At 36.2% G+C, this 72,089-nt stretch overlaps 3 protein-coding genes across 4 annotated transcripts in view; all 3 read right to left on the bottom strand.

The window, feature by feature from the left end:
* Nucleotides 1–3,548: 3,548 nt before the first annotated feature.
* On the bottom strand, nt 3,549–7,068 carry drd1a (dopamine receptor D1a). Its single transcript, XM_048177041.1, has 2 exons — nt 5,567–7,068; nt 3,549–5,477 (listed from the first exon to the last, which is right to left on the bottom strand). The coding sequence occupies exon 2, from the start codon at nt 5,144–5,146 to the stop codon at nt 4,043–4,045; it is 1,104 nt and encodes a 367-aa protein (XP_048032998.1). The 5' UTR covers nt 5,147–5,477; nt 5,567–7,068; the 3' UTR covers nt 3,549–4,042.
* A 26,248-nt stretch (nt 7,069–33,316) lies between these two features.
* kif3a (kinesin family member 3A) lies at nt 33,317–52,997 on the bottom strand. Its single transcript, XM_048176415.1, has 17 exons — nt 52,816–52,997; nt 49,062–49,344; nt 48,803–48,947; nt 48,560–48,644; nt 47,343–47,448; nt 45,978–46,117; nt 45,698–45,895; nt 45,394–45,568; nt 44,916–45,014; nt 40,553–40,709; nt 39,223–39,403; nt 39,024–39,134; nt 38,824–38,949; nt 36,014–36,067; nt 35,858–35,926; nt 35,634–35,761; nt 33,317–33,940 (listed from the first exon to the last, which is right to left on the bottom strand). The coding sequence occupies exons 1-17, from the start codon at nt 52,819–52,821 to the stop codon at nt 33,892–33,894; spliced, it is 2,112 nt and encodes a 703-aa protein (XP_048032372.1). The 5' UTR covers nt 52,822–52,997; the 3' UTR covers nt 33,317–33,891.
* Nucleotides 52,998–55,441: 2,444 nt separating this feature from the next.
* Nucleotides 55,442–72,089, bottom strand: part of sh3rf2 (SH3 domain containing ring finger 2) — a 22,708-nt gene continuing 6,060 nt past the window's right edge. For both annotated transcript variants that reach the window (XM_048176835.1, XM_048176836.1), the window contains exons 4-11: nt 71,752–71,847; nt 67,847–68,152; nt 61,346–61,467; nt 60,925–61,095; nt 60,440–60,681; nt 58,470–58,756; nt 56,404–56,678; nt 55,442–56,131 (exon numbers count right to left, since the gene is read on the bottom strand). In XM_048176835.1, coding sequence (XP_048032792.1) covers nt 55,951–56,131; nt 56,404–56,678; nt 58,470–58,756; nt 60,440–60,681; nt 60,925–61,095; nt 61,346–61,467; nt 67,847–68,152; nt 71,752–71,847 — 1,680 coding nt within the window. In that variant the 3' untranslated portion in view covers nt 55,442–55,950. The remainder of the gene's footprint in view (nt 56,132–56,403; nt 56,679–58,469; nt 58,757–60,439; nt 60,682–60,924; nt 61,096–61,345; nt 61,468–67,846; nt 68,153–71,751; nt 71,848–72,089) is intronic.

The raw sequence follows: 72,089 nt of genomic DNA, 5'->3' as shown, positions 1-72,089 counted from the left end.
TGTTAATTTCTAACATATTTTGGGTTCATTTTAAGCAAGCAATACAGTCATTTTTAAACAATAGTTGAGTTAAATAAAACCACCCAGCAGGTTGGGTAAACATTTAACCCATTCGCTTGGCTAAAACAACCCAATTGTTGGGTTTGTCCATTTTCAACCCAACTTGGGTTCATTTTTTAGAGTGTATGTTATGCTGACCAAACTAAATTTACAGGTTAAATTCAGTAAATAGTTCTTTAAGGTTTCAGGTTACCACTTTTTATAGTCGTACAAGAGAAACATCAGTGTGTGACTGTATTTCTAAGGGGCTGGTAAACTCAATATACACTCCTATGGTACCTGTCCATTAAGTATGCACAAGTATGCTACACAATACTAATGCTCTTCATTACACTAATTACACGGTGGCCCTGCTGTTTCCTGTCGGCCGACGTAGACCAAACACAACTCAGCGTATAGCAACAAATGACAGTGATGACTCATGCACTGCTGTTTCTGGATCTTAAGCACAGCGTCTACTGTTTAATAACTCATCCAATATGCTTCCTATTGTGTCTGATATGAGAGAGTTGTATTTGAGGCTGAGTGGGAATGTCAGCTTTGAGGGCCCCGCTGTGAAAGCTTGACTCTTATACATTCATGGAGGCTGGCAAACAAAAACAATTTGACTCCCCAGTTCCTCTGAGCTTATTATCTCTATTTATGCCAGCTTTGCACAGTGTCAAAAAGCGCTTGACGGTAACTAATGAAAGTTTGAGAGGTTGAGAGTAGGGATGGGCGATACCACTTATTTTCTTTTCGATACAATAACAACACTTTCAAGGCCAATATCGCCGATATTGATACCAATACAATACCACTAATCTGAATTTATAGATTTTAACATTTTCTAAATTGTTGAATTACTAAGAGTAAAATAAGTATTGATACCCACATAACATTATATTTGAAAGTTATTTGAACATTCAATATGCCTTATTTGCAACTTATTTGATTATAGTTTTGTTTACACATGGTTAAAATGTTTACTTGTAGGGGTAACAATGGAAATATACAATTATTATAGGCCTAGCCTGGTTCATTTTCATACGGGACTGCCAGTGACAGACTGTTGCACCTTTGTATTCTGACAGTGTATCAACATTAGTTACAGAAAAGAACCAAAGTCTCTTTAAGTGTTATTCTATAGTCTTTGATAGAACATCAATACAAACTTTTAATGTTCAATTTAAATAAATGTAATTGCACTTACTATGTAGGCGACTATTTCATTTTGTTTATTGTGAAATAACTCAAACATAATATGTTTTTTCTGTCTTCTGTTAAGCATTGTTCTGGGCTGCATTTCCCAAAAGCATCAATGGTTTCTTATGATACTAAACACAGCCCTGTTTAAATGTAGTGTCGGCAGTGAGCGAACACTCTGTGTGATTGATTGGTTCTGACTTGCAACATTTGCGTGTGTTCAGAGAAGGAAAATAGTTCTACTACACAATTATTCGCTAACATAGGTTATTTGTCCAATTCAATGCATATTGTATGCATTAAATTTATAAACAAAATCACTGATAAAAAAACATCTTAGTATTGATATTTTTATTTGAGTATCGATACTTTCGATACTCAATGTCAGTATCGATATATTGAAACCAAAGAGTATAGAACCCAAGAGGCGACACTCTGATACTTTTTGGGCAACAGCCACTAGATGGCGCTCCGGTAGAGTGGCCGCCATTATGGGGTGAAAATACTGACTGGACCACTGAATCCTTCACATCTTACGCACCAAAAATCGGCGAATTTCACTCCCAAATCAGAAGCGCAATAGAGTAAGTTCATCAGTAAATTGTATGGCTCCTACAGTAACTGTTGTATTGTCTTATATATATTTTATTTTACCAGTTGTGGAATTGAACCATTCATCCATCTGAGGTAATGTAGTTAGCCTACTTTATTGAGTATTTCCATTTTATGCAACTTTACACATTTATTAATAGTAAATTAATAATTAATACATTTAAGATCATCATTTAAGTTTGCAGCGAACAATATATTTTAGACCTAGTGGAGTAGGCTAATTGTAATAGGTCTGAATTGAAATATATATATTGTACGTTTTAATGGATCACGCTACAAACATAACGATCTTATAATACATGATGCATTGCTGTGTGCGTTATCGCATAATTCCCACTTTTGGACACTTTTGCTTTAACGGACATTAGACAACACTGCAAAATCAAGCTGTTATATTCATATATTTATTGTCCAACATTCCCAATTTTTCTGATGCATATCCTTAATTTAATTTCATATGTTGGTAATAATTCAGTGTTTATAAGCCTTTTAAAGAATTTGAACCCAAACTGACTGGGTTTCTAGAGAGCGAAGGTTTTGTGAAAAAAGTGGAAGACTGTAAAATAAACTGTTAAAAGGATTTGATGATCACTAGCGATAGTATTTTATTCTGTGTTGTCATCATTCAGGTTGGATTTCAGCTTTAATGTACCTTTTTACCTTGCCATAGAAACTAGTGGACTCGCTTTCACCACAAATTGGCGGAAACGCAGGGCTGCTGCTGGGCGCCGGTGTTGCAATGGAACGTTCTATTGAGTTTCGCTTCTTGTTAGTGTATATTCTTTGTTGATACTTCATATCGATATGCCCATCCCTATTTGAGATCCTGCTGTCTGCTATTGCTTCCTATTCGAGTTTCATCAAATGAAAAATAAGAGATTGAGTGCTGAGGAATTATGAAACGCAACTGTAAGATTTTTCCAGAAGTTGATCATGCTTTGCACATACAAACACAATGCTCGCAAAGAAAGAATGAACACATTTAATTGACCAAAAGCCAATGAAATTAACTTAATGGTTGCTTTACATATGTACTTTCTCATCAGTTGTCGATTCTTAGTTAACTATAATTTAATTCTACTTCAACATCGTAACGCTAAACGACTGAATCAGTGTATTTCTCTAAACACCACAACAATAACTGTAGTACTGTGAAATATAGGTATCAGCACCAAATTATGTGTTGCGAAAGCATGAAAATATCTCAATTAACCACATAGTTAGACTCATCACAAATAATTACATTCAGTTTGCTGCAGACGTTCTCATTTTCTACATTATCACATGGCACATTGCATCACATCCACAGACACATAACAATCCAGTGTTATTTTGTACTAAAGGCCCCATACGCTTTCAGAACATAATTACAATCTCAACAATAACGTATCTATTACTTGATGACCGTAACTGAGCACGCGGCCACATCTGCATTTTTATTTTACGGCCATCTGTTCTGCCAGTCGTAGTGTTTAGCTTTCACAGTTTAATAATGAATCAGAGGCTTTGAAGAGAACAAGTACCACAGAACAATATACATGTTCATTATGGCAATAATGGGATGGCCATCTCATGATTGACCATCTGCCCTCTTGTTTTGGAAAAAAATGTGAAGTCTCATGAATAAGGCAAGATGTAAAGGAAATGTAATGAGAGTGGAGAGGATGAGATAGATGTTTATCAAGCAGTGATGTATTAGATTCAGATTACACTGAATTTTATTGGAAATGCCTGAAATGGTAATTTATTCAGCGATAATTCATATATTAATGGTATGATCCACTCATTTGCAGTAAATACACAAGTGTATTGGAGTTTTGCCCCGCACTTTAGCTTCACAAACAGTATTGCTGTACAGTTTCTTTCAAATTCAACCTCTGAAAAACATTCAAAGAAACAACTAGTTTTCTTTTGACAAAATATCGCTTCTCTAATTTCTGCAAGTCACTTGTGGATTCAATAATCTGTCGTCTGAAATAGACACTGGGAACACAGACCACCTTTGCGTCACTCTTCGGGGAAGCATAGCTTTTTATAGAGATTAGCCTTCCTTAAGGGACGTCGCAACCGCCTTTCCCTGCTCTCCAGCGCAGCAGGAGGGCTCTCTTCCCAGAGTCTTAATCCCAAATCCATTTCCTTGGCAAAGGAATGGTGTGACATGAGCTCACACATTGAGCATTGCTTTTCATTGCTTGTTCAGGCTCGGCGTCTCCATGCTGTTGGTTCCTGGACAGAGTCTCTGGCACCCCAAAAGGATGGCAAAAGCCCGGCGAAAGTCGGCATTGAAGGCGTATATGATGGGGTTGAGAGAAGAATTGGCCCATCCGAACCAGACGAAAACATCAAATGTCGTTGGACTGATGCAGGGGAGGCCAGTCGAAGTGCGCTTGCAAAATGGCACCATGCAGTTCAGGATGAAGAATGGCAACCAGCAGCACACAAAAACCCCCATTATGACGGACAATGTTTTTAAGACTTTCGTCTCCCTTTTGAACGACAGTTTGAAGGAGCTTTCGGAGTCCACGTTGGAGCTGCTGCCCATGCTGTCGTGGCGGATCTTGGCATTTTCCGCAGCCCTTTCCAAAGCCGAGATCCTTCGGATCTGCTTCTGGGCGATTCTGTAAATCTGAGTGTAGGTTACAATCATGATGGCGACGGGAATGTAGAAGCTGATGAGCGAGGAGGAAATGGCGTACGTCCGGTTGAGGCTGGAGTCGCAGTTGTCCGTCAGCGGAGCCCTGTGAGACGCGTTGACCTCGGAGAAGCTCGCTGGCTGAGCCTTGTGCCATTTGAGCTGCACTGGGATGAAGGAGATGAGCACAGACAGTGTCCAAGCCATGCTGATCATCACAAAGGCCACCCTGGGAGTCATCTTCCTCTCGTAGCGGAACGGGCTGGAAATGGCCCAGTATCGGTCCACGCTGATAACGCAGAGATTCAGGATTGAAGCTGTGGAGCACATGATATCGAAAGCCACCCAAATGTCACAGAAAGCACCGAACGGCCAGAAGCCGGCAACCTCTGTCACAGCCTTCCAGGGCATGACCAGGATGGCCACCAGCAGGTCTGACACCGCCAGCGAGATGACAAAAAAGTTTGTGACTTTAGAGCGCAGGTGGCGGAATTTTGTGACAGCTGCACAAACCAGCGTGTTCCCAAATAGGGTGGAGAGGATTAGAACGGAAAGAAAGCAACCGGTCAGAACCCGCGAGGACCGGTCGCGTTCCATGAAACCGCTGTCAATTACTGTCGTCAAGTTCAAATCCATCACTGCCATAATGCTGTGCATTAAAAATCAATGCAAGCGTTCGAACACTTCATCTTAGAGTCCGTCAGACCTGTCACATGTCAGGTAATGCTGACCGTGGGTTCATCTGAAGACATTTTCATACCAAAGTTAATATTTCCAGTTCATGTTCCATTGCATAAAAAGTGGAAAGTGGTCAATGAAGTCCTTCAGGTTCAGTTCAGTCGATCATAATATCATTGTAGCATATCAGTGATCCTGCATCCATCAGATAAGTTCAATGAATTACTCTGCACACAGTTTTTAGATGGGAGTCCTTTTGCAATAAGAGGACGTTTTAGATTCCACTGAGCAATAACCTGTTCCTGCAGTTCTGTTAGTCAAACAAATGGACAAAACTAATATTAAGAGAATGCATACACAAAACAGCTCTATAATCATTGAGAAAAAACTTATCCTCACCTGTTAGATAATAGCTTCTTTTGTGCATTTATCCGAATAGTGTTGCGCTTTGATCCGTCTTGTCCGTAGAGAATGATTCATAGAAGGAAAACTTGACTGTAGCGCACCTTCCTTCATCCCGTCGAAGATCAGGTGTTATTCCATCAGGATGCCAGAGCAGCACGAGCTCCACGCGACGAATGCTCGTCGTTTGCTTGCTGCGCGCGCGTGGCGAGATTGCACGCCGAGTGGCATGACAAATAGACTTAACACCGAGATGTGTCGTGTCCGAGCCCGAGGGGCTTGAGAAATTACTCTTAACAGTAGGTCGTCCAGTTTTAGAGTCGATGCTGAAGGAAAGCAAAACATTGTGAGTCACACACAGTGTGTGCACACTCTGTGCACGTGCACGCGATGCCCTCTAAAATTACGATCCTATTATTATTCATGATCCGTTCATCTTAATTAAATCTTTATTTTATGGTCAGGCGATTAATTACATGACTACGTTTCTTTATTGTTGGTATAGTTTTCCACTTTAGTGTGCTTCTGTGTGAATGAATTGCTAATTCATTTATTTACCTGCAGGTTTTTTTTTTCAATGCAAATGTTCACCTAACACCGAAAATAAAGAGATAGCCTACCTGAATTAAGGAGATGTGATGCAAAACTCACATATTTGATTTGCCAGATGTTATAACCTAAATCAAGTCTATGAGGCCACCTATTGGGGAGTCTTATACTAGGCAAATGTGTTTCTTACATGCTTTTACATTTGTATTACAACGAAAATTATGGAATCACCACACTTAGAGGATGCTCACCCAGATTTCTTACTTTATAGTTACAGATATGACACAAAAAAGGTTTTGTTCAATAGCTTAACATTCTGGCTTCAGGAAACATAGCCTACCTCAAACAAATCCACTTTTGTTCTTATTATTAATGGCATGTCTTTTTCCAGAGCTAGTAGAGGAAAAAAGTATGGACTTCATTAATGAAAAACAATATTCCCCATCAAGCTGGTTTCAACTTTCTCAAATAGCATTTGACAGGTCAGCTTGCCTTGGCAGTGTTTATAATTTCCACCATAAATTTTCAATTGGATTGAGATCTGGACTGTTTGCTGGCCATGTCTTTGAGTTGATATGCCTTTCCTGAAGAAAAGCTTTAACACTCTTTGCTCTGTGGCAAGATGCATTATCATCCAAAAAAAATTATTCATCATCACCAAACCTATTTTCTATCGATGGAATGAGAAAAGTGTCCACAATTTCAGTGTACACCAGTGCATTTACTGTTGAGTTTATGATTGTCATCTCCCCTGACATGCACCCCCATATCATAAATAAGTTGGGAAATTTGATTGTTTTGTTTCATTAGAACAGCACCTGACAAAAGTTAGTGCAGATTCGCGATTCTTCACTGAATAACACTTTCATCCAGAATCCATGATTGCTTCTCTTTGTTTTCTTTTGATTAAGTGTTAGTTCTCATTTTCATTTGGCTTTTCTATATGTAAGCTCAGTAAGCTCTATATGTAAGTTCAAGCTGTCCCAAAAATTGGCTCCTGATTCTGTCTGTTTTTCTATTATTTTGTTGTGCGTTTTCACATACATATTACTGCATATTACTTTGAGATTTCTATCTTGACTCTTTGACGTCTTCCTTGGTCTGCCATTATGTCTTGCTTCATAACCTTCCCATTTAGTTTACACTTGCACCACATTTTAGACACAGCTGACTGGGAGCAACCAACTTCTTTGGCCATACTCCGTACTGAAATTACTTGTTGAAGGAGTTTTATAATCCATTCTATTGTTTCAAATGAGAACTCTCTTCTTGGGGCCATATTTCATTTCACTTAGCCAAGTCAAACAACCCATAAAGGTGCAAGCACTCTGTTTTAACTACTGACTAATTAGCATTTCTAGACTTGTCCCAGTATTTGATTAAAATGGAAATTAACAGATGATTCCATATTTTTTCCTCAACATTGAATGATTCCATATTTTTTTCCTCTACTTGCTCTGGAAAAAGACATGCCATTGATAATAATACCAAAAGTGGATTTGTTTGAGGTGTGTTTTCTGAAGCCAGAATGTTAAGCTATTGAACAAAATCTTTGTTGTGTCATATCTGTGATTTGTTTATTTGATATAAAGTAAAATATCTGAGTGAACATCCTCTAAGTGTGGTGATTCCATAACTTTTGCCAGGGGTTGTAGGCTCTTATTTATGATATCCAGCGATGTTACTTGTTCAGTTCTTTACAAACAATGCTTCATTATAAAAAATGTTAATTGCTGCATATTTAATAATCTTTTTGCCAGTTTTGCAAGATTAAAAGACAGCACAGTGCATTTCATACATGGAAAATCTACAACTAATGGGTTTATCAGATAAAATATTAATAAAATGATTAATACTGCATGTGTAATCCCCAAATTAGTTTGTGCCATCATATGAATAAGTAGTGAGTCATATAGTGAAGAACAGCTTGTTTAATATTGATCATTTCCTAGAACAGCTTACACACTGTTATTATTAGTCATATTATTGCATCGTAATATTATTATTATTATTATTTTACATACACTCTAAAAATGCTGGGTTGAAAACAACCCAAGTTGGGTTAAAATGGACAAACCCAGTGATTGGGTTGTTTTAACCCAGCAGTTGGGTTAAATGTTTAGCCGATGTGCTGGGCAGTTTTATTTAACTCAACTATTGTTTAAAAATTACTATATGTCCGGCTTAAAATGAACCCAAAATAGTTTGGAAATTAAAAATCAGACACATAATCACTAGAGGAAACAATAATAATCAAAAGATGAACATTTATTAATAAGCAATTTAATAAATGTTTATTGTTTAATTATTATTCATTAAACATATTCATAAATGTTCATTTCCAACCTATTTTGGGTTTATTTTAAGCAAGTAATACAGTAATGTTTGAACAATAGTTGAGTTAAATAAAACTACCCAACAGGTTGGGTCAGTTATTTAACCCAACAATTTTTAGAGTGAATGTAATGCAGTATGGACACTGTATTCTGAAATACTGTCCAAATGTCTTGTATACTAATTTCCACACAAAATTGTTGTATGAAAAAATATATATATATTTTTTTTACATTTTAAAACAGTAAAATTCTTACAAACACTCTAAAAAATGCTGGGTTAAAAACAACCCAAGTTGGGTTGAAAATGGACAAACCCAGCGGTTGGGTTAAATGTTTGCCCAACCTGCTGGGTAGTTTTATTTAAACCAACTATTGTTTAAAAATTGCTATATGGCTAGGTTAAAATGAACCCAAAATAGTTGGGAAATTAAAAACCAGATGCAATTAGAGGCAACAATAATAGACAAAAGGTGAATGTTTATTAATAAGCTTTAATATTTTATTAATATAAATTTAATAGTTTAATAGTTTATTAATATAAATGTATTAATAAGCAATTTAATAAATGTTTATTGTTTAATAATTATTCATTGAAGATTAATAAATGTTCATTTCCAACATACTTTGGGTTAATTTTAATTAAGCAATACAGTCATTTTTAAACAATAGTTGAGTTAAATAAAACTACCCAGCAGGTTGGGCAAACATTTAACCCTACCGCTGGGTTAAAACAACCCAATTGCTGGGTTTGTCCATTTTCAACCCAACTTGGGTTGTTTTTAACCCAGCATTTTTTAGAGTGAAATGATTAACATGTTTTAAGAATTGTGTATAAACACACTGGCAAGAGGAGGGTGTGAAAAGTAGCAGGATAAAAAGTCCTAGTGAGTATTTTTATGTAATGTCTCTCATTTCCACTGTAAATATAGATGTGGGTCTGCTCTTGAAATTTGCTCAAACCTATACAGTTTAGTGGAATTATGTGAGAGTAATATTTGTGATGACGACGATGATGATGATGACATCGTGTTGGTGGGTGTGATGCAGCAGAGATGAGTAACTGACCTCATCGCTGTCATCAACTTTCATCATCATCATCCACAGCATGTAACAGATCAATGCTGCTTTACTACAGCGACATAACTGCGAACAGAAAAGACATGCATTAAATCTATAATGGACTATAAAGTGGTCTTTCCATGTGCAACAACTTAGTTAATCTTACAATGCTTTGAACGAGCATCTTTCGCCTGCAGCAATACTTTGGAAAAATCATGATAAATATCCTTTTTCTTAAAAGTTTTCCCTTTTATTGCGACAATGCATTTTTGAAGCCACATTCTCATAGTGATGTAACAGCCAATCAATTCTATAAGCTCTTGCAGTGTTTATAAGCATAAATACACTATTATAGTTATTGAGCCTGTGCATATCAAATTCACTGGTAGTCATTGAATGCTTAAAGGATTAGTCCACTTTCAAATAAAATTTTCATGATAATTTACTCACCCTCATGTCATCCAAGATGTTCATGTGTTTCTTTCATCAATCGAAAAGAAATGAAGGTTTTTGATGAAAACATTCCAGGATTATTCTCCTTATAGTGGACTTCAATGGGCACCAAACGGTTGAAGGTCAAAATTACAGTTTCAGTGCAGCTTCAAAGAGCTTTAAACGATACCAGACGAGGAATATTTTTCATTTCTGAAAAAAATATAACTGTATATGCTTTATAAACACAAATGATCACCTTGTACATGCTTCCGCTTTCCGTATTCCTACACCTTCCCTACTCAACTCATGGAACGAACACGCCGCCAGTTTCATTTTTTTCCGTAAGTAGAATAGGGAAGGCGTAGGACATATGGCGTAAGCTTTTTGAAGAATACGGAAAGCGGAAGCATGTGCAAGTTGATCATTTGTGTTTATAAAGCATATACAGTTGTATTTTTTTCAAAAATGAGCGATGGTTTCGCTAGATAAGACTCTTATTCCTCGTCTGGTATTGTTTAAAGCTCTTTGAAGCTGCACTGAAACTGTCATTTTGACCTTCAACCGTCTGGAGTCCATTGAAGTCCACTATAAGGAGAATAATCCTGGAATGTTTTCATCAAAAACCTTAATTTCTTTTCGACTGAAGAAAGAAAGACACAAACATCTTGGATGACATGGGGGTTAGTAAATTATCAGGAAAATTTTATTTAAAAGTGAACTAATCCTTTAAATATCATTTGTTATTTGGGTTTTATAATCAGGTCAATCACTGAAACCTGGAAAGGATCCATCAGCATGAGCACCCTGACTGGTCTGCATCTATTCAGCTCCATATGTGTGAATTCTGACACCTTTCTATCAGAACCAGCATGAACATCTTGAGCAATTTGAGCTACAGTAGCTCATCTGTTGGATTGGACCACACTGGCCAGCCTTCGCTGAGTCTTGGCCGTCCATGACCCTGTCGCCGGTTCACCACTGTTCCTTCCTTGGAGCACTTTTGATAGATACTGACCACTGCAGACCGGGAACACCCCACAAGAGCTGCAGTTTTGGAGATGCTCTGACCCAGTCGTCTTGCCGTCACAATTTGGGCCTTGTCAAACTCGCTCAAATCCTTACGCTTGCCCATTTTTCCTGCTTCTAACACATCAACTTTGAGGACAAAATGTTCACCTCACTGCCATATAAGGTGTGCTGACACTTTTTCTGATCATTTCCTTCTCTGGCTCTTTCCTGATTAAGGTCAGCCTGTGATCAGATCTAGATCAATGCAGACATGGCTACTGGTTTCTCAGGTCTGCGTGATGAATGTGGACACTTGAAAAATCATGAAAGACACAGTGATCTGTGAGTTTAGATTCGGCCACCAGCAGCCGGCTTCAAAGGAGACGATCTGTCCTCGGATGAGAGCTTACACAACCTCCAGCTGCTCTTGGAGTTTCTTTTTAAATCATTGTCTGGCTGGTATGAATTCCTTTGTTACACATAATTATTTATCTCAAGCAACAAATCTAAGTATAGTTATATGTAGTCCTTCATGACTCATTTGCAATCACTTGTCATTATCATCAACTGAAAGTCTGATGATTTCTTGCCTTGGGATTTTATTTGATAAAGCATATGAGGACCTTCTATAAATACCTACAAACTGATGCAATGCAGTCAACAGAAAGTTGGACAAAAAAAACAAAAAACAGAAGTGTTCATCTGTGATGGTAAATAACAATGAATTAATTACAACTACAATAGCATTCATAGAGAACACTCAAAGCATTTTTGTATGCAAAAAATCTCTTCCCCACCCTCACAATACTGACATGACTGTCAAGATAGCATCTTATCAAATGTTTTAGTATGTTTTTGACTGTACCAACTAATAAGATGCATGTTCTGTGATGCATGATAGACCTGAAATCACAACCGTGACTGGATGTCACAGAAAGCCAAAAAAGTGACCAGAAGTTGTGAAATGGATGGATTTGCTATAGAAAGCTTCTCAGTGTTGCAATAACACCCACAAAATATAAGCGTACATATGCAGTGTGTTGTGTGAGTGCTTCCTGTCTTGTTCATGTCTCTGACTAGTCCAGTTTTAACCAGATGGAGTTTATAAATAAAGTAATTGCAGTGCAGCTGATGGCTCCCTTTGTGGATGTGGACAGTCCAGATAAGGTGCCTGTGCTGTTTAAGTCTACGTAATGTTAGATGAAGCTGTAAAGGCACTTTTCACAGATAGGGCATGAAATAAAGTCCAAAAATTTTTAGCAAATGTGAAGAAAATCTTTGTAAGGAGGTGCATAGCCCTATCCGTCAACCACAGAAGGTCAAAGTATCTACTATACATAACTATATATAAACTTGAATAAATACTAACAAATATATTACTCATTGTTAGTTAATGCATTAAAGTCGGCATGAAATCAAAATTGACAATTCTTATTTTTTTATGGAATATTGTAGTATTTATTATCAAGAATTTATCCGTGCACTTCGTTATTTTTTAAAAATCGATGTGCCCTCATAATCATAATGTTGTATTATGGGACTGTTGAATGCTCAAATCTGATTGGTTGACCAACATTCTAATTATTTTCAGGGAAACGCACGGTTCTAGACAAGTCTTTTAAACAATTGCAAGAACTATGATACTTTTCAGAATAAGAAAAATGAGAGTAAATTTAGTTTGTCCTTCCATGGCACTTTGATTTAGAAAATTCTGTCAAACTGATAAGGTTTTAGGTGTAATTGTGAAGTAGGCTGTTACTTTATTGCAGTTATGCTATCAACCAACATTGCATGTATGGATGATACCACACAAAAGACCATTTTGCAAAAACAAATAAATCTCAGGAGGGATCATGCTCCGGGACCCCGCTAAAACGGTTCACACTTCAGCCAGCCCAATGTTCAAATCAAAACTACACCATTGGGGTGAAATATCCCTTTAATGTTAACTAATGTTATCAAATAAACCTTATTGTAAAGTGCTAAAGGGACACGGAAGTGTACCTTGGCAGAAAGAGTCATGAACTGATATATCCTGAAGTCTTCGTAAGACTGAGGAAGCACAATTTCTGACACAATGGTTTTGAAACACACTTCGGAAGCTGGATGTTCTTAGTCACTTGTCTCCTGAATATTCCATTCTTGTGTTGTTAGGGATGTTCCATCTCGTCAGGACACTGCCGGCAGCTGCGGGACTGTCTGTTTCCATCCATCAGACTCAATATTGTACACGCGGCCTCTTTCAAGATGCACCACATCCCATCAGTAAAACCAAGAGAAGATAAGCAATACTAGGTCGGTTACGAGTGAGTGAAGTTTAATTTACGACAGCACCACTGCAGCAATTGTTGAGGGGCCTATAAATATTATATGCAACTTCATGTGCATGAAGTTTTAAATGCACTGATTTTTACTGCACATTAAGAATCAACACAAAAACAAGAATGAAGCAACAGAAAAAGTTTGCCTTAAAAAATATTCTTTTTATTGCATTACATGGAGCATAATTTAACATGATTTTTGTATTGTTGCAATACAAGAACGAACTTTAAAGAATAAAGTATATTGTATTTTTCTTAACAGGATGACACTTGATACACTTTGTCATTTACGTAATTTAACAATAAAAATAAATAAATAAATAGCCAAATAAATAAATAAATAATTTTTGAATAAATGTAATCTCCATAACAGGACGTCCGTTTAGTTTTTCTTGTGTGCGCAGTGTGAATTCCAGTTTTGGATGAATCCGGTGTTCTTTGTAATCAAGAGTTCTGTATGTCTTATCGAATCGTATCGCTTGAAGGTACAGCTGTCACTTGATTTCTGGGAAAAAAAGCAAAAGAAAATAATAAATGCATTGCGTTATTTTATGTGATAAAGCAGGTCCAGGCCCAGAATTAATTTTGTAATTGAACAGAGACGTTAAAATGACATGAGAATGTTTAACAAAAAAACATGGGCCTTTTAACTGACCAAATCTTTCATGCATTTTGCAGGGTTAAACATTAATAACCCAATGGATGATGCAAGTAATTTAAGGCAGATGTCTTACCTTGATCTTGTGCAGAACTAAATTGAGGTTGTCTAAAATGTTATAAATTAGTTCCACGGGAGGTTCAGTTTCATTCATGTGTAATGTAACTGACATTAGACCAGCTTTCAGGTGTTGAGCAAATGCTGCCTCGCACTCACACTGTGGGTGGAAAAAATCCCCATAAAAACAATTTAATGCATATTATTATTACATGTAAAAAGCATTTGTTTCAATGTTCGGCAATACAGAGTGAATGACAAAATACTTACGACGTTCCTGATATCGTGAGGTATTTGGAATTGTACTGTGTGATTACGTGCCTAGAAATTGACATAAAGTAAGTTAGTTGATATGCCTACTATACAAATGTGCTTATATAGAACATAAGCTATAACGACAAATACTTCTCTCTTCGCGCTTGGCGATTAACTATTTTTAGCTGAACTAAAGCAAGTACGATAAATATAGTAAAATCACCTTAAGTCTCTCTATTGTCATTACACAAAAATAACTGACTCACCTTAAGATCATGTGGAGTAAGTTCTTTTTTCAGATCTATAAGATCATGCAGAATTTCATTGAAGATCATTTTAAGGCTTGGGGTAGGCTTGCTCAAACTAGAGTTAGTTTGAACAAGCAGTGTGACGAGAAGAATTAGCAGTTTCATGTTCTTGTTCACAAGGATGCTTTCTAGAGATAATGATCTCATTCTGCACTCTAACCCTTATATACGTTTTAAAACAGGAAACTAATGCCACATGCTCACACCTAAATTATAACCGTGATGTATGTCAAGTTTCTAAATTGGTTCAAGGGAAAAATACTGGGGTTTCATTAAGAATTTTATACTGCCCACAGAGGAAAACATGCCGAACGGGTGGGAATATGCAATATTGTTTGAGAAATGGTTAAATTCATCACGTTACAACAGTAAATTTTATGTTGTTATATTAATTTTTTTATTATTATTATAATGCATGTAACATGGTCATGTAACACGTATTCAAATGTGAACCAGCTTACTGTAATCAACTTAATTTGAACTTAAAGCACCATGAGAGTTTTGTCAAGGCCTACATTAAAAAACTCAGGTTAATGGTATTTTATTGAAAAAAAAAAAAAAAGTGGCCTGAATATTCACAGTTTGTAATTCACAGAAAAATTTCAAGTGTGTTTGTAAAGCACCATGAGAGTTTCATCAAAACAGCAGATGTAGGTTAATGGTATAAGAGGCCAGAATATGTGAATCACACAAAAAATTCAGATGTGTCAGATGTGAAAAAATTGAGGTTGAGTAAATAATGACAGCTTATGTGTGAACTAGTTTTGGATATGCATTTGTCTCTTAACATGTGGAATTTTATCTCATTAGACAATGCATGTGGGTGGTTTCTGTAGACGGTCTGTGTGGTGCTGTCTTTTTGACGCTGTTTACATTAGTACAAAAAAGGTCACAGCACAGATATTTATACATTAGAGATCTGAGAAACGAACTAGGGTGGTGTTTTCACATTGCGTTTCAAATCCGGAAGAGGTGGGCTTGTGCAATAATAGTATCCTGCAGCATTGCTGTGGGAAATCCATTGATGATGTAATAATAATAATAATTAATATAAGCTCCACCCTCACAAGCTATCATTAGAAACTTAGAATTTCAAATTAATGACTCATCACAGTAATGACATCACTGATATTTGAAATATTATTTCCCTTCATCACACTTTTTTTTTTTTCTTTGAACACTCATGAACAAACATTCAGCATTTATAGACGGTGTTTGATTACTCTAAAAAAGTAATTAAAGGCTTTTTTCATAAACACTTATTTTTATTCCGGTTGAAACTCTCTTCACATTCTGATAGCAATTGTTGATATCAGCCATGCCCTGCTTCATAAAACACAATCAATAATAGAAGTGGTCTAAATATTTATTAAAAAAAAAAAAAAGAAAGAAAAGAAAAAAAAAAGAAAGGCCTACATGTATCTTCTGTGGAAGTCTCAGAACCCAAAAAAAATGTTTGTCCAATCATTGCATTCGGTCCGAACAGAACAGAATCAATGCAGATATCATACTGTTCTTAATGACAACTAGATGAGTAACGTTTGATGACAACATGAATTAACATGTTGTCATGTTTTAACATGTTAACATGATTTAACATGTTGTTAGATTTAGATGTTAGTATGAATTAACGTTATCATGATTTAGCATTTTTAACATGTTAGCGTGAACTAACATGTTTTGCTAACATGATTTGACATGTTGTTAGCATGTTTTAACATGTTAACATGAATTAGCATGTTGCTAATGTTGTTAACATATTCTTAACATGAATTAACATGTCAGCATGAATTAGCATGTTGTTAACGATTAACATGTTGCTAGCATGATTTAACATGTTAACATGTTGTTAGCATAACATATTAGTATGAATTAACATGTTATGATTTAGCATGTTTTATCATGTTAGCATTAACTAACGTATTGCTAGCATGGTTTAACGTGTTGCTAACATGAATTAGCATGAATTACCATTTTGTTAACATTCTTAACATGAATTAACATGTTAGCATGAATTAGCATGTTGTTAGCATGAATTAACAAGTTAACATGAAATAACATGTTAACATGATTTAGCATTTTTTTGCTAGCATGTTAGCATGATTTAACATGTTAGTATGAATTAACATGTTATCATGATTTAGTATTTTTTAACATGTTAGCATTAACTAACGTGTTGCTAGCATCATTTAACATGTTGTTAACATGATTTGACATGTTGTTAGCATGTTTTAACATGAATTAGCATGTTAGCATGAATTAACTTAACATGTTGTTAGTATAAATTAACATGTTATCATGATTTAGCATTTTTTAACGTTACCATTAACTAGCGTGTTGCTAGCATGATTTAACACGTTGCTAAAATGATTTGACATGTTACTAGCATGTTTTAACATGTTAGCATAATTTAACATGTTGGTAGCATGTTGTTAGCATGATTTAACATGTCAGAATGAATTAACATGTTATCATGAACTAACATGTTTTGCTAACATGATTTAACATGTTGTTAATGTTAACATGAATTAACATTTGATAGCATGAATTAGAATGTTTGCTAGCATGTTGTTAGCATAATTTAACATGTTAGAATGATTTAACATGTTAGCATTAATTAACAAGTTGCTAGCATGATTTAACATATTAACACGTTGTTAGCATGATTTAACATGTCAGTATGAATGAACATGTTATCATGATTTGCATGTTGTTAACATGTTTTAGCATGAAGTAACATGTTTGCTAACATGATTTTGCATATTTAAACATGTTAGCATTAACTAGTGTGTTGCTAACATGATTTAACATGTTGCTAGCATGTTTTAACATGTTAGACTGAATTAACATGTTATCATGATTTGCATGTTGTTAACATGTTTTAGCATGAACTAGCATGTTGTTAATATGTTAACATGTATTAATATTTGTTAGCATGAATTAGAATGTTTGCTAGCATGTTGTTAGCATGATTTAACATGTCAGCATGTTGTTGGCATGATTTAACGTGATTTAGGATGATTTAACATGATTTAGCATGTTTGCTAGCAAAGATGATTGACAGTTAGCATACAGTTTGGATTGGCAGTATGGTTCTGTTCTGGGTAAGAACTCCCTGCCCATCTATGCAGTCTAGCATGGATAAAAGCAGAAAGCACAGTGAAACCCCCCCAAACAAAACCATATGCTGACCCTAACCACAAACTAACAGTGAATAATCTGAATTATTTAAAAAAAATAAAATAAAAAAAAAATCTGATACTGAAAAAGGTAGACTGACAAGAATATGATATTTTGGAAATTCCCTCAAATATCAGAGACTGGCCCTTACAGAAGGAGAATAGCAGTGAAGGGGTGCTCAAATGAGATTAAGTCAACAGGCATGTTACCAAAACCCAAAAAGCTTAAGCAACAAGCATGTTGCCCTTACCCAGACTGTTCAGCTTCGCAACCAGTGCACGAGAAGAAAAAGCAAGAGATTAAACAAGCAAACATCGAAGTCAAGAGGGCACACACCGAAGGGTTCTTCTTCTGAGCATTCCAATGCAATATTTCCGTAAACAACATGCCACCTCTAGTGAAAGAAAGAGAAGATTAAGTGATCAGCATTGATCAAGCGCCGCTTGCTTACGGTTTGCATATCCGCGATCCAAGTTCTAGTTTCTTTAGAGTTTTGAATACAGACTACTCCCACCTGCTGGTGTGGACAGTCATTTCCTCTCATGTAGGTACAGATATGCATGGGTTTTGGCTGTAGTTCAAGCGCAACTTGACCCAGATTCAGGCAACGTAAACGTAAACCACAGTTGCTTGTTTCCACTAGTTCTTGATCTTGGCTTAGTGTGTCTGAGCAAACATGTTACCAATAACCATCAGAAGTCTTAGGCAACAACCATATTGCTGATAACCTAAAAAACCTTGAGGTCAACATGAAATCCAATTTGACCCTGTTTGTAGCACAGATTGATAGTCTTGTGGTAAACCCTTCATCCGTGCAATTTGTCTTTTAATAATCTTGCTCAAAATGTGAAGATGGCTTCCCTTCTGGAATGGCATTCCTTGGCAGACTACTTGGCAAAACTGCTGTGAGTTAGAGATGAGAGATGGAGATTTCACTTGGAAGTACATCATGATACTGAAGTAAGACCGGTGACAACTTCCGGTTCATTCATGCAGACTTAAGCAACAAACACGTCACCAATAACAAGTGGATGGCCTAATGCAACAAGCTGATTCCTAGATATTTTTAAAGGCACACATAGAGTCTGACTCTCTAGCCATTAGGCCATGACTGTGAACAATGATATATTTTTAGTTAACGCATACTTGCATTATCCCAAATGTTTTCAACCATGTTAAATCAAGAGAAATCCACCTTTTATACCAGTGAAGTGGTCCATGTCATTGTGTCACTTGTCAATGACGTCATATCCTTGACCCTATTTACACCTGGTATTAAGATGCATTTTGGTTGATTGGATCACAAGTGGTCAACGCTAAATATAAGTGTAAAACATTTTGAGCTTGTCCACTGTCCATCCTGCAGTGCATTTAAGCATGTTTCCAATACACTAGATAAGCTTTAAGCAACAAGCATGTTCCTGACTTAAACAGCATGCTGGCAATAATAATCAGAAACGTTTAAAGAAACAAGCATGTTTCCAATAACCAGATGAGTCTTAAGCGCAAAGTATAGTTCACTTTTTATGCGTACGCGAGGGTGAGCGTTCGGTGCTCGTGGCGTGAATTTCGTCATCAGAAGAATATGCTTGTACGTGCACTGCCAGATTTTTTTTTTTTTTTTTTTGGGCAGTAATTAGTTTATCCACGTTGATTGCCGTTGATTCAAAGAAAAACTGCATAAACAGAACAGAATGCATGCAATTTACAGTGACGATGGAGGTGAAGTGTGAAGAAGTTAGAAAGTACCCTCATTTGTACAACTCTAGCATGAAAGAATACAAAGATTTTTACATGGGTTGTGAGAGATTGCTCAAAACTGCACATGTGTTGAACGCTTGCAAAGGTGACCTGACTTTAAGCACAGTATGTTGGCAGCAACAAGCATGTTGCCATTGACAATAGATAAGTAACGCACATTGTCAATAGGATCGCAAGCCTTGCTACAAGCATGCTACTGAACATCTAGGTAAGCCTTAAGCAACAGATTTGTTGATACCCAGATAGCCCTAACCAACAAGCATGTTGCCAATAACCTGATAAAAAAGGAAAACTTGGCTTCATAAAAATGGCCGAAGATGAATGGAGGGCGAAATATAGCCAGCTGTGACGTAGATGCTTGATCTCTTTCTTGATAACTTAATTTGAGGAGTGCAGATCTCATCTACACTTGTTCTTGAGGCAGTCATGTTAGTATAAATTGAGCGAGATTGCAGGCAAAGAGTCCATGTCAATAATGTAGCAAACTAAGGTCACTTCCAAGTAAAGCAGCTTCTAATCAATGCAGTGAATTTGAATGCTCAAGTTCACAAACTTGAATCTGAGGTGAAATCCATGTGGGGAATGAATCCCTCTAGCTAAAATTCCAGATTGCACAATTCCTATTGAGGTGATGTGGTTTTGTAATTATTGAAATAATTATATTACAGTAATGAATTAATGCACTACACCCGTAGATGATGTAAGAGTAATGCATTACACTTATAGAAAATAAATAGCAATAATAAATTATACCAAATTTCATTCAGTGTTTAGTGTCTCTTCAATATTTAGGACAGATGTGATTACATTCTATTAAAATTTCATTAAAAAATTATTAAGGAGAAGTGTTTAGATTTCATCTGCTACATTTTGAGTATGTATCTGTTTATTTGTGCAGTTACATGTCGTTCACATTCAAAGCACCAAAACGAAGTTGCTACATAAAAAACGAAAAAAAAAAAAATTAAAAACCACATAAGAATCAGATGAAAAACAGCCAAAAGGAAATAAATGCGCTGACAAAAATGCATTGATAGTGAAAGTCTATGTACAACCGCAACCCATAAACTTATGCTGAAAATGTTTTTATTATCAACAGCCTAACCACCGCTATCTGATTTTCTAAATTGTTGAGCTAGTTTTATGACATACTCTACAATCTCTTTCTTTCTTTTTTGATTAAAATAAATTAAACTCAGGTACATTTATTTATCATTTATCATTTAATAATGAGTATGTTGTACAGTCAAAATTACATTGAAACGAAGCCTTTCAGGAACAGGCATTGCTGGGCCCTCAGCTGGTGTAAATATTCATTCGGGGAACCTCTGCTTCACGCAAGGGTACAGATCACATTGTTGAGTTTCAAATCAAATTATGCCTTATGTACTTTTGCAGTTTGCAGAAGCTAGTTTAATTAGAAGTTTTGCATTTTAAAATAGTATACTTGACCAAAAAAAAAAGAAAAAGAAAAAGAAAGCCCTACTAGAAGCAATTTGTTAGCGGTTTAACTTATACAATATGGCAATTTTAAGATTGTACTCTACAGTATGGCAATTTGGATATACCTTAGATATTTAATTATGCTTGTGTCATATGTAATATATTTTTAAAAATATAAATGTCAGCACATTTTTATTGTGAAGCTGCAAGTTTAAGTGCTTCAGATGAATATGGGAAAGAGAACTGACTCATTTCAGGTGATCAGCATGATGAATCTACATTTCTACTACTCGTCTTGTCTTAACACCATCAGCTGCTTAAAAAAAAAAAAAAAAGAGGTTTAAGTGTTGTCAGCCCACAGTCTCTATTTAGTGGAATTCACCCTATGTGGTTCTATCCTACTGAAAAAACTCAGCAGCCTATGGTCACACTAATTTTGTGTGTGTGTGTGTTCATGTTTATACATACATATAAATATATGTATTTATGTATATATATTTAATACAGTATATAATATCTGCATAAAATGTAGCACTTGACTTTTTCCAAATTTGCATTGTTCAGCACATTCGTCATTAATGGGCTTCCTGACATATTTCTGACCTTGAGGTCAATGTGGTTTGTGAACTGAGAAATCCATAGATCATTCCATTAAAAAAAGGAATAATCAGACTCATCCGTACCAGCTGAACTTCCCCGGCTTCATTTTCTCGAGCCTCTGGAGACTTTGTGGGCCATGACAACATAAGCGTGAGTGTCACTGGAGGTAGCGGTTGACACTGCGTTCTTGAAGTTTGAGGGAGGGCAAGCATTTTTGCAAACATAACAGAGATGGTGAGGTGATATGCTAAACACGGTAATTTCAAACCCAGGTTCTACCGTTGCGCTCCTTCTCCGCAAGGGAGAAAACAGCTTACCAGAGAGGAAGCACTTAACACGAATACGAAGATATGACTCACATTTTAGACCTTCAACGGTGCAAGGACATGACAAATCATGGACATTTTGTGCAAATTCCAACATGCTTAAATGCTTAATTAATGTTCCACTAATGCATTATTAAAATCAAACGTTATATCTGTTAATATTATTTAATGGACCTGAGTTAACATGAACTATAATGATGGATTAACGTTAATGAGGATTACTAAACAGTGTAACAAATGAATTGGGTCCCACTTTATAGGCCTATTAGGTGTCTTTACACCTAATATGCACTTCAGAAAAAAAATCATTTTTATGTATGATAGACTTAATGTGTTCATGTTGTATTGCAAAACACTGCTGCTATTGAGGTGGGTGTATGGGTAAGGTTAGGCACAGGTTTGGTCGTCTGGTTAGTTTTAAGGGAGGGTTAAGGTGTAAATGAAGGTCAACAACAGATGCAAATTACAGCTGTATTTACATACAGATATTTGTGAAATGTTTGTGAACATTACACTCTAAAAATCTTGGGTTATTTTTTCTACCCAAGTTATTTTTCCAGTGTTTGGGTAGATTTTGTGTTACCTAGATCCTGGGTCAGACGTAACATCCCAGTGTTTGGGTAGTTTTTGTGTTACCCAGGTCCTGGGTCAGATGTAACAACCCGGTTTTTGGGTAGTTTTTGTGTTACCCAGATCCTGGGTCAGACGTAACAACTCAGCGTTTGGGTAGTTTTTGTGTTACCCAGATCCTGGGTCAGACGTAACAACCTGGTTTTTGGGTAGTTTTTGTGTTACCCAGATCCTGGGTCAGGAGAGAGCAGTAAAGCTCCGTCAAATTGGTGCATATCTTCAGTAAAATACAGGATTGTGTACATTTTATTTTATCTAAAAATTCATTATTATTCTGTATATCGTTTAATTTTATGCAAAGCAACATACAGTGGCACAATGTGAGTCACCTAAACGAGTGTTGAGTCTGACTTTTCGTGTGACGGAAACGCCTGATGCCTTGCATAAAATGTTATGATTTAATTCAAAAAGATACAGAATTTAAATACCAAGGATGTTAAAATATGTTCTCAGAATTGTACACTGATTATTCACGGACAGGTTATGGAGTCAGTCACAGCATTTTTCAGCTACGAGTGAAACACAGGTGGCGGTCTGAAGTTATCAGTTCCCTCGCTGAAAGAGAGTCATCTCGTCAGCCAGTGTTTTTTAGAGTGTAGTAAAATGTAAAAACATATATACACCATAAGTGCACTATCAAATGATTAATTAAAATTTTAGTACATAGTAGTCAAAGATACTTAATATAAAGTAAGTCCATGATTTGTGATTAATATAAGGTTTATATACTACAATGTTAACTGCACATTAATTGTCATGAGCACATTGACAGTCAAAAATGCTAAAAGTGTTCAAACTAGCATAGAGATGCAAATTCTATAGCGAGAGTAATTTTGAGTTTCCGGAATGAAAATGTGTCTTAGTGCAGATACTTTTGATTCAGAGCTGTGAAGAGCTGAGAGCTGCAGTCTTGTGTAAAGTGTGATAAAACAGCTGGATCATCATTTCACCACTGAGGGACAGAGAACGTGAATAGCTGGAAATATGCTAGTAATTCCTAAAAGGCAGAAGTCATATAGGAACATTGATGTACGCAGGTTGTGGTGAGAGGATGACGTTCCGGATCATATGCATCAGCTTTAACTTATGAGTGTATGATTTCTGCCCACATTATAAGTTGCTTGGGGTCAGTGATGTTAAACTATAATTTCACGTAAAACACAGAACTAAAACTGCTCAGAAAAATCTTGTGGTTTACACCTATTAATAACGACACAACAAAGATGTCACAACCCACTGACAGTGTTGTGCATAAATTTCAGTTGCAAGTAAAAATTTTTGTTGTTGCTGCTTGATCAGGTTACTAAGATGACCAGTCAGGTCAAGAAAGTTTCAGCTCTTCGGACAATTTCAGCACAGACTGAGAACTTTTCTTTTTTTCTTCAGTGAGCAGAGCATCTCCACATCAGTGCCACTAGAGAGCACTATATAGCCATGGAAACTAATGCCCAGCACAGCACCAGCGCTTTCTTCAGGCCTGTGTGGTTGGCTGATGTAGAAAGGCTATTGTATTGCATCAGTTGCATTATATTAGGGGGCAGTTAGCATCCCTCAACAAAAACCCTCCCATAGGCTTTTGGATTCTTGCAAAAAAATAAGCTCTGTGTCTAAACAAAATTTTCTAATACTTGCACAATTTGTTCATCTGTAATCCCTCTACCCAGGTCCTACTCGACCCGCTCTGCGCAGGCCTCGAACCAGGGTCTCCGACGTGGGAGTCGGACGCTCTAACGAGGAGGCAAAAGGCTGCAACCTCTACTAGCTGGCCTCCGTTACACTTCAAGATAATTTTCACAGATAAACACAACTTTGATGAACTGTTCAGTCGTCAGAAGAATTAAGCTAAAGTTAGGCTAAAAATGAACTACACCACAGTTGCACAATTTCAGTGTCAAATCTTCCGACAACATTTTTCCATGGATCATTTGTTCAGCACATCCCACAGATGCTCGATTGGATTGAGATCTTGGGAATTTGGAGGCCAAGTCAAACTCAATGTTGTGCTCTTCAAACCATTCCTGAACCATTTTTACTTTGTGGCTGGAGCATCATCCTGCTGAAAGAGGCCACAGCCACCAGGGAATACTGTTTCCATGAAAGGATGCACATGGTCTGCAACAATGCTTAGGTAGGTGGTACGTGTCAAAGTAACATCCACATGGATGGCAGGACTCAAGGTTTCCCAGCAGAACATTGCCCAAAGCATAACACTGTCTCCGCCGGCTTGCCTTCTTCCCATAGTGCATCCTGGTGCCATGTGTTCCCCAGGTAAGAGATGCACACAAACCCAACCATCCACGTGATGTAAAAGAAAACGTGATTCATCAGACCAGGCCATCTTCTTCCATTGCTCCGTGGTCCAGTTCTGATGCTCACGTGTCAGCTGTTGGCTCTTTCAGCGGTGGACAGGGGTCAGCATGGACACCCTGACTGGAGTGCGGCTATGCAGCTCCATACGTGTGTATTCTGACACCTTTCTATCAGAACCAGCATTAACTTCTTGAGCAATCTGAGCTCGTCTGTTGGATCGGACCACACGGGCCAGCTTTCGCTGAGTCTTGGCCACCCATGACCCTGTCGCCGGTTCACCACTGTTCCTTCTTTGGACCACTTTTGATAGATACTGACCACTGCAGACAGGGAACACCCCACACGAGCTGCAGTTTTGGAGATGCTCTGACCCAGTCGTCTAGCCATTACAATTTAGCCCTTCACTTGCTGCATATATCCACCTACTAACAGGTGCCGTGATGGAGAGATCATCAGTGTTATTCTCTTCACCTGTCAGTGCTCATAATTTTATGCCTGATTGGTGTAACTTTGTATTCTTTCATGCTAGAGTTGTACAAATGAGGGCACTTTTAAACCTTTTCACACAATCTGTTGTCTATGTAGGCCTCCATTTTCACTGTATCCTTCATGTGTTCCGGTCTGTTAAGTTTATGCAGTTTTTCTTTGACTACCTTGTGAATCGACAGCCCCAGGGCACAGTTGCCACCTTGTGGCTAAACTAATTACTGCAAAAAAAATTAAATGCACGTGCATGCGACCTGTGCGTACAAAATACGCCACAGAAATCCGGCGGTGCACGTACTCTTCTGATTAAGAAATTCACGTCACGCGCACTTACACTGACCAGGGGCGTAGTTTGTGGGGGGGATGTAACCCCCCCCAATATTCAAATCCATCAGTTACAACCCCCCCAATACAATACAACCATACCAACGTTCAACCCCCCCAAAGTTGAAACCAAATCTACGCCCTTGAAACACACCCCTTGCATACGTGTAAAAAAATGAACTATTCTTTGGTGGAGAAGGAATAATGGTATGGGGCTGTATTTCTGTATTTCCAGTGAAGGGAAATCTTAATGCTTCAGCATACTAAGACTTTTAGGAAAATTCTAAGCTTTCAACTATACAGGAACGGTTCTATTCCAGCAAAACAGTGCCCCAGTGAACAAAGCAAGGTCCATAAAGACATGTTTGGATGAATTTGGTGTAGAAGAACTTGACTGGCCCACACAGAGCCCTGACCTCAACCCCATCCAACACCTTTGGGATGAACTGAAACGGAGATTGCGAGCCAGGCCTTCTCATCCAGCATCAGTGACTTACCTCACAAATGCTCTACTAGATGAATGGGCAAAATTTCCCACAGAAAAATCTTTTGGAAAGCCTTCCCAGATAAGTGGAAGCTTTTATAGCTGCAAAGGGATGAATATCTATTTATTTAGAATGCGATGTCATTATGATCAGGTGTCCCAATACTTTTGTCTATATTGTATATTGCTCATGTTAGCTAATGCATTCACTGATGTTAACAAATAAGACATTGGGTGTGTCTCAATCAGCTCCCTAGTTCAGTAGTCAGGACACTGATCAGGGGATCGGACATTTTAAGAGCCATCTAAATTGCAAAATCCTTCCATTGCACTGAAAAGCACCCAAAAAAGTCCCATAAAGAACTGTAAACACCAGGGAGCGACAGTGCTCAATATTTTCCCTTTACGGAAATTCTGATGTGTGAAGCATAAGTCTCAGAACCAACACCATGACACATGATAGATGTTTTTCAAAATGAACAGTTATTAAATTATATTTCAGCATTGATAGCGAATATAAGCATTATGTTGCTGGAAAGAGAGCAAGGAAATAAATCCTTATCAGTGCTCGTTTCGTGCACATTATATACTAACCTAGGGAGCTGAATGAGACGCACTCCTTATTGTAAAGCTTTACCAAAGTGGCATCTTCAGACAAACAATGCTGAAGCTTTGATCTGAACTAACAAGATCATTTTTAATGAAGGAAGTCGTTTCCCTTTAAGATCCCGCAGGTGTCGCAGCAGAGTAACCACAGATGTAGTTCATCACATTAACTGTGAATATAATCCACTAATGTCTGACACAGAAAAGAGCCAACTACTGTTTGTCCTCAGCAATATATCTGTTCTGTCATTTAAAGTGTGCTTAAGCCAACTTTCTCTAAAATAATTTCCACTTGGTTTGATATTGTGTATCTAATACAATGATATTTATGATTTAAAATGTAATTTAAGTGTTCAAATACCTTTTGGGGCCATTGTATGTACTTTACATATGTGTATTATAACATTTAACAGTATGAATTGGGATAACCTTTCCATTGTACAAATGATTATTTATAGTGGAAAAGTGCTGTTTAGATTTTTTTAAATGTTCGTCAAACTAAGAACTGTTTAAGAACTGTTCCTTGAAAGATTCTTTGGGGAGCCAGAAATGATGCCTCTATGGCATAGCTGTGAAAAACCCCTTTATTTTTAAGAGTCAGCATTTTACACTTCATAAATTATTTCGGAAATTAAGAGTTATGGTTTCCATTTTTTCCCCTAATCATTTCTTTATCTTTAATTGATTGTAATTATAACTGCTTGGGATAAATAAATAGGTGTTTCATATTAAATAAATCAACATGAACATTTATACTAACGCTTATTAGGCCAAGAGCAAAGTCAGCAGAGAGCATTGATCACACAGGAAACTGCACAGAGCATTTCTTGAAACAGAGATAGTATCACAAATGCAAAGCCACATCTGAGCATGAGCTGTAACACACGTCTGACTAAAAATGATTTCATAGACAGTTATTAAATACACAAAGACAGTTATTTTTTTCCACTCAAAAGCCATGCGGGCTTAGAACAGTTTTATGCATAAATTACTAAATCTATAATACAAGTATTGCGCTGTGAAAGAAGTGCTACTTGAATTTCTTCCGTGCTTCAGGACTGGTGTAGATCATATATGTTAAAATGATTTAGTTTTTTATCAAATGGCGTACGCTTACTTTACAATAGTTTAACTTTAAAACAAACTAATTCAGGTCATTTGTATACATATGGCTAGAGTAAAACCAAGTAAAGAGATAAAACTAGATCCCAAATTTAGCTTGTAGGTTGATCACAAAAGACAGTTCAGTTCACTCTGGTTTATAACTAAAGATTGTTTTTGTTTTTTTAACATGTGCTGGTATATATTCTGAGAGTTGAAACGGTGATTTGGAACAGTTTTAGCATGTTATTGAATAAAGCAATGTTAATGTATTTGGTCTTGGCGAACTAGATCTGTTACGCTGCTGTTAGTTAGACCAACAGACACGTTGCAGATCTAGGCAGGTGGAGCTGGGGAGGTGGAGGGGTTCAGAGGAACTCTGATAGTGCACTGTTACAGCAAACAATGAATCAGACTATTTAAATGTTGAGCAAGCAATCTCATTAGCTGCAGGATTAGCAGAGGCCAATCAGCTTGTGCCATGTAGTAATGATGCGATTGCTTGCATGTAAAGGATCAGGTTGAGCCCTCTAGTGTTTCATGATATTACCCTCCGGTTTCACAGACAAGACTTAAGCCTATAGTCCCAGACTAAAATGCATGTTTGAGCTGTTTTAACTGAAAGTAGCTTGCACTGACATATCTTAAAATAGGTCAGTGTCATTGTTTTGTCTCAGTTCATGTATTTTTATTATTTAAATGCCCTAAATGAACTAAGGCCTAATCCTGGCTTAATCTAAGCCCTGTCTGAAAACCAGACTATATTTAAGATTATAGTTTCTTTTTATTTACTACCTGAAGGCACACTAAGACAGTGGTCCTCATCTAACACACCTGATTCAACTCTTGCAGTCTCTACTAATTAGCTGATGACTTGAATCAGGTGTGTTAGATGAGGATGACGGTGGTGGGGGGTCCCCAGGACAGGTTTGAAAACCACTACACTAAGACACACTTTCTAAGAACTTTTCTAAGATCTTTTAGCTTCTCATAAAGGAACAACTCTTGTACTTTTGTGACAAACCGTGAAACTTTCACTTGCGACCCTTTGATGTTAACTCCTTACATGACTGACATACTTTCCTCAAGTTGAAGCATGCATGAAAATGTAAAATACATGTAATGTCAATGTATTTATATCATCATACATTTACAAAACAATGTGACTTTATATTGAGTGTCTTCAACTACTATGTAGTAACATTTAAATTAATTATTTGACAATGAATTTGTGTACATATATCTGTTTGTTTTACAATGTACTTCTATTTAAGTATGTTACACTTAACTACATGTACTTACTATAGTAATAACAGCGGGTTATGCACAATTACAAGTAACTAACCCTAAACCATAACCTAACCCTAAACGTAACTCTATAGTAAGTACATGTAATGTTCCTCCGTACTTATTTGAGTACAAATGTAACTACATCACCTTAAAATAAAGTAAAAATATCTGTATGTAATTACATATGTAACTAATTACATCTGTAATTACACTGTTGACTCTTCCTTTACCCCTTAAGCCACCCTTAAATCTACAGTAAGTACATACCCAACATTTTTAATGTGACAGTTAAAAACACGTCATATAAAGTGGGACTAAACTCAGGTTTGAACTAGTTACTGTAAACTGATGCGGATTACAACTTCAGTGTTTCTATGATTTTTTTTTAAATTTTCACAAATTTGATACGTCTCTAGAGTTCAAAATCTCACACGATCCAGCAGGTGTCAAACTTAATGTAGAGCGACAGCACCCCCTGCAGATAAACATTCAACTAGATTATTAGATTTTTTAGTCATAATCTTTAAAGGAATCATATGCTTACACAAATGAATATAATGTCATTTTTTCAGGTGTAAATTATGGATGCACCTGTATTAAACGTACTAAAACTAGTTTTAAATATTGCTGTAATATATTATGGATGCAAACTTTTCTAAAGTAAAGTCTAAAAGAAAAATAAAATAAAATGCAGAGTAAGTTTCAGTAAGACTGAGCTTATTTTTATGCATCAATGCATTTAACTTAAAATTTTCATGTAACCTCAATGTGAACATTTTTATTAGCATAAACTTAGCAAATTCAGAAAATGCTAACTTGCTAATTTGTTAACACTATTTTATAGCACTTACTGAGTGAGTATAGCAATATGAGGCATTTAATATACTGCTCTCAAACCAAGCCGCATGCACCACTTATCATCATGATGGAAACTGCAAAAACCCACATTAACAGAAACTCTTCTAAATTAGCCTAACAGAATACTAATCACCACTAAATCCACCATTTAACATTACTCTCGCACAAAAAAAAAAAAAACCCACATTGTATGACACTTAATTTTAGCATTTACGAGTGGGCAAAGCATGCTGGAAAATAGTAATCAAAGCCCAATTTCAGTTAAACTTAAGTTCGTCTAAATTAAAAGAAATAAGTTCATAAAACTTAACAATGAAACCGTTAATTTTACTTAAAATATATCAGTTCTGTGAACTTGAAAGAAAAAGAAAGTGCAAAATATTCATAAAAGTTAATTTGACTGAACTAATTTAAGTTTGTCCTACTCAAACTTAATTTATTATTTTGAGCATTAGGGTTTACAATGTACTATTATAGTATTTATTTATATTTTTAATTAGCTTTTATTTTCATATTTTCAATTTTCTTTTTTAAGATTTAGTAAAGTATCAGTTTTAATATTTCTATTTAGCTTTATTTTAGTTCTAGTAATTAGTCACTTACGTTTTCAGTTAGTTGTCGAGGCAACATTCCTTACTACCTTACTAACTATTAATAAGCAGTAATTCGGAGTTTATTGAGGCAAAAGTTGTTGTTAATAGTGAGAATTGGATCCAAATCTAAAGTGTGACCGAATTTGGTTTGCCGCCAGTTGCATGTAATTATGCATAATTTAATGTTGGTATTATTATAGTAAGTACAAGTAAGATATGTAAGAAAAAAATCACTAATATCAGTCGGAAACTGATGCGAAATTGACTTGTGGTTAAGATAAAAAAAAAGAAAAGAAAAAGATTTTGGATTAGAGATGAAGTCAAATTTACTATTTTTTTTTAATGCCAATATTTGATTCAATAGGCTAGCAATACCAAAAGCAACAACAAAAATAATAATTTATCTAATTAATGAGAATGAAAATGAAACGGTAAATCTTTCATTACTTTCCGACAGTGCTAAATCTGACCTAGATGCAGTTTTTTTCTTGGTATAGCATGATAAAGCATAATCTGCTGTGGTTTTGTGGCATCTTCAGAGGACGTGTGAAAAAAAGATACACTGGCGTTTACATCACTGTACGTAAAGTCTGTCTGATACACCGTCCGTTCATGCAAAATGAAAGAAGGTCAGATGGTTCTTTCAGAAGCCCACATATGATGATCACATCTGTATGACAGACATCAATGGAATCTCTCATTACAACACTGGACAGAATTAGTTCCTAATTTAAGACAAATGACTAAGAAATGGCGCCTTCTTTTGTTATGCATACAACATAGCTTTGGTATATTACAAGTTCCCTACAACAGCCTTTATATTAACCTATAATAGTAATGAGTAAAGTGTCTTCCTGCTTAGATTAGAGGGAATTCTTTAGTTTCATCATTCTCTGAAATCACTCTGGTGGGTGTGTGTGGGTGTGTGTGTGTGTGTGTGTGTGTGTGTGTGTGTGTGTGTGTGTGTGTGACATGTAATCAGCTCCTTCGTGGAGATCACCTCAGCATCACATCCTTTTACTCCTCTACACTAATATAAGTAGACTAACTATCATCACTCAAGTTTTGAAGACCAGCATCTCAGCATCTACACACCTCAGTAGGGATCAACAAGAAACCAAGCATGAGGACTTTCTTGCTGTTGGCACTGACAATTGTAGCCGTTAATGCAACTCAACCTGATCGTAAGGATCTTATTTTAGACAACATCATAGCGGCTGTGAAGCATGTCCTGTGTCATGAAGATGAGGTAAGAATTAAAAATAGATCAGATGGTCTTGCTCTGTAACTGCTCTGAAGAGGTAAAAAATTATTCGCAAAGTCTAACAACGTTGAATCTCTCTTCCATAGAACCTTAACCTATTTGTGGAAGACATATTTCAGAATCGGAAATGCACAGTAAGTTGAATTTTATATCAAACTACAGAACTCATTTTGGTAATGTTGTAAAAACTTGATCACCAATTCACAATTACTTATGGTTACATAGGACAACGACATTTGCCAAGCAGAAAAGGTCATGAAGGGGGTGCATCTAAAGAGTGATCCAAAGAAGATGATATGGAGGAATCTGTACTCCTATGCAAATGAAACTGACGTAAGTCTTCGTCCAATATTCATTCAATGAATTAGATGATAAACAACAGATCATATTTATAACCATATAGTGTGTCTGTAATATTGGGAGTAGCATTCTGCTTAAACCAATGCTGTGTGATGATACTATTAGCATGATTCTCACACTATAGAAATAGTAGAATTTCATATCCATTTTCCATTGGAGAAAAATAACAGTAACAAAAAAGCCAATAAAGGTAGTAATTTTACCTGCTATAACAGGTAATTGGCTTTTTTGTTACAAAATATCAATAATTACAAAATAATTAATTGGTTTGAGTAGGACAAACTTAAATTAGTTAATTCAAATGAACTTTTATGAGTATTTAGCACTTTATTTTTCTTTTAAGTTCACAGAACTGATATTTTATGTTCATTGTTTTGAGTTTTATGAACTCATTTTTTTTTTTTTTTTTCATTTAGATGAACTTCAGTTTAAGTGAAATTGTGAAACTGTTCCCCAGCATGCTTTGCACATAGCATTTACTCTCCCTTTCGAGTGCCAAAATTAAGTGTTATATAATGTTTTGTTTGTTTTTTGGTGCAAGATTAAATATTAAGTGGGAGATTTAGTAGTGATTCAGGAGTGTTTTTGTTATGCTAATTTAGAAGAGTTTCTGTTAATGTGAATTTTTAGAGAGTCACGTGGTGCATGCGGCTTGGTTCGAGAGCAACTCAATTTTTTTGAGTTTTGCTAACTTATTCGCTTTTACAGTGTATCAGTGTAACGACATATGGAACTGACTCAACTAATTAATAATTCCTTTTTAATAATTCATTTAAACAACCTCTGTTACTTCAAAGTATGAACTATGTCTACACTGTAATACATATTTTAGACTGCTTAGAAGAAAAAGGTTGAGTGTAATCTAACAGAGCTGAATGTGTTTTTCTCCACAGCACCTGCACTGCAAAATTACAGCTTCAGAGCAATGTCCAGTGAAGGATTTTCTCGAAAAAGTCAAATATTGCTGCCAATCACTTCGCTCTAAACCTAAACTGCATCCAAAAAAAGCGAAATGACCTGAGACTTACAGCTTATACTATATTTTTGTATGTTTTTGTGATATTTATCATATTTATTGTATTTATGAATAAAAACCATTTGCTGAATTTGAAATTTGGAAATTGAAATCATTATTCAACACTAGATTTTTTACCTTGTAAAATAATTTAATAATTTAAAGGAGGAGTACAGACAAAAACAAAACAGTAAATGTAAACATTTTTACATAATACATAAGACTAACGGTTTTACTACAGTGCACAATGGAAATACATTACAGTTAGAGTAAACGGAGCTAATGGCACTACAGCCAGGGGATCATGGCATGCACATTCTCGCTATAAAAAATTAAGTAGCATAAGCTTGTGTACAAGGAGCTAAAGTAATTGCACGCTGCCAATTTTATAAAACATTAAGATTAGATTTCTCAATAGCATGTTCCTTGTGTCAGACCAATAAGCTGCTCAACAACATGCCAGCACAGCCATCAGTGTCAAGCAGAATATACAGTAACTGTTTATGTTAAAGGTGAAATGTGCCTTTTGGAGTGCTGTCATGATGGACATTTTCCTCAGCTTTGGAGTTTCTGCATATAAACACATGATTTCTTTCCATCTATACACTTATGCCAAAGTGTCAAAGAATCGGTATTCCCTAAGACATATACTGGACTGGCCTTGAAAATGCACAAAATATGGTGGTCTTCATTGGACAAAAAGGCTCACTGCAGCAGAGATTCAATCACCGCCTCGGGTTTGGAGGAGCGTTTCCTAAAAACAAACAAACAAAAAACAAAGTGATTGGGGAAAAAACAGACATTTAAGATTTAAAAAAAAAGAAGAAATTAATACTTTTCATCAAGGATGCATTAAACTGATTAAAAGTAAAGACTTAAAAAACATATATTTCAAATAAATGCTTTTCTTTTGAACTTTGCTCATCAAAGAATCCTGAAACATGGTTTCAATAGTGATATTTAAAACAGATATTTGATATTGATATATTGAAATAAAACAAATATTTAAATTGTAATAATATTCCACCATATCACAAACTTTTACAATTTTTTACTGCATTTTGATCAAATAAATGCAGCCTTGGTGAGCATAAAATATTTTTTTCAAAAACATTAAAAATCTGAATTATTCTAAACTTCTGACTGGTAGTGTATTGACTTAAAAGGACGAAACATGTAAATATATGTAATACTTCACAATGTATATGTAAAAAAAATGTAATATGTACAAATATGTAATATTTCACAATATTACCGTTTTTACTTTCTATTTGAATGATTTTACTTTATTCATTAGGTTTCATTTCATTCATTAATTTTTAAAGGATTAGTCCACTTTCAAATAAAATTTCCTGATAATTTACTCACCCCCATGTCATCCAAGATGTTCATGTCTTTCTTTCTTCAGTCGAAAAGAAATGAAGGTTTTTGATGAAAACATTCCAGGATTATTCTCCTTATAGTGGACTTCAATGGACTCCAAACGGATGAAGGTCAAAATTACAGTTTCAGTGCAGCTTCAAAGAGCTTTAAACGATACCAGACGAGGAATAAGAGTCTTATCTAGAGACTCATTCACGCCTTCCCTATTCTACTTACGGAAAAAAGGACATACAGCCTAAGCTTTTTGAGGAATACTGAAAGCAGAAGCATGTGCAAGGCGATCATTTGTGTTTATAAAGCATATACAGTTGTATTTTTTCAAAAATGACCGATCGTTTCACTAGATAAGACCTTTAACCGTTTGGAGGACATTGAAGTCCACTATAAGGAGAATAATCCTGGAATGTTTTCATCAAAAACCTTCATTTCTTTTCGACTGAAGAAAGAAAGACATGAACATCTTGGATGACATGGGGGTGAGTAAATTATCAGGAAAATTTTATTTGAAAGTGAACTAATCCTTTAAGGTTTCATTGGTTAGCATTAGTAATAATTAATAATATATCTTTTAATCTCAACATTTACTAATACATTTCAAAAGTTGTATTAATGCACTGTGAACTAACATGAAAATTAACATTAAGTAACATTAATAGATGCTGCAAAAATATATTAGTTCATGTTAGTTGCATTAACCAATGTGACCATATTGTAAAATATTAAGTTGTCTGTTTTTACTATTTACTAATGCAGCCATGTTGAGAATAAGAGACTTCTTTCAAAAACATTAAAATCTTACTGACACAAAACATGAGATACACTGTTAAAGCTTAAATTTTATTTGGATTATTTTATTTAATAATGATATAAAGTAAAAATAAAAATAAAAAGTCATGATATATCATTATGGACACAGAATATTGAGATAGTGTCCAATGTATCATGCACTGAACTAAACTGAAGGATAACTTAAATGTAACCGTTATAACAGTCAGATGCATTTTTATTATGACTGTGCCTCCACTGTGCAAAGGTGCAAAAAACAAACTCAAGCAACACCTCACCTACGACTAGTTTTAGGCCTGGACTTTCCACTCTTTGATGTCCGAGGCCTTTCTAGTTTCATTAGGGACTGTCTCATGCTCTCCTCCGTGTAGGCCAGATAAACATGGGAGAGGTCCACTTCAAATGGCTGAGTCACAAAACAGGGACAGAGGACAAAAATTAAACATGAAAAGGTTTAAGCACGTGCGCCTCTGGAAAACACTCGATATGAACCGTCACTTACATCTTTTTCTTTTTTGTCTGACACAGGTGTTTGTTTTCTCATGTTGTTGCCTGTATAGGCCACACATTTCTAAAAACAGAAATAGATCAGCTGTATTATAGGTATTCATTGCTTATCTGAGAGAATCACAGGATGAAATGTGTTAAAGAAGCTCACCAGCTGCCATTCTCCAATGTCCTCATTCCAGTGCACATAGTTCTCAATCATCTCCTGAACACAAGACAACAAACAAGATGTCGTTTGCACACGTTTTCATAGTAGGAAACCCGAAACGCTGAGATGAAAAAGCTCAGACACTCTGGATTTCCTAAACCTGACTTTCTTCCATAGAACATTCTCAAGAATTCTCAAAATGTCTTCTTTTATGTTCCACAGAAGAAAAGAAAAGATAAAGATCACACAGGAATGAATCAACAATGTTGATTTTTGGGTGCACTATCCCTTTAAGACTTTTAATACCAGTGCTCAGTTCTCACATTTATGCCTCTGTTGTGCAAGAGCAGCGGTTCACACTTTATATTATCTGCAAAAATATCTGATTAATCAAATCCTGATAAGCGGGAAAAAGCAAAAAATGATTAGCATTCTTATTTATGCATGTGCATGAGGTGCTGTTTTTGTGCAGGAGAAGCAATAAGTAATGCATCCTTTTACAACTACTGAAAACTACAGTAGTACTGTATTAAAGTATACTGTAATTGTTATACATCTCCACACACACAACATATATACATGCATAAATATATAGGTAAAGTCAAAATTACTCCAAATTAGTTTTTGTTTGCTTGTTTTTTTAGAAAAATTGACTTTATAATAAGGTCTCATTTTTTAGCAGTTAATGTATTAACTAACATGAACTAGCAGTGAGCAAACCATTTATTTACAACATTTATTAATCTTCGTTAATGTTATTTAACAACTGTAGTTCTCATTGTTTATTCATTTTAGTTCACAGTACATTAACGTTTCGTTAGCATTATTAAGTGCATTGATGTTAACAAATACAACTTTTTAATTAAAAATGTATTAGTAAATGTTGAAATTAAGCAGATGCTTTAGATGTATTGTTCATTCTTAGTTAGTCAACTAATGTTAACACATGAAACCTTATTGTGAAGCGTTACCGAAAAATGTAATGTGTACCTGTGTTTTTTTTTTTTACAAAGCACTTTTTAAAATTCAAAAATGTGTTTTTTGAAATGGTTGGTGTTCAGCATACATGTGAACTCCTTCAATACTGTTTAAAAAAAATATCAGGTGGTCGGTTGCGCTGTTTTCTCTAGACAGAGCTCTGATATGCATGTATGGGAGGATTTTGTTGTGACTTAGAAAAGGGTGGTTTACAGAAGCTCAAGTCCAAGATCTTGATCATCAACATTATCAGGGTACCCCCAGGATCCTCCAAATGAAATTCAAGGCTTTTTAAGACCTTTTTAATACCATTTTAAATGAAATTCAATGCCAACTTCGTACCCATTCTGACAGAAGTATGAGGGGAAAATGTCAAATCTGTATAAATTTTGAACCCTAGAAAATAATTAATTCGGCATATATTTTTATACCTATACTATAAATATTTTATTTACCATAGGCCTACTAAATGTAAACAGCAGTGTCTCTCTCATTGTTACAGAGTGTAATATAATTATATAGGCTAATACTATGATGTAATTGATGTAATACTACTAATATACTAATATAATACTACTAATATAATACTATTAATTGCAATAGTCTGGTGCAACTTCTCACATCCAACAAGGTGCATGGAATAAAAAAAAAAATAGTAATTTAGGAACAAAACCAGCAACACTCATAGATGCCATGGAGGGGTCAGAAATAAACAAAAAACTGAAGCTATATATATCAACTTTATTTTGCCAAAAAATAAAAATCTCTCATTGTTATTAGTTTTTAACATTTAGTGGAAGTAGGCTGTTTTCCTTTACTTCATGCTAGCTTAAATAAAATTAAAATCTTGCACTGAACAACACTGTACAGAACAAATACAACCCTTGAATACACTTGTACACTCTTCTGTTTCTTGACATGGTAGCATCGGACGCGTTTCGGTGATTTAAAACGACGCTCGTGACTTAAAGTCGAGTGCTTTTACTGTAATTTAGGCAAGCGCGCTCATAATAGAAGCGACGCGGTTGAGAGCGCGGCTCATGGTTGCATAGCAACGACAGACGCCACGGGAGCGAAAGCGCATTGGAAAGAAGGAGAATGCCGGCGCGGCCGCGTATGTGACGCGTACTAGAGAATAATAATTATAATAATAATAATAATTTAGCGGGCCGGATTATGTTTTATTTTTGAGATCAGTTGCGGGCCGTAAATGGCCCGCGGGCCGGCAGTTTGAGACCACTGGACTAGACTATCACAGAACGCTGACACAATCAGCAACCCAATGATGATTTTCATTCAATCCGAGCACAGATATTGACTCGTATTACTCGTATAATACTCGTACTCGGCAGAAGTGCTTTATCCGTACCTGATACTCGTTTCAGCCGAGTATCCGGCTCATCTCTAGTAATTTACCTCACTTGCCTAGTAACCATAGTAACGGGTGCGCGAGCTTTCGCGCTTACTGCTATGACGTGGAGCGCGAGGTGCACTCAACATTACGCTGCATGAATTTTTAATTAGCCTACACTAGTAACAGTTCATTTTGTTACGGTATGAACTTAATCCTAGGAAAAGTTAAAAAAATAAATAAATAAATAAATAAATAAGACCTTTGTAACGAAATCCAAGACTTTGTATACCAAATTCAAGGCTATTAAGGCCTTAATTTTAGATGATCAAATTTAAGACTTTTTCAATGCTTTTAAGACCCCGCGGGTACCCTGATTATATTCATCACTGTAGGTATTATTTGATAACCTCACTGTTGTTATAAAGTGTCAACAATAAAGAACAAGGTTTTGAAGTGCATGTGCACCAGCAAAAATATAGACCTGATATTCCTGAGGAATAAAGTTATCAATGATGAGCATCTGCAGACGCAGCTCTCGGCTCAGCTGTCGGATGTTTTCCAGCAGACCTTCGATCTCCCGGTGATGCTCCTGCTGCAGATCAGCCATCTGAAACAGAAGAGACGTTCGTAACGGAGTAGTTCAATATCACGCTATTTGAAAGCACAAGAAATCTACCGCACCTCAGATTTTGCTGCCATCAACATGGTCCACACTTTCTTCAGCTTCTTGGTCTTGCCTTGAGCCTCTTCTTGTAAACTGGTGTATTTCTCCTCAATGTCCAAGCGCTCTTGCTGTTTTAGAGACATTTGCAATCATGAATCACTGTGTGAGAAAATTATACAATACTGGTCAATTATGAAGTCTTGTCATCATCTTTACCTCCTTTTCTTCCAGTTCTCTTCGGAGCTGCTCGGCCCTCTTCCTCCTCTCCTCCAGTTCATTGTTGGATTCTTCCAGAAGCTTCTCTTGTTCCTCGGCCTTTGCCAGTAAATCAACCCCACCAACAATAACCCTCTTTTCTAGAGCGGACAGCTTCTCGAGTAATAAGTGATGTTCCTGTCTGAGATACAGGAAATGATACAAAGCACTATTATACTCCTACACTCACTATATTAACATCCGGTGGGCTGCAATACTGTTTTGAGTGGGTCAGGGATTGCGTAGTCAAAAAAACCCCCAACAAAAACAGTAATTGTAAATGTTTTTTTTGAAGCAAGACTTTTATTTTGAAAGTCTCGACTCTTCTGTCATACAGAGTTTAAGTAAAAACGTGTTGTCCTGATTCAGTATCTGCGGTCAGGCGAGATGTCAGTGTCATTATTCTAATATATATATATATATATATATATATATATATATATATATATAAATTAAAAAAAAAAAAAAAAAAAAAAAAAAAAAAAAAAAAAATCACACCTCAGAAAAACAAATTTTCCTGTCAGACGTTGTACTGTGCTTGCTGCGCTCACTCTTCAATCCGAATGTGGAAGCGTGCACTGTATATCACTTCACTATACTGTATAATGTAAATTACGAGCATGCATCATCATAGATACGTCGTCAATTAGTACGTCATGAAATTACCAAAAAGTACCAAAAGAGGGTATGCATGTGACGTCACCGTCGGCTCGAGCGACTGCGGTTACACCCACTGAGTGGCAAAAAGAAGCATTGGTTTTCTGTGTGAATGCCGCAAAAGACACAACATCTAAAACAGGAAAGAGCTTTGCGATTGACTGTACAAACAGATTTGACAAGAAATCTGAGCTATATTTTTACAGACTGCCGAAAGCTACAGAAAAGAGAAGCAAATGGATTGCTGCAATTCACAGAAACATGGATTTGCAGTGATCATTTTGTGTCAATATGTTGAATTTTGAGGTAAAATTGTATTGTATTAACAGACGCTAGTTTTGGATGTTATTTATACTTATACTATATATTCATGTGTATGTATATTATGTATATTTATGTGTACGTTAAGAAAAGTGCAAATCGTAAAGCAAATATGTAAAGCATATTTGCTTGGTTCAAATTCCTAAAAATTGGGTTGCAGCTTAATGATCATTGGAAAATGTGGGTCCCACAGCCAAACCACTGATTTATACTATATGGCGCCGACATTTGTGCTGGAGATCACCGTTACGGTAGACAGATCCAAGTCGCCTGCACCTGTTCAATGACTTGTTGTACCATATTAATATCTTACTGGGCTTTGAGAAGGTCCTTCTCTCTCTTCTCAAGCTCTGCACGTGCTTTGTTCCTCTCTTCCTCCTCCATGTCTAGTTTGGCCTCCAGTGCCTTTCTTTCCTCCTCTATCTTCGCTTGCATCTCCACCATCTTGTCAGGAGACACCTTCTTCCTCCCTGAGCACATTCAGAAGATACAACAACAGATATAAAACCTCAGAAGAAATACACTTAGCACAAGAAATAAGATGCAAACCATTTTGTAGCAGCAATCTTATGCTGCTGAAGTTCATTCCAGTTTGGGGACGCTGCTCACAAGGCACCATAAAACAATTTCATGACTATTTGATGTTTTTGCACAGTAAACTTATTACAAGCTCAGACTTTTTTTTATTTTCACATGAGTGGTCCAAAAGTTGATGACAAGTGATTAACCCAAAATGAATAAATAAATAATATTTTGCATTTATGAGGCCTGTATTAGTATTAATAACACTAACAAATTCATGACAGGCAGACATTCACTGGAGGCTGCAATAAATGTCAACACATTTTCTCATCCTCAGTGCTTTTTAAAGTCAGTCAATGCAGTCAATTTTATCTCTTAAAACACCTTTTGTGTGTGTCCCTTTAAATGCAAATGAGCTGCTGCTGCCGGCCCCTTTTCCAGAAGAGGGCGGAGCTTTAACAGCTCAACAACAACAAAGCTGGAGAATCTCACGCAGCCAAAATGACGAAAGTGTTCAGCCTTACATTGTTCAAACCGGAGTCAACACTGATGGAGAGACTCAGGAAGAAGTTACAACTTTTAGACGTTTCTGAATGGTTAGTGGATAAATTTATGTAGTTGCTGTGGAGTTGATTCAACTCATCAACATCGTCATGTTATAATTTTTTGTGCAAATCCGTTTTTTCACATGCTTGCAGAGAAAGGCTTGCCAAAACAAAGTTACTGGGTTGTTCTTTTTCATGTTTTCTGGGTTGGTAGATGCACCGGGGACCCGATTATAGCACTTAAACATGGGAAAAGTCCGATGTTCATGATATGTCCCCTTTAAATTAAATAAACCAGGACTTTTACACTAATGAGCTTGTGAGATCATTTTTTACATACATTTGCATAATGTGTCTGTGGTAAAGTTTTTAAAGTGGCATCCACTAATGATGATTGAATTAAATTTCACACTTAATTTGAAGACTAATTTGTGGAGTTTGGAGGTGGGCTGGTGAAGAGATCATGATACTATGCACATTGCACAAGAAAAGAAAAAAACAAGCACAAATCATATCATCTAAAAGCCTCTTAAAGAGAAGTCATGTCTGCAATTAGGTTAGCATGAAATGACACAGCAGTGACTGCGCATTCGACTGATGCATGAAAACTGAGGTGCACCAGAAAGGATGGTGATAAAACGTAATCAGATGCGAGTTTCTGTGAGAAAGGTGATGCCTGTGAACCATTTATAGAGTTCCTGTCGGAAGAAGTATTGTGTCCTATTTTCAGCTTCTGCTGTGTCACTTAGCCTGCTGCTACCTACTGATTCAATTTATTACACATCTGTTTTATGGTAATTAAAATAAGGGCTTGACTGCTGAATAATTTAATTCATGTCATTTATTAAAAGTTATTAGAAGCTGGGTAGATGTTATGATTAGCAGCAGGTGCCACATTGGAGCTTGTGCATTCAAGATTAATTTAAGTTTTTTTAATTTAATTTCCATTGTATAATATGCATTGCACAGTGGGGTTTTGAATACAGTTATGTACAATACTGTTCAAAAGTTTGGAAAGAAATTAAAAGGGGACCTATTATGCAAAATGTACTTCAACACTGTGTTTGAACATAAATGTGTGCCATAACATTCCACCCACTCCTCTTTTTTAATCCCCATAAATCATGAACAGTGAAAACAGTTATTTTAAATTATTAAAGGTGCCCAAGAATGCTTTTTCACAAGATGTAATATAAGTCTAAGGTGTCTCCTGAATGTGTCTGTGAAGTTTCAGCTCAAAATACCCCATAGATTTTTTTTAATTCATTTTTTTAACTGTCTATTTTGGGGCATCATTAACTATGCACTGATTTTGGCAGCGCCGCCCCTTTAAATCGCGTGCTCCCTGCCACACGAGCTCTCGACTATATTACAGTGCATTTACAAAGTTCACACAGCTAATATAACCCTCAAATGGATCTTTACAAGATGTTCGTCATGCATGCTGTATGCATGCTTCGAATTATGTGAGTAAAGTATTTATTTTGATGTTTACGTTTGATTCTGTATGAGTTTGAGGCTATATGCTCTGTGGCTAACGGCTAATGCTACACTGTTGGAGAGATTTATAAAGAATGAAGAAGTTGTGTTTATGAATTATACAGACTGCACATGTTTAAAAATGAAAATAGCGACGGCTCCTGTCTCCGTGAATACAGTAAGAAACGATGGTAACTTTAACCACATTTAACAGTACATTAGCAACATGCTAATGAAACATTTAGAAAGACAATTTACAAATATCAGTAAAAATATCATGCTATCATGGATCATGTCAGTTATTATTGCTCCATCTGCCATTTTTCGCTGTTGTTCTTGCTGGCTTACCTAGTCTGTGCACAGATCCAGACATAAATACTGCCTTTCCTTGTCTAATGCCTTGAACATGGGCTGGCATATATGCAAATATTGGGGTCATACATATTAATGATCCCGACTGTTACGTAACAGTCGGTGTTATGTTGAGATCCGCCTGTTTTCCGGAAGTCTTTTAGACAAATGAGATTTATATAAGAAGGAGGAAACAATGGGGTTTGAAACTCAATGTATGTCTTTTCAATGTACTGAACTCTTGTTATTCACCTATGCCAAGGTAAATTCAATTTTTGAATCTAGGGCACCTTTAAGGAAGCACAAAAGGTGGGAATGACTATAAATACATAAATAGTATATTGGTTGCCTTTCTGTTACTAATAATATAAAAGCAAACGCTATAATACTTTTTCGTATACATTTACGTTCTTTAACAGTTCTTTCTAGTAGAGATGCACCAATATGAATACTTTGGCCGATACCGATAATTCATTATTTTTGAAAGCCGATAACTAATATATTGGCTGACAAATCTAAATCCAAATTGTTATATAATTTTTGAGAGCCTGATTACAAAAACAAAAGTCTCACCATTAAATCCACCTCCCAAGCACACGATTATAATGTTCTCATTAACTTATATGACAGACTTGTGCTGCACATGTTGCATTCAACTGTATTTTCCTTTTTGAAGTGATTTCAATCATATTTCAAGCAATTCAAAACCATCATGGTGAACAGTGCACATCTGAAGTGTCTCAGCTGAAGGAAATAATCCATTATATATCGACCTTTATATCGGCCAAATCTTCTTATTGGGCCGATAACGATAACATTAAAGATATTTCGTCCGATACCGATATGGTGGCCGATATACATCACATCCCAGACACCATAACTAATGAAGACGGAGAATAGGAGAGATGCATGCTCAGGCGCTGGCGTTCTCAAATAAAAGTCACACTTTTAACAGATCGGCCAAACAGAAAACTTAATCGGCCAATGCCGATATTAAAAAAAAAGGCAAATATTGGCCTTGCCGATATATCGGTCGACCACTGCTCACGTTATCCATGTGCTGCTCTCACTCACTGGTCTGGGATCTCTCCTCAAAGATCCACAAGGCAAGCTAAGATGCTCTTTGGATGATTCTCAAATCATGCTGGAGAACATGATCATCAGGTGCAGCTTGAGTGCTGCTTTCATTAAAGCAGACCAAATACTAGAACATCTTATTTTTCAATCCAGCTTTTCACTCAAACTGAGACTGATAATGCTATCTTATAATAACAAAAAACTGCATTCATTTGCATTTTCACTAGTGGTCCCAGACTGTTGGACTGCACGTGGGCATAGTCAGAGTCATTGCCAGGCATTAACTGTTTGCGCTCATGACGCACAATGAAACTATATCTGCATCATCTGATGGTCTAGACAAGCAAACCAAAGCCACATTGTTTCTTCTTACACTGATATGTTGTGATATACATATATTTTAACCTAGATAACATCAGGGTATGTGCAGAGATTCAGAAGATTTATGAACAAACTTCCATTCAAGTTTATTTATAAAAACTTTTTGAATTTAACATCTTTATTATTTGGCATAAAAGCAACATTATCTAATGAGGTCAAAGACAGAAACGACACAGAACGACCCTGCCATGTCAGCAGCAGACTATGAAGGCAATACTTGAAGTCAAAAAGTCAAAACCACGAACTGCATCATCTTTTTAAGAGGCCTCTATGACTAACAACGTCCTCTCATGAAATGGAAAAGAAAAGGGGAACTCATACCTCTTCGTTTCCTGCGTCTCTCTCCTCCATCACCGTCTTCATCTTCACCCTCATCCATGTCATCTGATCCACTGCCGTCAGAGCCAGAGATCTCCTCACCTGAACAGTAATAGCATAGTTCTGCATCACTGTGGGTTTATCAGTACTGAACATGTATAATACTCTGGCTCTGTACCAAACCCTAAAGGGACTCTGACTTGGACTGTATTGAAGGAACCATAGATGTACTTATCAAAGAAAGCATTGGTTTTAACATAAAACATTACTGCTACTTTACTTCTTACATTTAACATTTTAAAATGTATTTCTGTTAGATTGAGTGTTAATTGGGATTCTTAGGCACCTCACATGTGACAGTTAGAAGCTAGCTCCCTATGTAGACAACTGTGCAGCTCACTTGCGTTTAGACCATAGCCAATGAGCCACATCCTGGAGACCAACTCTGACATTAAGACATTATGAAACTGAGGTGTGGTACCTTCTTCCAATTTTTTCTTAAGCTCTTCAATTTCCTTCTGAAATTGCCGCAACAGTGCATCCTTGGGGTCCTCATTAATTCTGGCCTTATTCTTAATATTTTTGGCACGGTTGGCATAACGGAGAGTACTGATGGTCTCATCGTAGTTGTAATCTGCGGGGCCGATGTTTGCACACTGCAAAGTAACATTAAATCAATCATACTATCTGCGGTGCGTTGATTGAAATCTGATTAATTTCTGCAGAATTTGAAACATAACTAGTAGAAAAGGCTCATATCTGTGTGTGCACATCGATTATCGTACCATCATGGTTTTAGAGTTTCCTCCCAGAGAGTCTTGTAACAGTCGGGTGAGTTTTGAGTTCCTGTAGGGCACGTGGGTGCTTTTCCCATCCACTAGTGCAGAGATAACATTTCCCAGGGTGGACAGGGACAGGTTGATTTTTGTGGCCTCTTTAAGACGTTGACCTGTGGCACCTGTTTTTCCTTGTCTTTCAGATCCCTGAGCAACAAAACATTTTATTCAGTAACGGAAAGGAAACTAAAACACTTTAAAGTTCATCCACATGACGTGGGCCGCTTACCGCAAGGTCGACCAGGTGTAGCTTGCCCATGCGCACATGTTGATTTCCATCTACACCTTTCTCACTGCACTCAATAGTGATGGTGAAGATGGCATGAGAGCGAGAACTGTGCTCGTTCATATTAGTCGCACCTACAGAACCTGGACATGGACAAACAATGCAAACTTTGGTTATCTTTGGGGCTTCCTGTCTAGAGATCACCAACAAGTAATGTTGACCCTCGCTCTAATATATTCGCTTTGGTCAACACATAACTATTCATTAAAATTTATATTGGATTTTTAAACCAATAAAGAAATAAATCAGTCATCCATGCTCACATACGCTCGTGAATATTACATACTCATACCCACATTTAATGGGGACCTATTATACCCCTTTTTTCAAGCTGTAATATAAGTCTCTGGTGTCCCCAGAATGTATCTGTGAAGTTTCAGCTCAAAATACCAGATCAGCACAGATCAGTTATTATACCATGTTGTAAATGCCCATTTTTGAGTGGAAGGAAAAACATGCCGTTTTCGTGCATGTATCTTTAAATGCAAATGAGCTGCTGCTCCCCGCACCCTTTCCAGAAGAGGGCGGAGCCTGTACAGCTTGTGCCTCAGATACTAAAACATCTGTTTGGTTTTGATTATCTCTATCGTGGTCACACTCATGTGACATTGCAGTTCTTCTTCATCATGAAAGTTTATTATCTGCATGCTTTTTTTTAAAGCCATATCAGTCTAAACTTCTGATATATGGTTTTCTGGTGCATCGTCTGAGTATTTAAGTTATTTTACAAGTCTTATTGCGCTTAAATTGTCAAAAACACACAAAGTTCACATAAACACAGTCGGTTATGTCTGAACGTAAACAGCAGGGAAAGAAATCACATGTGCATACTAGATCTGTGTATTAAAGTGACAGCAGCGTAATATACAGAACCTTAATATGAATCAAACAACAAAAGAAAAACAGAAAATCACATACAGCTGCTCTTGATTGAGTAACTTTAGTAGCTTTAATAAGAATGAAACAAACATGGATGACTGTGTTCAGGGCAACTTCGTTGCCAGTTGTGGATGGGGCTTCTTACATAAGAGTAAGGGGAAATCTGGAACTGCTCATTTGAAGAGACCGTTTATGATTTATTGGAATTATAAAAAAAGAATTGGGTGGATTTTTACCATTATAGACAGGTTGTTTACACACACTGTGGACACACATCTGTTCACACCTTATAAAAGTGAATTTAGCATAACAGGTCCCCTTTAAGGTCTATTTTCTAGACTTTACTGATCTAACTCTAAATATTACTTTGCATGCCAAAACCAAACTAATATGTGTCACTTATTTAATAAAACTTTAAGGTATACTCACGGTTTTTGTGTCCAAGGGTCATAATCCGGTCCATATCGTCAGCATTGTTTACCACATATCCAGAAAGATCCTTGATGTAAACTCCTACATCAGGTCTCTCCTTCACCTATATTTTGAGTTTAGCATTCATTATTTGCATTTCTGGCCTTTACAATTGTGAATTTAAGTTGCACAACAAATGATGCTTGCCCTAACCGCCACAACAAGAAAAAGCGCAGAAGAAGACGATCTATGCATAGAAGATTGTTGAAGATTGTTGATCAAATAAATGCAGCTTTGCTTACCATAAAATTTAAAATAAGACATTTCAAAAACATTAAAAAAATCCTATCGACCCCAAACTTTTCAATGGTAGTGAAAGTTGTTTTTTATATAAGTGTTTGTTGACTAATTGTGGAGAAAAATCTGCAGAACTGAACCTTTTTATTAATTATGGTAATAATGGTCAAATATGTTATGTTCTATGACAGTACATTCCAATTTGTAGCTGAAAAAAATATCAAACTAAATGGCCTGGACCACAAAACCAGTCATAAGGGTCATTTTTTAAATGAAGGCTGAATAAATAAGCTTTCCATTGATGTATGGTTTGTTAGGATAGGACAATATTTGGTCGAGATACAACTATTTGAATATCTGGAATCTGAGGGTGCAAAAAAAAAATCGAAATAATGAGAAAATCACCTTTAAAGTTGTCCAAATGAAGTCCTTAGCAATGCATATCCACTCACAAAAATACATTTTTTAAATATTTACAGTAGGAAATGTACAAAATATCTTCATGGAACATGATCTTCACTTAACATCCTAATGATTTTTGGCATAAAAGAAAGAAAAATCGATAATTTTGCCCCATACAATGTATTGTTGGATATTGCTACAAATATACCCGTGCAACTTATGACTGGTTTTGTTGTCCAGGGTCACATACAGAAAAATACTAAATAAACAAACCAGCAAAGAGTGTGTAATTATCAGAGTAGTCTGATGTGTTTAAATTCAGTGGAAATTGGTGCCATTTTCTGTAGAATCCTGTGGGTGCAGATTTCATGCGAATGTATTCATTAGTCGAGCGCATCATGACCTATATTTAGAGTGTCTGATTAATGGCACACCTATTAAGTGTAATGCTGGGGGACCCCCAGAAGCAGGACTGAGAAACACTATCATCTCAGCCTTGCAACTTTCAGACATGATGAAATATGTTGGTTTCTCACCTCCAGCCTCTGCATCTGGTCCTTTCCCAACAGATCTCTCACCTCCTCATTGTATATTTCCAAATATGAAACTCTTACCAGAAATCTGTGGTCAGATAACACACGTCATCAGAGTTCATACAGGTCATACAGCTCTAATAATGTTGAGAAGGTGGATCATAAAAAACATGACGAATTATGATTCATTAATTCAGCAAATTTAATATACACAGCACAGCACTAAAAAAACACCCCCGTTTTCACCTGGTATCTCCTTCTGCTTTTGCAATGTGGCCAAATATGTGAGCAAATGAATTTGGAATGATGCCTCTGAGTTCAGGCACTGCCCTGACACCCTCCATGGTGAACGTTTTCCCTGTGCCTGTCTGACCGTATGCAAATATTGTTCCTGGAAAAGCAAAAACATTTACTCATCATCATCGTTTCAAATTTGCAAAAACAGCCAAACAGATACAAAAGGGGACGATATATGCAATAAATATTTATATTGTCTTTTACTTACCATTGTAACCCTCTAATACTGAGTCAACGATGGGTCGAGCTGTTAAATTATACACATCCAGCTGTTTGCTATCTGGGCCGAACACTGTGTCGAAGGTGAACGTCTTTGGCGGCTCACTAATTATATCAAGTTTGTTCACAGTAATGGTTCCTCGGATCTCGTCCACAGTGACGGCCTGCTTGTGTGCCATCATCTTCTCCTTCTCGTTGAGTGGACGACATCTCACCACCACCTTCACATTATCGCTCACCTCCATCTTCTCCGGTTTATCCAGCTTATTACTCTGTACAAATACAAACCAGTGTACAAACATTATGACTGGACATTCTGTTTGTCAGCACAATGGAAGTCGGCCATAAAAATGTTAAAAGTTATATAATTTTTGTGTGTGATTCTAACCAATTTTGTAAAATCTAAACTATGAGAAAAATAAAAAGACAATTTATAGGTGCATTCATGCCTTAACTACGAGATTCTGACTTGTAAAAAGAGTTAATGTCCTTGTAGAACTTGTGATCTTAGAATTTGTATTACAGTATTATTATTTTTGTACTTTTGACTGCAAATCCAGCGCCGAACTGGGACCTTTGTTTACAAAGTATTCATCACCAAAATCCCAAACAAACAAACATGCATGCATGCACAACTTCACTGCTGCCTCGGAAAAACAAACTTCATCCTCTGTTCCCTTAATGCTGGGTTCTTTGGGAAGCTGAAAAGGAGCTGCGTCTCATTGTTTACAGGAGCTGCGTCTCATTTCAGAGGCTGCGTACGTCATCAAGAATGTTATATTTAAGAAAAAAATAACCGTAATAAAATTGACTGATATTCATTGTGAGCTGTAAAATACTGTCATTTCTTTCTTACGTTGCAATCTAATGGTTATTTTTCTTAAATGAGACTGCCTCGATGATGTATGCAGCCTTCAAAGGGTTTTTAACGAACCGATATCGATTCTTAAATCCCAAGAATCGATTAGTCTGGTCTGTTTTCAGTTGATGAATGAGCAGAATATGTAGCGCCTCCCATCCAATAAATCGCAATAATCTTTGTGCTTTGTTACTTTTGATATGAAGCAAATCAGTTACAAGCAAATAAGTACCAGTTACAGCGTGAAATAAACATGCATGAACATCTGAAGGTATGTTAAAATATACAGTACAACTTATGATACATATCATGTCTCATGTAAATCGCTCAATCAGTGTTTCAAACTCAGAAAGACGTCAATAAAACAGCTTCAATGTCACGTAACGTCACATTTACCTCAGAAAAACATATTCAGTGACCATAAACTCATTAGTCAGCTAGAAAAGTGAACTCTAGAAAGATAACATATTTCACATATGGACTACTGTTTAACTAGTTTGTCACTTTCTTGTCCCACAACACTTAAAACTACTGAAAATCTTTACAAAAAAAGTTTAAAAATACTTAATAAAAAACCCATTTCTCACCATCACTGCAATATTTTGAAAAAGCATAGATTATTGGATCTCAACAACATGATTAATCTTAAAAGAGCTTGTCTGATTTTCAAGGTCCTACACTCCCTCGCAGCACCACCGTTGAATGATTTTATTAAACATAAAGATAGCTCAGAAAGGATCACGCGAGCTACTAGCAGAGGTGACCTGGCAATACCCCACAGACGCACCACCTTTGGACAGACTGTGCTGTCTGTTCACGGAGGGAATCTGTGGAATAGTCTTCCGTTAGCACTGAGAGAAAGTTCTACGGATTATTCTTTTAAAGCTCAGATGAAGAATCGGCTCTGGTCAAACCAAACCTGCATTCATTTTTAGTGGCAATTTACATTTCTATTTAAACCTTTTATTGAGACATAACTGCATGTATGGGCTGATTGTGTGTGTGTGTATGTGTAGAAACTGTACATTATTTGAACTGTTGGTTGATCTGACTGTGCACTATTGTGGACCGCACAATAATACGATTTGTACAATAAGCGGAGTCACGAGTGTGTAATGTGTGGATTGTGTAATAATGTGAATCGTGCAATGCGAGTAACGTGCAATGTGAGGTGTGTGCAATAATGTAGATCGTGCAATAATGTTGATTGTGCAATGTATTTTTTTTTTTTTTTATGAAATGTATTTGTCCATGTATCGGCCCTTTGTGACCCAAGCCCCCGGGACAATGGATGGAAATTAGCCTTCGGCTACAATCCGTGTGTTTACATTCATGTACTATCATGTCTGTCCATTAACACACACTGTCCCTATCAAATACATAAATAAATAAATAAATAAATAAATATAGCTATGCACCGTTACATATTCATTACAATTTTTAATGTTCTTCAATATTTAATGCACGTTTGAATAAATCAGTTATGAAATATAAATGTTTATATTTCAATAAAACGAATTGGAGTAGAAATATGATTAAGAATTTCTAAACTTTATTTATAATAAAAACATCATTGAGTGTAATTTCAGTGTTTGTATATAAATAAGTTAATTTAACCTTCAATATTATTATAGTGGTACCAGCTGACTCCCATGTGTAGTTTACAGCATTAGTTGAGAGCTTTTTTTCCTCTAGAAAATTTGCCATGTACTGAAACTGATATACTACATCCAAAATCGTAATCGAAAGCATGTGAATAGTAATCGAATTGAATCGTGAAAATTGTATCAATACCCAGCCCTAGTGACTATACAAGGAATTCCGCTCTCTTCTGACGTCATACAGGACACACTTGAAAAAAAACCTCTCCGAATCCTGTACCGAAACCGGAAGGAGTGTATTAGGCACAGAAATACTCCGTTATACGTCCAACTCGTGCTTTGAAACTTTAGCCATGTTTAGCACGAGAATGCAACTCTTTAACAGTGTAAATAAGTCAGAATGCATGAAATAGCAGCATTAAACATGACAATGAGTTCACTATACTCAAATGACCTCCAGTCACCAAATCCAATAGAGCACCTTTGGGATGTGCTGGAATGGGAGATTTGCATCATGGATGCTCAGCCGACAAATCTTCAGATACATTCAGATACTGACATTCATGTCAATACAGACCAAAATATCTGAAGATTGTTTCCAGCACCTTGTTGAATCTAAGCCACAAACAAGGCAAAAGGGGCTCGGTACTAGCAAGGTGTACCTAATAAAGTGGCCGGTCCACTGCTGGACATTGCTAGTTCACAAATAAACTAGTGAAATAAACTAATAGCTAATTTTCTTAGTCACAGTACACACAGCCATATCTAAAGAAACACCCAGTTAGGGTATTTTGGGTGCTTCTGTAATAGTAGGCTAACCTTTATTGTAAAGGTCACCGGTTGCTGATGTCATTAATAGGTGGGGTCAACGCTGTTGCTAAGCAGCGGATATATGTCGAGCTAACAGCTAAATTAATTAACAATATTAATTTTTACACGCAGAACATAACCAATTATCTCTTGTAAGCGGATTTATAAATGAATCCAGCGTGAATGTGACTCGTTGAGAGATCTTAATACTGCTAAACTTGCTATGATGCTAATAACTAGCAGGCTGCTAGCTTGATGTGCACAAAAACACTCTAGTTATTGAAAAGACAAAAACATTACATTATTAAATACATCATATACTTGAAACGCGTGGTGGAAAACGCTTGTCATGTAACAGTCCGTGAATATTTGCATGAGATTCCGGTTGCAAGGCGAAGGAATGATGGGAAGGTGGGGCATAACAACAAACAAATTACACAGCGATACATAAAGATATGATATTACAGTCTTACCGGCATTTTAAGATGCGGATATACGGCTCTTTATTAAGACTTTAAATAACGCGTTTTGTGTGGAATGATAATCGATGAGCTCATTCGGGTGGATGGTGTGTTTTTCCAGCTCCAGCGCCGATCCCAACCTGCCTGCTGCTGCTGTGGTTACTGCACATGCGCGGTGATGCGCGCTCCTGATACATCACCCGGGCATTTACATATTTATGTATGTCAGAAATGTCCCAATACAATAGCCATTTCATTTATTTAACTGCATAGTATCCTTTTGCCATCTGAAAAAGTATTATCACAACGTCACTGAATCATTTATTTATTGTCATATCTTACTGAAATGGCAAATCATTCATGTTGAGGGGGTGCAATAGTAGAAAAACGTTTTTATTTTAGTTTTTAATATAAGCAATAATACCCAGTTTAACCCCTTAAAGGGTTATTCCACCCAAAAAATTAAAATAATGTCATTAATTACTTACCCTCATGCCGTTCCACACCCGTAAGACCTTCGTTCATCTTCAGAACGCAAGTTAAGATATTTTTGTTGAAATCTGCATAGGGAGCATTGACATTTCCTCTCTCAAGATCCATTAATTTACTAAAAACATTTTTAAATCGGTTCATGTGAGTACAGTGGTTAATTATAAAGTGACAAGAATATTTTTGGTGCACCAAAAAAACTAAATAACTACTTATATAGTGATGTCTGATTTCAAAACACTGCTTCAGGAAGATTTGGAGCATTATGAACAAAGACTTTGTTATGAATCAGCGGTTCGGAGCACCAAAGTCACGTGATTTCAGCAGTTTGGCGGTTTGACACGCGGTTTGACTGAAGCAGTGTTTTGAAATCGGCCATCACTATATAAGTCGTTATTTTGTTTTTTTGCGCACAAAAAATATTCTCGTTGCTTTATAATATTAATATTGAACCACTGTACTCACATGATCTGATTTAAATATGTTTTTAGTACATTAATGGATCTTGAGAGAGGAAATGTCATTGCTGGCTATGCAGGCCTCATTGAGACATCGGATTTCATCAAAAATATCTTAATTTGCGTTCCGAAGATTAACGAAGGTCTTACGGGTGTGGAACTACATGAGGGTAAGTAATAAATGACAGAATTTTCATTTTTGGGTGAACTAACCCTTTAAGCATCACGGGCCCACTGATTGGCCACTTGGCGCACTTTTTGTTTATTGCCTTTTTTTCATACAACATATTTTAGTAATCAGCATAAATGTGTAATTCGAAAGCTTACGAACTCAAGATTCAGCCGGTGAAAACCAGTTTGAAATCGGATGTACCATGGAAACAGTACTTTTTTTTTAGCAAGCTCCTCCCCTAGTGGGTGGTGTCAGGTTTCATATTACAATATTTCTTTTAGCTACATTCACACGGGGCGTAGCCGTTAACGCTTCTCGTTTACGTTTCCGTCGCTTCACTCGCGTTGCAAGAGGCAAAAGTTGAAGATTTCTCAACTTTTCAAGCGCCAACGCAGCCGTCAGCCAATCAGATCACCTTATGCAAACACTCTAGAGCAGTTGCTAGCCAATTGCGTTCATGCAACACTGAAAAGTAATGTGATTGGCTGTTATGACTATAACGGTTGCATCAACACAAGCTTCAGACATGCCCTCTGTCATGCATTAATGCCGACGCCCCGTGTGAATGCAGCGATATGCGCCAGAGAAACGTGCGAGCAGCCATCTTTAGAATTTTGTCTTTGAACTTCCGTTTTTGCGGTAGCCCTGTACATTTCTATGGCGTCGCTGTTAAAGAATAATTAGCTGGTAAAGCGGATTTACTTATTGTAGAGTTCACAAATGTTATCATGAGCATTGTAATGTTTAAGTCAGATGTCTTAACAAATGCCAGTAGCCCGGGAAGATTTTAAAATTAACAGTTCATTCATAAATACGCAAGATCGCTGTGGAAATACAAACCGGAAACGAGCGCAGCGCTGAAAAGGGGCGGGGCTACATAATGTCTATAGTCAAAACCTTTTCTAACCTTGACAAAACACATATCATCGGAAAGGTCTGAATCTCGTGGTTCCATATTTGACAACTGTTTTGTGATAGAAGTGATATTTGGAAAGAAATTTATCAATTTATAACAGGAGAATGCATACATTTTTTTTGATAGAATGTCGAAGACACCCAGTGGCTATTTTTGGTGCAACGCCTTAACAATATCTCATGGGAACTAAAATTTTTGTGATATCAACTTCAAATTTGTAACACAACTTGGTAAGACATATGGCTTTCATTTGATAGCAATTTTAGAGTCAAATATATTTGATTAAATATACATTTTATGTAATATAAAAAATGTTTATGACACAAGTACATTTGATTTACAGTGAATTTAAACCTCCATAACTTTTTCATACTTTCATACTCACTCAACTTTTTTGTTTTAATGTTTTCAAAAGTGTTTTCATGTCAGCAATAATCTGGTTGTCTTCTTTTAAACAAAATGAAATGTAGGTCTGTACTCCAAAGCATTCTTGAATTATAATAATTTAGTTTGGATAGTGCATTTTCATGTCAATTCTCAAAAATGGGGGTGACACTTAAAGAGTTAATTAAATAAAAAGTCAAAAAGCCCATCAAGACAAAATTCTTGAATCTTTTTTTTTAATGTTTATTATTATTACTTTAGTCATTTTCCCAAAATTAAAAAAAAAGAAGAAAAGGGAAGAAAAGGACTGAGAACAGGAAACCTGATAAATCAGGATATAGTTGCTATGACATTTTATAAACAAAACAATTCCACCTTTACTATATTGAGACAACAGGATTTGTGCGTGAAAAAGACAATCTTGAGGCCTTACTGGTTTCCCAGAATTAACAAACTTCTCCATCTCTCACTCCATCCAAAAGTGCAAACAGTGATTCAACATACAAAAAGGCACATTTCTCAGTCATAACTGACTAACGACGAAGGAAAAGCCTACAGGTTTTTGTGCCGGGTGGGTGTGCATGAAAAATGACATAATCTGTCATATACCCTATAAGTACACAGGATATTGCTTTTATTTTGGTTTATTACACAACAGGCTAAAACAGTGTGACTCTAAACACAGCACTGATCGAAGAACAATTACATAACAGAGGAAACTGTGGCACTCAAAGGACTCTGTCTAGTATTTCCAGAATGCTGCTGTGGAAAAGGCCCGTTTTCCCACTGATCTCCTGGGTGACGAGAAGCCTTCCATCTGCTCGAGGCCTTTGAACGATGACTATTTCACCTTCGGTCAGCGTGAGCTCTGCGTCTGTTTTAGCGTTGTATCCCTTCATTACCCTATATCTAAAGAAAACAACATCTGTGAACATCAAAAACAATATCAACCAGATATATCAAGCATATCTGAATGCTTCTTCTTGACAGGAAATGTTGATCTGTTTCACGGCATTATCTCGAGAGATCTCTCGTAATATTATCTGCTGACTGACAATTTTCAGGAGGAAGGGGGGAAAAAAATCTGCAACTAATTTTCTAGGTAATTTTCCTACACATGAGCAAGATAAGATCAGATAACACAATACTTCCTCTTTAAAGACACTCTCAAAAACACCCACCTATTAGAGCCGGACTGGTTGTTGATCAATACTGGCTTCATATTTAGCGAGAGGCAGTCCATAGCGGCGTGATCCTGACCTGTGCTCTTTCTGGCTGGAAGTGTTTTTGTATCTTTAAGAACTAATGTACTTCCATCCCGACCTAAGATGGCTGACGGGTTCCAGTGGTCCAGGGCCGACTGCGAACTAGAGATGTGTCCTGTGGTTGAGGCGGATGCCATTTTTGATGTTGTCTGAGGAGCATCGTGAGTCAGGAACCGCACTGACTTTACTGGCTAAAAGAACATCAAAAAACACATTCAGTCAGCTGATGTAGTTCATTTGAAATCCTTACGAAGCATTAGGGGTGCAACAGTACATGTATTCATCCTGAAGCGTCATGTTTCAGTGCATACAGTCAGATGACGAATACAGTTAGTCACAGGTGATTCACACTCCAATCTAGAAGGAGGCGCACACGGTAATGCAACGCTGTTTGCTATCAACAGGATCAAATGCAGAAGAAGAAGAACAGATGATCTATGCATAGATATGTTTACGTGTAATCTCTCAACCAGTCTTTCAACCATGGAAAGACATCAATAAAACAACTCACGCAGCATTACATTTACCTCAGGCAAGTCATTTAGTGTCCACAGCATGTTAGTTCACTAGAGAAATGAAGCATTTCACTAAATATATGCACTATATTAGCTTATATATTCATTATATTTACTTTACCTGTTAGTAATGACTTGAATATTTAATATATGTTTTAATAAATTTGTCATGAAAACAAGTTATCACAGTAACTGTGTAAATGATTATTTGATATTTCAAAAATTATTTGGAGTTGAAAAATAATTAGGGCCAAAGCCTTGAAAGGGTGAATTTGTTTTGCTAAGAATTATTATGAATATATTTTTTGGGGACTTCACAGGCACTTTTGGGGTCCTTAACATGCTCAAAATCTCTTTCAACCATCAGGGCCGGGCCGAAGCTGGTCTGTGAAAGGATTCTTGATATCTTAAATACTGTTGCCATGGCAATGCATCAAACTTTAATAATCTTTTTGGATGTTTTTGACCCCCTTAGCATGCTTCAAATTGCATGAAAATCGACACATATGACACACATAAGTTGTTGGCCAGCAGACATGGGCAAAGCCTTAGCAGCAGGTGGGAATGAGGGCCTCTATAGCACCACCTTTTGACAAAAAAAAAAAAACCTTTTGAGGTCAGTTTTGCCTAGAGCAACCAAACTCGGTACATATATTGATCTCATTGAGCCGGGCAACTTTCTAATTTACAGTCATTAGCTCCGACCAACAGGAAATCAGCTATTTTGGTTTGAATTTGGATTTTTTGGGAAAATCAGGCTCTGAATTTTAAACTACTACTCCTAGTGGATTTGTTCGATTCACAGCAAACTTTTTCAACATGATAAGACATTGAAGATTGTGAACAGATGTTGGATATCTCAAATGGTGTTGCCATGGCAAGGGATTAAAGTACTGTCAAAAAAGGGACACAGGGAGAGTCTCATATCTTGACAATCCTTTCGCATTCACCCAGTTGAAATGCATATTGTCAGTCGTGCAGAGTTTCCCTAAATCCTCCGGGGTGGCGGTGGCACCAGGGCTTGGGCCCGTCATCGCTGCTTGCAGCTCTATTTATATAATTAGATTTAGAATTTAATGCAAAACCTGCCTTATCTGTAATTTACTTTTTTTTTTATTTGAGTGTTGATTATTATATCTGAAAAATAAATAGCAACTGAATTTAATAGTTTGGGCTCTGTTGTTAATTTATAATCTTTAATATTACAGTAATGTGCAAGAAAGGGCTCCTTGTATATAGTTTACAGTATTAGCTGAGATAGATTTTTTTTATCCTTAAGAAAATGTTAATTATTACTGAATTTATTTAAAAAGAGGGACATAATTTGTTCAGTAAACAACAGTTTAAGAAAAAATAAGCAATTTTGTGTTTAGTTTTCGTGACTTCAATACCAAGGTATGTACCGAACCATCATGTGTGTGTACCGTTACACCCCTAATAACTATTAAAAGAGAATTTTTTATTTACCTTCTCTGCATTGTGTTTATGAGCATCTGGTTTAACCAGAATGGATTGAGGAGCTGTGCTGGCCTCTTTCTGGACAGGATCCCTGCTGACTGGTTGATATCCACCAGCAGAGGGTGCTGTTGTTTCATATGCCCAATGCTGCGTCTTGATGGGGTTTGAGAACAAACCGTTTCTCTTTTTGGGAAGAACAGGTGAGCGACCGAAAGTGTAGATCTGTCCCAAATCCTGAGGTGGAGGCTGAAGGCTTAGGATGGAATTTGAGTTGTAGCTTCCATGGTGAGGCAACCCTAAACGAAAGGCCAAGCAGAAGTGTGTCAGTGCACCAGACTGAACAAATACACAAATATACCTGCTGCAGAAGAAACAAAGCCCATGCAAGTTCATGTTTTTATGAAAACTAATATCTAAAAATATATGAAGAGAGAACAATCCATATATAATTTTTTTTCAATCAAAATTAGCCAAAAATTATTAAATACACATTTTTACGAGGTACACAAATATGTACCTGTTTTGTAGAGCGGGCAGCTACACAACTGGTAAAAAGTTTGGAATAATTACGATGTTTTTTAATGGTTTTGAAAGAAGTATCTTATGTTCACAAAGGCTGCATTCATTTGATACAGTAAAACAGAAATATTGTGAAATGTTATTACAATTTAAAATAGCTTTCTTCTAGTTTAATATAAGATTTAATTTATTCCTGTGATCAAAGCTGAATTTTAAACATTACTCCAGTCTTCAGTGTCACATGATCCTTCAGAAATCATTCTAATATGCTGATTTGATGATCAATTACCAATTATTATTGGTGCTCAATTATTAATAATGGTTCTTTATTATCAGTTTGCTGCTTAATATTTTTGTGGAAACTGCAATAATTTTTTTTAAGATTCATTGATAAAAAAAAAGTTCAAAAGAACAGCATTTATCTGAAATATATATCTTTTGTAGCATTATAAATGTCTTTACTATCACTTTTTCAATTTAATGTGTTCTTGCTAAATAAAACTATTCATTTCTTTAAGGCAAGACACTTCAGGCTAAAATGAAATTTTTTAGATTTTGGGCTTTTGGGCTTTTAATAAAGTGTTTTTTTCAGACTAGTAGTAAGAAAACATCCAAAATCTACCTTTAAGCATTTATTTTTTTTGCCATTTTATCTATTTGTGTTTATAGATTTCAATTACAATACATATTTTTAAGGCCGTTTTCTCAAAATTATTTTTTTCTCCTACACTGAGCCATGTATCTCCACTTCAGAAGCACTTGCATACACTAAACTTTACAGTTTTATTCCTATCTATATTCTGAAGGGTTTTTTTATAGAGGGATTTTTTCATGTATAATTGGCAAGATTGTATAAAAAATTTTATTTCAAAGAAAAATTGTGAAAATTATGGAGTGATAAAAAGAGATACCTAAAATCCCCTCTGTAAAAACCTTTTACTTCATCCAATGTTCAGATTTTTGTACTAGAAATTCATGTAAATTAGCACATTTTAAGTAAAAAATGCCTCAAAAATCAAACAAAAATCTTACTGACCCTTAAACGCGAATAATAGTGAATCGCGGTTTCCACAAAAATGTAAAGCAGCACAAGAGTTTTCAACATTGATAATAATCAGAAATGTTTCTTAAAGCAGCAAATCAGCATTTCTGAAGGATCATGTGACACTGAAGACTGGGGTAATAATGCTGAAAATTCAGCTTTGACCTCACAGACATAAATTACATTTTAACATACATTCAAATTTAAATTGTAATGTTTTTACTGTATTTTTGACCAAATAAACTGTATTTTTGATAAAAGCATAAGAGACTTTCAAAAACGTAATTATTCTAAACTTTTGACTGGCAATTATATTGACTTACAAGGTCAAAATTCGACACTAATTCGACTAGTTTTTGATTGATAACAGTTTTAATGGCTTAAGGTTGACAGCGTGCTGGGGCTTGTTGGCTCTCACCCCTGTGTGTGGCATGGAAGGTGCGCCTCACTGTGCTCCATCCCTGCTTTCCGCCCAGCTGCGGTGCTCTCCCAGGACCCGCAGATGACATCACAGCCATTGTTGCTGAAGGGGTGTCGCCGTTTACTCTGTCTAGGGCCAAGACAACAGCCTGCGGCTTGTGTTGGGTGTGTCGTTTTGTTGACACTGTACTTGTATTAGGAATGGCAGGTTTGGTTTGTTCAAGAAACCTTGCAGATGTTCTGTGAGAAAGTTAGTATGTTACTGTAAACTTGATTAGCAAGATAAGAGGCGTGTGCTTGTAAAAATAAAAAGGTTCCTAAAAAGTTCCACAAATTTTTTTTTGCATTGTCTAGCAGTTCTTTAAAATATTTATAAAGAACACACGCAATAATAAACTGATCTAAAGAGCTTATATTAATTGATATTTCTTAATAATGTGTGTATTATATTAAAGAAGTTGTTGTAACTGTTCTTCTGCTCACCTGAGCACAGGTGTAACATAGTTAGCTGGCAGGATCCCTACTTTGCCTGTTCTGAGAGACAGTCCACGCAGCCATCCCTCTTTGAATTTCCCATAAACCCCCACCATTTCACCCTTCCTCAGTTCCAGCTCCTCAGAGCGATGGGGTGTGTAGGAATACAGCGCTGCGCACCTGAACAGATCATACATCAAGGTTAAAGAAACATTTCAGCCAAACGCCCAAAAATGAAAATACTGCCACTGTTTATTCACTCAAACCCACTTTTTTGCTGTATGAGCAATGTAAAGATTCTTCAAAAATGTCGCTTTAAAAGCACAAGCAGTAACTAAGCATCTTTATAACCTACAAAATGTTTTCGTTTTGATGCAAGAAAATCTTTTAGGTGTTCTTCGAAGGTACGTATGATCTCAAAAGCACTTACACACTGATGGAGAGCTGCTGTGTGGCAGACATCTTGCTCTCTGATGGCATTGGGGACGCCTGGGGGTTAATCAGTGCCATGGTGATGGTCGGCGGACTTTCACCGCTCATTGTCCTGTCCCTCTGTAATAGCAAGAAAGTACTGTAACTGGCAATTTTCCTGTCTTTGTAAAAACACTGACAGCAATGTGATCTCTTCAATACAAGTGTTCTGAAACATTGAACTCCAAACATTCATGCTTATGTAGACCATTGACAACATGTATTTTATTATATGCAAACAATTATGAGTAGCACTTCATGATTACTTTATAATAATTAAAATAAACAAAGCGTGAAAAAACAAGGCAAAAACAAAGGAAAATAAAAAAGGCAAAAACAAAATAAAACAAAAAGGACAAAACTAAAAACAAAAGTAGAAGAAAAAAACAAATAAAAGAGACAAAAAGATAAGATCAAACAAAATAAGGCAACACAAAAAACAAAACAAAATAAACAAAGCCTGAAAACAAAACAATACATAAAGCAAAACAACAAGACAAAACAAAATAAAACAAAAAAGACAAAAAAACAAAAGTAGAAAACAAAACAAACAAATAAAACAGAAAAAGTAAGATAAGATCAAACAAAATAAGGCAACACAAAAAGACAAGACAAAAATGAAGACAAAACAAAAAAAAGATAAGACTAAAAACAAAAGTAGAAAACAAAAAAACAAATAAAAGAGAGAAAGTAAGATAAGATCAAACAAAATAAAAAACACAAAAAAGACAAAAAAAAACAAAAAACAAAGCCTTAAAACAAAACAAGACAAAAACAAAGCAAAAAAACAAGACAAAACAAAATAAAACAAAAGACAAGACAAAAAACAAAATAAAATGTGAAAACAAAACAAAGCAAAAAACAAGACAAAACAAAATAAAACAAAAAAAGATGACTAAAAACAAAAGTAAAAAACAAAACAAACAAATAAAAGAGACAAAAGATAGGATCAAATAAAATAAGGAAACACAAAAAACAAAAACAAAACAAAATAAAATAAACAAAACCTGAAAACAAAACAATACATAAACAAAGCAAAAACAAGACAAAACAAAATAAAACAAAAAAGACAAAAAAAAACAAAAGTAGAAAACAAAACAAACAAATAAAAGAGAAAAAGTAAGATAAGATCAAACAAAATAAGGCAACACAAAAAGACAAGACAAAAATGAAGACTAAAAACAAAAGTAGAAAACAAAAAACAAATAAAAGAGAGAAAGTAAGATAAGATCAAACAAAATAAAAAACACAAAAAAGACAAATAAACAAAAAACAAAGCCTTAAAACAAAACAAGACAAAAACAAAGCAAAAAAACAAGACAAAACAAAATAAAACAAAAGACAAGACAAAAAAACAAAATAAAGCGTGAAAACAAAATGACAAAAAACAAGACAAAACAAATTTAAACAAAAAAGACGACTAAAAACAAAAGTAAAAAACAAAACAAACAAATAAGCGACAAAAGATATTTTAAAATAAAATAAGGCAACACAAAAAACAAAAACAAAACAAAATAAACAAAGCCTGAAAACAAAACAATACATAAACAAAGCAAAAACAACAAGACAAAACAAAATAAAACAAAAAAGACAAAAAACAAAAGTAGAAAACAAAACAAACAAATAAAAGAGAAAAAGTAAGATAAGATCAAACAAAATAAGGCAACACAAAAAAACAAGACAAAAATGAAGACAAAACAAAAAAACAAAAAAGACAAGACTAAAAACAAAAGTAGAAAACAAAAAACAAATAAGAGAGAAAGTAAGATAAGATCAAACTAAATAAAAAAGACAAAAAAAAACCCCCAAAAAAAGCCTTAAAACAAAACAAGACAAAAACAAAGCAAAAAAACAAGACAAAAAACAAAATAAAACAAAAGACAAGACAAAAAACAAAATAAAGCGTGAAAACAAAACAAGACAAAACAAATTAAAACTAAAAAAAGAAGACTAAAAACAAAAGTAAAAAACAAAACAAACAAATAAAAGAGACAAAAGATAAGATCAAATAAAACAAGGCAACACAGAAACAACAAGACAAAACAAAAAACATGACGAAATCTGACAAGGCCAAAAATGAATGAAAGACCATGAGGAACATGAATTGCTCACTGAATAAATGAGTACTTAATAGCTGTGGTGACTGATAGTTTAATGACACATTACTATTACTATTGTAACGAGTTAGCCAACTAAATATGTAATCAAGACCAACTTTTATGCAATCCCTAACATCAACCATAAACAGATAAATCAACATTTAACAGATAAATTATAGGCAAGGCAAGGCAAGGCAATTTTATTTGTATAGCACATTTCATTCACAATGGTAATGCTTTACATGAAGAATAATAAAAATAAAACATAAGTTATAATAATAACAGTAAAAACAGAGAATTTTGCTATCTGGATGGATGAGTTTTTTGTTGTTGTTGTTGTCCGTCAGAGTGGATCTAAATGGATCTTGCTCACACGACAGGACTGCTACCTGTTAAAGCACTTCAAACTGATAAACAAAGTTTCAATCTCCCCTTTTATAATGAAGTTTTATGGTTAATTCAGGAGTTATTTTGTATTTTGTATAGTTACATAACCGCAAATGAAACATCTGACATCAGTCACAGAGCTGACTCAGAAGACTGAGACTTTTCCTCACTGATAACAAACGACTAATATTAAGGACACGGGCTCGTGGAAGAGAGTCACATGGGCTGTTAGAGAAATACGTCTGGGCAACTGAGTCATGAGTCCCTCTCTTCTACTGAGATCCAGTCTAATAATAGTGCATGATGAAACAAGATAGCGATCTGTGAATCCTGTAGAGTTTCTGTATCTTTGACAATTTCTACGCCTCTCTTAAACACTTACACCTACAGTATGTCCCATAATTATCTCAGAGAGAGCAGGTGATTACAGCTTAGTTACACTAGCACTGCCACAGAAGACACAGAAGGCCTAAGAGTTATAAATTAACACATTTTATTCAAAGCAACGAACAAAGGAGAAGTACAGCACAGGTGATTCATCCTAGCGAGGCGGTAACATTAACATAAGAAGTGCTGCAATCCAATATTGTATCTTAAAAGTGCCGCAAGAGTACAATAAGAGCATTTATTTTAAGAAAGTAAGTTCGGTCCCAGTTTATATCACTGAAATTTGGTGTAGGATTTACTTTCAAATCATGTTCAATACTTACAAATGAACAGCAAGTAACCCGTTTAATTAAACATGACATTTTGAAGTAGAAAGACTGAAATAATATTTTCTTGATTTTTTTTTTTTTTTTTTTTTTTTAACTATGTACTTGTGTAAAGAAAATTGTTAGGTACAATGTACTTATTGTGTTGCTGCTATCTAGGTGGGATATGGGTAAGGTTAGGGACAGGCTTTATGGTATGGTTAAGTTTAAAGGTTGATTACGGGAAAGGTCAGCATAGATGAGATATCAACTCACAATTGCGAGAAAAAAGTCAGAATTCTGAGGAAAAAGGTCAGAATTGCGAGAAAAAAGTCAGAATTGCGAGATATAAACTCACAATTGCAAGAAAAAAGTCAGAATTGCAAGATATAAACTCGCAATTGCAAGAAAAAAGTCGCAATTGCAAGATATAAACTCGCAATTGCGAGAAAAAAGTCAGAATTGCAAGATATAAACTCACAATTGCAAGAAAAAAGTCAGAATTGCAAGATATAAACTCGCAATTGCAAGAAAAAAGTCAGAATTGCAAGATATAAACTCACAATTGCGAGATATAAACTCGCAATTGCAAGAAAAAAGTCGCAATTGCAAGATATAAACTCGCAATTGCAAATAAAAAGTCAGAATTGCAAGATATAAACTAGCAATTGTGAGGAAAAAAGTCAGAATTGCGAGATATAAACTCGCAATTGCAAGAAAAAAGTCAGAATTGCAAGATATAAACTCGCAATTGCAAGAAAAAAGTCAGAATTGCAAGATATAAACTCACAATTGCGAGATATAAACTCGCAATTGCAAGAAAAAAGTCGCAATTGCAAGATATAAACTCGCAATTGCAAATAAAAAGTCAGAATTGCAAGATATAAACTCACAATTGTGAGGAAAAAAGTCAGAATTGCGAAAAAAAAGTCAGAATTCTGAGGAAAAAAGTCAGAATTGCGAGAAAAAAGTCAGAATTGCGAGATATAAACTCACAATTGCAAGAAAAAAGTCAGAATTGCGAGATATAAACTCGCAATTGCAAAAAAAAGTCAGAATTGTGAGATATAAACTCACAATTGCAAGAAAAAAGTCACAATTGCAAGATATAAACTCGCAATTGCGAGAAAAAAGTCGCAATTGCAAAGATATAAACTCGCAATTGCAAGAAAAAAGTCGCAATTGCAAGATATAAACTCGCAATTGCAAATAAAAAGTCAGAATTGCGAGATATAAACTCACAATTGTGAGTAAAAAAGTCAGAATTGCGAGAAAAAAGTCAGAATTGCGAGAAAAAAGTCAGAATTGCGAGATATAAACTCACAATTGCAAGAAAAGTAAGAATTGTGAGATATAAACTAGCAATTGTGAGGAAAAAAGTCAGAATTGCGAGATATAAACTCGCAATTGCAAAAAAAAGTCAGAATTGTGAGATATAAACTCACAATTGCAAGAAAAAAGTCGCAATTGCAAGATATAAACTCGCAATTGCAAATAAAAAGTCAGAATTGCGAGATATAAACTCACAATTGTGAGGAAAAAAGTCAGAATTGCGAGAAAAAAGTCAGAATTGCGAGAAAAAAGTCAGAATTGCGAGATATAAACTCACAATTGCAAGAAAAGTAAGAATTGTGAGATATAAACTAGCAATTGTGAGGAAAAAAGTCAGAATTGTGAGATATAAACTCGCAATTGCAAGAAAAGTAAGAATTGTGAGATATAAACTAGCAATTGTGAGGAAAAAAGTCAGAATTGTGAGATATAAACTCGCAATTGCAAGAAAAAAGTCGCAATTGCAAGATATAAACTCGCAATTGCAAATAAAAAGTCAGAATTGCGAGATATAAGTGTTTGACGTGAATATTGCTCTGTTAACCAACCATGGGAGACACAACTTGACAGATAATATCTATAGTACCTATTTGCTTTGCCTTTCATTTGCAACTTCAGATTTAAAGTCTTGCAAGAAAAGCTCCCCAGTCATTTCAATCAGAATCCATGCGATTGGGAATTTCACGTCTAAGGGCGAAAGATTTCCCCATGCATACGAGTTCAAGTTGGTGATGCAAACTCATCACTGCCTTTAACATCCCACAATCCTGTGCTTTTCATTCTGTGACAATGAAATCCATGGTTGATGTTCATTTCACGTCTAAGGGCGAAAGATTTCCCATGCAAATGAGTTCAATTTGGTCGTGCAAATTCAAAGTGTCAACAATCAGAAAGCTGCTTGGTTTGAAAGTGACTTCTGTGTGAGCGGTGCTTCATATATCACTACACAATAGACAATTGAGCTTTTTTGCCCTAAAAGTTTTGGTGAAATTGTATGGACTATTTTTAATGGCTCTAGTTCACTTTAATTGTATGGAAAAGAGCAGCCAGCAAATTCTGCAATATATCTTCTTTTGTGTTCCATTAGAAGCTCATGAAGGGTTTGCACCAAAGATGAGCAAATCAATTCTGACATGTTTTTTTTTTGGGGGGGGGGGGGGGGGGGATCTATTGCTTTAAATATTTTCCTTCCCATCGGAATGACACTGCTGAGTCAGAAAGCAGTGGGCATGTTTCCTGTGACTTCACACACGGTTGCACAACCTGAAGAAAGAAACACAAATAATGCAAAAATCCAGTGTTAGCCGACCCCCCGAGTGACTCGCCTCCCCATGATGTGATGTTCTCCTCGCCATCTATTAATGACACAGCTGATGGCGGGAGGAGAGAGAGTCACTGCTCAGTGGAAAGGAATGAGCCTTTCAAGCAGATAAGAGGAAAGTGTTATGTAACCCTATATGAGTCATGAGCTTGTAAAGCAGCAACAGAGAATAGGGCATTTTTAGCACTCAAGCACGCTGGCTTCCTCTCGTACAGGAGAACATCTCAGACTGACAGCGGAGAGAAACATTTGTGAGGGGAAAATGCAAGAAGGAATTGCTTATTTTAGGTAAATCACATTCATTAGCAGCGATTTCAAAGCATATCTAATTTACAATACTGACAAAATCATTTGCATCATGAGCACATTAAGATATTATAACTATCGTTGCTTTTCTATACAAGAAGGATCACAGATAACCAAAACAAACATTGCCTCACCAAATCTAAAAATGAAGATCTCTGACTCATCATCTCACTAGGACATTAAACGCATGATTTATCATCCAAAACACACTCATTGTAGCTAAAATCACACGTATTGCATGACTGCATAGCAAATAAATAGCCAATCATCATTCCTACACAAACAAAATGTGATAAAAACACAGCTGCGCAGGGAGTGCTCACCTTAGGCAAGTTTCTGTGAGAGCTCCTCAGACGTGGTTTGTTAAATGTGGCGAGTTGTGGCGTCTTGCTGGAGGAAGGCTGTGCGGTGGAGCTGATGTGAGGTGGCTGCTGGCTCTGGCTGAGGGGAGGATGGTTCAGGCTGTTCAGGAGACTGACATTTGGAGGCCTGGCTGACTTGTGAGATGCTCCAGCGAGCCGCCTGTGGATGTAAGCATCCGCGTTGACCCTAACGCCGCTCCGTGGGTGCGATTCCACCGAGTCCCTCCTCTTGCGTTTTTCCAGAAGCTCATACGCCGCCGGATTCGGCTACAGCGGAAAGACACAAAAGCAGGTTAAAAAGACATGCTGGTAAGCCACTTTAGTCTGCCAGTAGGAAAAGTGCAAGTTCAAAGCTATTAGTCCCACCTGCTCGCCCCAAACTTCTTAAGTGGCAGCTGGAGCTGCTGATCTGAGGAACGCGACGTTAAGATGGACTGGTGCAGCACATGTGGGCAGGAGTGACGCTCCCCCTCCCTTTTCCCATGATGTGCTGCTCTGCCACCAAAGTAAAAGACAGCATTACTGTGCCTTCACGCCTGGCTGGTCACCGCTGAGATGCCCGACTGGCACTGAGAGGGAGGCTGGCTGTTTTATCTTACTAACCTCAGATATAATCCAGTGCACGGATAATGAAAAGAGCTCCTATTTGGAGCTCGATTATCCAGCGGCACATGAAGTTCACTGGAGCAGAATGCACGTCAGTCACAAGACTGCAGCGTCACAGATAGCAAGCTCACGTCTAAAAGCCCGTTATCACACTCTGTAAGTGGCTACCGACACCACGAGTGCTAAGAGATGATGGCCTATTGTTCTGAATTTAATCGTGACATTAAACAGAGAAACGATTAGGGAAAATTTAAAAGATTGCCAAATAGTGACGAAGATATCACGTCACAAAGCAGTCACAAATATAGCTGCAAGCAGCCATTAAGGGGCCAAGCACATAGAAGGCACAATAAGTCATGCCACAATTGACCCAAAAGACCCGCCCCCCTTAGTTACTGTTGCTTTGTCCGACAAGCCATGGCGCTGTCACGCCACACGCAGTGAAAAATACATCGCAAAGAGGACACTGGCAACACGTCGACAGACAAGACAGAGCAGGTTACTTATGATATTAAACAAAGTCCCAGCTTTCAAATTATGCAATTTTTTAAGAAATTCGAACAATAAAAACTGTTTTGTGACTCTTTAATGTGTCGTGACAGATCGCTGTAGCGGCTCGTGAACCGATCATCTCTTCCAACTAGTTAATTTATAGCATCAAATAAACATGAATGAACATCAGAAGGAATGTTGTTTCAAACGCTGAAAGACGTCAGTACACACCATTTTTCAAGTTCAAGTCCACCAAGGTTAATCTTCTAACTCCTGACTGCTTTGTCAGACAAAATGGTGGATTCGGCGTTATGATTGGTTAGATCGCTTGTCAATCAAACTCCCGATTGCTAGGAGCATCAGACCAACTGCAACAATGAGCAATTAAAGGCATATTAAGATGATTTTAGGCAAAATGCCTGAAAAATCATAAATACAGGCACTAATAAAGATTTAATGGTTTATGACTTTCGACCAATAGGTGGCGCTGTGACCAATTTGATGTGGTGTAGTCAGAGGGAGGTGACAATGACACATGCAAAGTTTGGTGTCAATATTCCATAGCATTGCAGAGATACAGCCTCAAAAGTTGTTTTGGTTGAGTTCGAAAAAGTAGGATTTTAAAGAAAATCAAAATGGTGGACAGGAAGCTTGGCTGATGATGGTATCTATGTTCTTGGCATGACCCAAGGAATCTATTAAGACAGTTTTTGGAAATTGCATTATAACTTTTGACCACAAGGTGGCACTGCATAGAAACGTTATGAGGGCCTTCAGGGCATGGTGCCAAAGACACACACCAAGTTTCATAACGATACGCCAATGCGTTCATAAAATATAGCATTTTGCAACATAATTCAAAATGGCTGATGCCCAAAATGGCCGAAATGGACTCATCGGACTCGGCATGACGCCCCGAATCCAACGAGACCACTTTTAGAAACCACGATTTTTGGACAAACTGTTCAGAAGTTATAAGCAAAAAGAGCCATTTTTCATATCTCCAGACCAGTAGGTGGCGCTGCACCAAAACAAAGCATGTAGCCTCAGGTCATGCTTGTGATGACATGTATCAAGTTTGGTCTGAATATGATAAAGCGTTGAAGAGATACAGCCTAACATCAATTTTCACAAGCCCTACGTAAAATTCGTTCGCACATTTTTGAAAACAGTTTGACAAATCGACTTTTTATAGGCATGGTCTAAAGATGATCTGGTTCAATTTTCATGAAAATTGGAGCAATGGCCTTGAAAAAGTAGGTTCAAAATGGCGGAAAATATTTAATGACAGAAAATAAGGTTGTTTCTAACCCTTTATAAGCATAAACGTGAGTGCAAATTTGGACAGCTGGTGGCGCTAGAGCAATTAAGTTAGAGACTCCAAATTTGCTATGGTGGCAGTTCAGACTGTCCTCTGTCAGTGTGCCAAATTTCATAGCGATTCTATGGGCTACCATAGACTTCCAGAGCGGACACGGAAGAATAAGAATAAGAACGCCAACAGTAGGTACCTTTGGTGCTTGGCCCCTAATTATTATTGCATAAAGGCTTAGAAAGTACAAAATAGTCAAGAAATATCTGGGCTATATATATGGGTTTATATTGCACAAAGAAGTCTATTTTTAGGATAATTATTTTTTTGTGCTGTGACATTATTTTCATGACAATTAAGCAAATATCCCTCATTCTCAATGGTCCACGATATTCTCATTACTGTAATTTCTTGAATCAGGGGTCATCAACAGGAGGTCTGTGGCGGCACAGCAGGCGTCTGCCAATTAATGTTTGATCTCAAACTAATTTGTGCTGAAGTTAAGAAGCTAAAGTTCAGGAGTCCACTACTATATTTAATCAAAGATGAAGTCATTTTTTTCTAAGAAACTAATGTTCATTAGTTTTGTTTGTAGGTTGTTAAAAATCTAAACAATTAAAAAGTTGCTTAAAATGACCAAATATAAGATTCTAAATTCAGCATGCTTCATTATCCCTTCCACATTAAAATATATTAAGTAAACTTAAAATGTATTGCACAACTATATGCACATTAACAATGATTATTTTTGAGGCTTTTAATTGTAATGTAAGAAACACAACAAAGTATGTGAATATAGTAATATCTTATATTATATATAGGCCAGGCTTAAAATCCAACACTAACTTTCATACAAAATTTAAAGGTTTTTTTAAAGATTTAAAGGGGACCTATCATGAAAATCTGACTTTTTCCGTGTTTAAGTGCTATAATCGGGTCCCCGGTGCATCTACCAACCCAGAAAACGTGAAAAAGGACAATCTAGTAACTTTGTTTCGGCAAGCCTTTCTCTGCAAGCATGAGAAAAAACAATCCTCATTTTGGCTGCGTGAGATTCTCCAGTTTTGTTGTTGTTGAGCTGTTAAAGCTCCGCCCTCTTCTGGAAAGTGGGCCGGGAGCAGCAGCTCATTTGCATTTAAAGGGACACACATAAAAACGCTGTGTTTTTAGAGGCAAATTTGACAAGCTATAATAAATGATCTGTGGGGTATTTTGAGCTGAAACTTCACAGACACATTCTGGAGACACCATTACATCTTCATAATAGGTCCCCTTTAAAAGTACAACTGAAAGTATCTTTAATTTGTGGGCATTTTAATAATTAAAAAAAAAAACATTATTTCCAATATTTTCACATTACAGTAATGAAAGGGATGTTAATATTTAGGGTTTAATAAAACATTTCTTCAAAGATTCTCCATGTTTTGAAATCTAGAATAAAAACTTGTTGTCTTACCTCTGTGAGCTGCAGAGGAAAAATCCCAACTTTGCCTCCAAGTTTACCTTCAACCCAATTTTCATTGACTTGTTTAATGAGAGTAATGCTGTCTCCCTGTGGGGGGGAAAGAGAGACAGCCATGTGTTAGGCAGCTGAGGGTGCATGGATGTCCCTGAAGACGTTTACTTGGCTCGAATCACTCAAAGCCGCAGGCCCATTACACCCTTAACTCGACTCCAGACCCATTTGAACCATCTGCTCTCAAAAAAAAAAAAAAACACTCCAGGAAAATGTCCTTTAATGGAAGCTGTGCCTGAGTCAAAACTGTTATATAATTCAAGTCCTGTGGTGTGACT

The sequence above is a fragment of the Megalobrama amblycephala genome, linkage group LG23 (assembly GCF_018812025.1).
Source record: "Megalobrama amblycephala isolate DHTTF-2021 linkage group LG23, ASM1881202v1, whole genome shotgun sequence".
NCBI classification, from domain to species: Eukaryota; Metazoa; Chordata; class Actinopteri; order Cypriniformes; family Xenocyprididae; genus Megalobrama; species Megalobrama amblycephala.
Note: the sequence above shows the minus strand (reverse complement) of the source record. Positions and strands in the feature narration are given on the sequence as shown.

What these genes read in the sequence shown, in the direction of transcription:
- drd1a (XM_048177041.1), bottom strand. Translation starts at nt 5,146, where the DNA reads ATGCACAGCATTATGGCAGTGATGGATTTGAACTTGACGACAGTAATT.
- kif3a (XM_048176415.1), bottom strand. An exon ending in GAAACTCTAAAACCATGATG is followed by an intron (nt 45,569 to 45,697) that starts GTACGATAATCG and finishes GTTACTTTGCAG; the next exon opens with TGTGCAAACATCGGCCCCGC. An exon ending in AGGCCTAAAACTAGTCGTAG is followed by an intron (nt 33,941 to 35,633) that starts GTGAGGTGTTGC and finishes GTTTGTTTTTAG; the next exon opens with GAAACGCTCCTCCAAACCCG.